This window comes from Dermacentor andersoni, chromosome 9 (genome assembly GCF_023375885.2).
Source record: "Dermacentor andersoni chromosome 9, qqDerAnde1_hic_scaffold, whole genome shotgun sequence".
Lineage (NCBI taxonomy): Eukaryota > Metazoa > Arthropoda > Arachnida > Ixodida > Ixodidae > Dermacentor > Dermacentor andersoni.
This window is the reverse complement of record NC_092822.1, coordinates 34853877-34918098: the sequence shown is the minus strand read 5'-3', so window position 1 is coordinate 34918098 and position 64222 is coordinate 34853877. Positions and strand designations below refer to the sequence as shown.

Here is a 64222-nt window from a genome sequence, read left to right as displayed (position 1 = left end):
AATTTCGTGCAACATCTTTTCGCAATCTATTCTGTCGGGCTCATTACCAAAGGATTTTAAAGTCGGCAAGATGGTTCCATTATTCAAGTTTGGCGACGTGAATTCACCTTTAAATTACAGGCCGATTTCTCTAACAAGTGTGCCATGCAAAATTCTAGAGCATATAATAAACTCTAATCTCATCAACTTCTTAGAAACAAATTCATTTTTTTTTTCATCTCGTCAGCATGGGTTCCGTAAATTGTTTTCCTGTGATACTCAACTTATTTCATTTAAACATGAAATTGGTGCCGCGCTGGATAATGGATTTCATATTGACGCCATCTTCTTAGACTTTTCTAAAGCATTTGATCTCGTCTCTCACGAATTACGTTGTCTAAAATTAAATACACTCAACATTGACCGTAATATCTCATGGACTGAACACTTCTTATCCAATAGAGCACAATTTGTCTTAGCTAACAATTTCACTCTTCGCTTTGTGCTGTCTGTTCCGGTATGTCGCAAGGTTCTGTTCTCGGACCCTTGCTTTTTCTCATTTATAATTATAATTTGCCTAACTGTGTAGCGTCCTCCATAAGGTTACTTGCAGACGATTGTGTCATTTATAGAGTAATGTCATCAAATTCTGACGCTCTAAAGCTACAATCTGATCTAGACAAGGTAACTAACCGGTGCGACACTTGTAAAATGCGACTTTGCAGCCGAAAGTGCAAAGTAATGAGGATTTCCTGCAATACTGCTTCGTCTAACCTATCCAACTGTCACTTGAAGAACTATGTACTCGAAGAAATCAGTTCCTATAAATGCTTAGGCGTCCACATAACATCTAATTTTTCCTGGCAAACACGCATAAACCACATCGCTAACGATGCTAACCGTACGCTTGGTTACCTCCGTCACAATTTCTCTACGGCAACCGCTAAGTAAGGCTACTTCTACACAAAACACTAATACGTCCTAAGCTTGAACATGCCTCTTCTGTATTGGTGGTTTGGATTGCTTAACAAATGAAATAGACTTTATACAACATCGTAGCGCACGTTTCATTGTTACTAACTATTCTTTAAACCTCCCTCTCCCCTCATCCCGTAGGAAGTTAGCACGCTTATCATTGCTGCACAAAATTTATTATTACAATCCGGAATTAAAAAGTGAACTTTTGTGCGAACCTGTATACACATAATCGCGTACTGACCATCGCCATAAATTGAGCGTTTCACACTGTCGCACGAACCTATTTTTTTAATTCATATATTCCTAAAAATATCAATGAATGGTATGATCTGCCGGCCTAAATTGTTAACATAACTGATACATCTGCTTTTAGAACTACTATTGAAGAATACTTTTGTTAATCCGCGCTTTCTAATTTTTTTATTATACCCTGTTATCTGCACATGCTCTGTATTTTGTTACACTCCCTTCTGCAACGCCTTCGGGCCTTGAAGGTACAATAAATAAATAAATAAATAAATAAATAAATAAATAAATAAATAAATAAATAAATAAATAAATAAATATAAGAATAAATAAAAAAAATAAATGCGATGCATTACCATTGGGCGTGCATTTCGGACACGGCACAATGCGTGGTACTACAGCGTAGTATCAAACGCGAACGTCGCTTTGAAATCAATCGCTTTAACAGCCGCACCGCAATAATCGAGAGAAAAGTATCGGGGTGAACGTCGTGAGGTCAGAAACCACTCTAGGAGCACAAGATTTCGCAACAAAAACTGTATTAGCACAAGAAACAATCAAAGTGAACGGCCAGTAGAGTAAGAAAACAATAGGTTGACAGTTACAAAGGATAGCAAATTTAAAAAAAGAAATTTCGCAAAGCTCACTTTATTTAGTAGAAAGGGCATCAAAAAATCGTTAAGCTCATGTGACACATTTTCCGAAGTGGCAAGGAGGATTCTCCGGTGCAGTGCACATTCTGCGATGACGAACGTTAGGGTGCTCCCCTGATCCCACCGTCCACATCTGTATCGCTTAGCGAGATACGGAACGCTACCTTACCGTCTCGGAGGCAGCCGCCGTTTTCCAGCGAGGCAAAATCTGTAGTAAATCGGAGGTGGACGTGCAGCAATGGGGGATCACTGCGCCTGCAGAAACAAAGCTTGCGACCGGGAGTCAACGAACGTTGACTGAATACTTCTTCTGGATGCACCGCGTCCACGCTCCAGAAAGGCGGCCAACACTTGGAGTCCACCAGCATCCCGTTAAACTCGATCTCCACAATGAGGGGAGATGCAGGAGTAGCGCCGTCCTTCGAAACGGCAATCGTAAAGTACGTGTCCCTCATGTGCCACACCGTAATCTCGGCAAACTGTTTTAAGCCTCCCCGCCACTCAATGATTTCCTCACAGTTTTCCAGGGTCAGCAGATAACTCGCACCCATAATTTCTTCAATCCGCGCGGGTGTCCACAGTGCACTGGTCAAATGCCGAACGTCACTGTACAAAGTCTTACAATGAGCAATGACGCGGCCGAAATCAGGGTTCGGGGAAGTTTGCCGCCAGTTTTCCAGGTACGCTAAACCTTCTAACTTTCGAAGTATCAGTGCCTGTCCCGAGAGCAACGACAGCGACCTCGACCTGCTGGCTTGCTCCAATGGATTTTGCTGAGATGTGAGTTGATGGGACACGGTCGACGAAATCGTGGCGGCGATTTGAGCCATCTCGCCCTTTAAGTTGTTCTCGCATGCTCCGAGCTCGCGAGTGATACCAGCTAACCTGCCTTCCTGGTTTCTGGCTTGCTCCGTAAGCTCATTCAGCTGACTCTGAATCACTGGCAGCAGCTGGTCGTGGTTGAGACATCCCAGCATCGCCTTCACGTCTTCAAGGGCAGCGTTCACGTCTGCAAGGGTCAATGCTGTATGCTCCGAGGACTGCGTGATCGCGGCAGAAGCACCGGCACTGCATCCGGCCGCGTAGTGCGTAGCCAGGTCGCTGTGCTGGACTCCCTCGCCGTATCGCAAACATTCCACGGTGTGAAATGTGCACTCGTTCTCGTAGTGTTCCAGCATGCAATCCATGGTGCCCGTGTACTCGCAGCCGTGAGCTTCGTTCCAGCAGTATACCTTAAGAGGAAATAAAATAAACAAACCATACATTACGATTTTTGGACGACAAAACATTTTTACTAAAGGCCCGTTGCATCCCTGTCCCCAACGTTTAGAACGTACAGTTCCGTCCACTCTTAGGGTGAAGACGGCTCACCGTGGCCGCGCTCCGCGGGGCGCCAGTGCGTCCGGCGCGGCGGCGCAACGAAGCGAAGCGGCGCATGCGCACACGGGCCTCGGGGAGGCGCTTCGCGTCGTCTGCTACAGCGCTGGAGCTCTGGCTTTGCTGCAAAGCACGCTTCGCTGGACCCACAGGTGACTGAGTGCCAGAGGCGGCGTCGCGGGAAGGCGCACTTCACTAACTGGAGCATTTTCCAGCTGGTTCGGTATACAGCTTGTGAACAGCCTGCTTAGTCAATATTCATTACCAGAAACGAGCTTCTGGCCACATAAATCATTTTGCGTGTTTTTTTATAAGTGATGAGGGTAAAAATACAGTAATTTTTTCGCGCTCTTTATTAGGCTGAGGCGCAGAGGCGACGCATGATAGTCATGTCAGAGACGTCGCCCAACCTGAGGCTGTTGTTAATTTGCTCATGTATTGCTCACTTGCTCAACAATGCTCATGTATTCAGCTTCAGTGGTCACTGTTTGCCGAGCTTTAAGGGGAACATCCGCAATTCTTCCATCCTTCTTGTAAGCTTGGGCGCCTATTCAGTTTTCAGTGGCCTTTTTGTCATCTCTGATATAACGCGTTGAGAATAGTTTTGTAGGCAGAGATCTACAATGTGTCATCTTTCTTTTTTCCGGTACCCGGGACATGACTAGTTTCCGAAAGTTCACCGGGGAAATGAAATTATCCTGCACTCTGACAGCATTTTTATCGCCGAAGTGCCATGGCAATCAGTAACCGAACAAAATGCAATTCATCATGCAAGTCAAAAGAAATGCGTTTAAGGGAAACACCTCTGGTGTCTTTAGATTTGACGAGTCATCCCAGAATCTTTAACTCGTGAGCGGCCGGTCACTCAGTTGAGTAGCCGTTGGCTACTCCGCATCACCATATTAAGCTAAGATGGGGCATACCATGACCTAAGCAAAAAAAATAAAGGGGGGAGAGGGGAGTGCTGGGCGGTAGATCGGGCTGACGCCCATGGTCAGAAAGTAGACTGGCCCGACTACAGCAATCTGGCTTGGCTTTTGCAAATGGCGAGCCCGTTTGACGACCACCGGCATGCTGTTGGCAGGTGACACCGGGCCGGCCACAGGACCGCCGGTTTCATTATCGTGGCCGCGTTCGTCCAACACACGGACCGGCCACTTCCCCAGGACGGCAACTGCATCGCTTGTCTGCATTTGGGTTTTACCCACTCTGCCCAGCCCCCCTCCTGCCCCCTAAAAGAGAGAAAAAAAGGAAAGAAATCAATTCCTCCTACTCTCCAAATTTATCCGATGCCCACCTCTATGACGTATCGCAGAGGCAATGTGTCGCTTCGTACCTTATAACGCGCAATTAACAAATTATATGCTAGTGAGAATATGCACACGGCCTATTCCGACGAAGTACTGAAATGAAATAGAAGCGAATAATGACTTAATTACCCGGCAAGACGTAACTCAAGCCAGAAAACAGACACTTAGATTATAGATTTTCCCCTCCAATTACGTATTCAATACGGACAGAAACAGCATTCGCATGCGGCGTGCATGCGAATGCTCCAAGGAGAAAAAAAAAACAAACAACCAAAAAAAAAACGTAGGCGTCACATGTTTTACTTGACCTAATCAACGTAATCAAATAATTCACCGATTATTCCTCTAAATGAGAATGCGACTTCTCGCGTCAAGTAGCCGTCAAAGGACCGGCACCGCTTCTGTGATTTTGCCCAAACTGTGACAACAAAACTGAATTTTGTTTTTTTATAGGATGTAGAAAGATGAAAAGGGGGAGTAAAGACAAATTAGTTGCTATGCCGGGGAGGGCACTTTTCTACATCGCGTATAGCGCTCCATGCCCTCCTACGAGCGACATTAACGTGTCAATAGTTGAGTCGCGAAGCAGCGGATATCACTTAGTTGCTGTCGAAATAACATTATTGCCCTCCTTAATGGTAAAATCCATGGCAAACATGATGATACGTGATTGAAAAATCGCTCTCTAAGTTGCTGCGAAATTTATAGCGGGTTTCGGTCGCTTTTTTAAGTCAATTAAGCGAATTCGTTCGAGCATCAAGACATGCGCGAAACGGCGTGCTAGGCTCATCACGTGATGACTCCAACCAAGAAGAGCCCGCCTAATAGGTTTCTCGGTATGCACTGCACCAAGTGCTGTGAGAGAAAAACAAAACAGCCCCAGCCTAATAAAGAGCGCGAAAAGAACGACTGTATTTTTACCCTCATCAGTTAGAAAAAACACGATATGTGATTTATGTGGTGAGAAGCTCGTTCATGGTAACGTGTATTGACTAAGCAGGCTGTTCGCGAGCTGTAGACCGAACCATCTGGAAAATGCTCCAGTCAATGAAGTGCGCCTTCCCGCGACGCCGCCTCTGGCACTCAGTCACCTGTGGGTCCAGCGAAGCGTGCTTTGCAGCAAAGCCAGAGCTCCAGCGCTGTGTGGATGGATGGATGGATGTTATGAGTGCCCCTTTGGAACCGTGCGGTGGGTTGCGACACCAAGCTCTTGCTATTATACTGCCTAATATCCTACCTAAGTTAAACAACAAAAAATAAAAAAGAATAGCTCTGGCAGACGACGCGAAGCGCCTCCCCGAGGTCCGTGTGCGCATGCGCCTCGCCGGTTGCACTGGCGCCCCGCGGAGCGCGGCCACGGTGAGCCGTGTTAAGCCTAAGAGTGGACGACGCTGTTCCTCTACCTGAAGTCCGGTGTGAACCAGTGTATACGCTATGCTCAAAATCAACCGGCAGTATCAGCCGCTGTCTAAACGTTAAAGATGCATCAAACACGAACACTAGGTCAAAGGGAATCACTTAATTATGCTTCTAAATCGCAAGACAGCTACTCTCACACAAGAGTCAGCCTTCATAAGCGAGAATCGAGGAGAAATACGCCCACTCTTTAAATATTCTTGCAGCTCCGAACTCATCTACGGGGACAGCAGCATTCTTGTGCAGTGGACACCACCGTCTCATTTTCGCTTGCTAGCTTGCTCCTCAAAGAAATGGGGTCGCCCACTACGGGCCAAGATAACTGTTATACACCGTAAAATAATTTACACCCTTAAAAGTGAAAAAGGGTGTAAGTGTGTCTATAACTGACACCCTAGGGGTGTTATTTATATAACGGACACTCGACGTGTGTGGGCTGTAGACACATTTCACCTTTAAGCGTGTAAATTATTTTACAATGTAGGGCGGTTGCGAGGGAGGGGCGGGGTAGATACTGATGAGGAATAATGTCCTAAAGTAAAAAAAATTGAAGAAACAATATATTTTCAGAAGCAATACCATCTTTTAGAAGAATAACTAGTGAATTTATTATGCAGTGAAGCCAACTTCGTTTTCGTATGGTTCAGTGCGAATTTCAAGGAAAAGAATAATGTTTGAATAGAAAGTGAGTAACTATCACTGAATTATCACTGAATTGTCACTGAAGTGATTAATTATCACCAGCTTCCCTTTGAATTTAGCGTAGAAACGACGACCCCAAAATGTCAGTGTGACGTCGCACATCTCAAAGTATTGCTTTTTTTGTATTTCTCTCTTATCTGTGACACTAAGAAATAAGCAGATACCGAGTTTCAACAGAATATTTCGCATGAGCCTAGAGTGAGTTTGTGTTGTTCTATTGTGTTAGTTGTGATAGACGCTAAAAAGTAAAATTTAGTCAGGGTGAATTTTTGTACTACTGTTCGGCAATAGTAAAAGGGACACTAATCGTTAGGAGTGCAGATACGCCGCCGCGTGAATTATACGAATACTAATGCATACTTACCCCCCCCCCCCCCCCCTCTCCCGAGTATAAGTGGCAGAAATTGTTTCTTTTCTCCTCACCTTCATGGTGTTCGCTGTTCTGCTAGGGAATTCATAACCCCCGCATTCCGCTTCTTCGAATTGCACTTGATCCAATGGACACTGCTGAAAGCTCCCTTCGAGACTGCCTGCGTGGCAAGATTGGCACAGAGCGTGACCGCACGGCAACAGCACCGTCTGTTTTGGGATCATGCGGCAGAGGCTGCACACACGTGAACTGGGAACATCGTCGACGAACCGCGTCAGTCGCCAGTTGACGCCGGCAACGACGTGGTCGCGAAAACGATGCACCCGTCCCGGTCCACGATCCGGCATGGCGGCGTCTTCGGGCACGAATCCTACGCTCGCACAAGAGCGTGGTGGCTTTCTTTACCGAGCTTATCGCTGCTGGGTGGTGTCAGACACTTCGCCCAGGTAAGCGTCAATGAGAGATAAAATCAGCCCTGCACGCACTGTCGCGTAGAATGGGCAGCACTTATCTCACCTTGACTTTCGTAACGCGGCGAGGAAGAATTGCTTCGTTATCGTAGGCGACAGCCGTCCCATACATCTACCGCCGATTCCGCAGCAGCGGATGCATATGCACTGGGCTTTTTCCGTTGTCACGTGCACTCGGCCGCAACGTACAATGCAGAGCAGGCGAACGCGTGGCGAAACGGCCCTCCTTGCCTTCTGGCGTCGCAACCCTGTCGTCAAGACCGACTGCTGCGCGCATGCGCGTTCCTCCGTGGCGGAAAGCGTGCAGGTTTCCGCGCTTCCTTTTGGCACGCCGGCGATAACGGGGTACATGTGCGCCGCCTACGATTGGCGCTGTGGCGGCTTGGAACAGGACGACTTCGATGACGCAACGAAAATCAAGGCCGCGGTCGAAGGCCTTTGTTCGACACGCGTTCTGTTCGGTTGCTGCAACGTCATAAAGTGGCAGTATGCAAAATTTCTGAGAACGAGGCGGAGAGAGCAGCCAATCGGCAAGTTTTGAACTCCCCGGATGTTTAGTTCCCTCGTCTGTCGTCTGCTTGCAGACAGTATACTACAAAACGAAATGTTTCTCAGGGTGTCTACCAACCGGGAAAACCGGGAATTCTCAGGGATTTTGAGTAGTCTGGAAAAAGTCAGGGAAGACTCAGGGAATTTGGGCCTCTATCAGGGAAAATTAGCGGCAATTCTATTGAAAGGGTCGAAAGTCGCGGTAATGCTGGATCGAGTAACAGACAGGAATCGTAATAAATAGTCTTTGATGCCCTGTCGTCGGCAGGAGGTGTTGCCAGTGTAGTCAACGAGCAAATTTCCAGATTCCCGATAATTTGGACGGCTTCGCGGCCCCGCCACGTACCCCATAGAGTCAACGTATAAAAACGTGTGAAATTCCCCACGCAAGAACTCTTCGCCGTCCGAACTTCCGGACGTTTTGCCGTGACCGCAGGTCCGACACGGTATTAATAAAAGCCATCACCGCTGCCATTGTGATTACCTCGCCGCCTCGAACCGGCGCTCTCGTACGCAGATCCGCTGGCAGCCGTAACCACCAATGCGGCGACGTTCGCTATGCAGCGTCTTGCCGTTGGGTGCCGTGTTTTCTATTGAAAGAATTCGCTGCTGGTCAGCAATGGTACGGACTTCGCCTTTGCAATCCTCGCGATTGGCTTCGAAGCTTCGAAAGCACGGTGCGGTGCATTGTGTAATGCCGGTTCCCGAAAGTCAGCTTCGCCTCTGTACAGAAGTGTTACTTGGTGAAGCTTCCGCAAAAGTATTGCAGTGAAGCATAACAAGCGTGGGAAGGGTCCACGGAACACAGTATGTATTCCTTAATTATACACGCAGGCACCCGGTATTTCCTGTCACAGTACGAGCATCGATATGCCTAATATGTGTACCGACAGGCCTTCAGAGCGTTTTCGAACGTGCCTGTGGCGGTTTGAGCCCCTAAGGGCAGTAAATGACACGGATTTATTTTTTTCGAACTGGCCGATTTTTCGGACGTTTTCGCGGCCCCTAGCGAGTTAGAAAAATCGGTCTTGGACTGTGCAACTGACCAAGATGCTTCAAATGGTCCTTGGGGCGAACGAGTGGCGGAAGGCGGACAAGAACACAAATGACCTACGCATTGAGGAATAAACGGGAATGGAAGCTTGCTGCCGCCGCTTTGAAGGAGCTTGAGCTCAAAAAATAATGTTTTGGCAGATGCCGAGAAGCAGGTGTCCCTCATCCAAACCAAAACAAACTCTTTAAAGCAGTGAAACACAACACTCGCGCGTCGTGCGCGGGCTGAGAGTATGTCAGGACAGTTGAGGTTGACTTACGAGCTGTTGAGAGAGAATCTCATTGTGACAGAGTTCGGGCCTCATCCCGATCCCGCTGAGGTTGCTATCAGTTGATAGAAATAGCTGATATTCGAAAATATTTGCTTCTATATGCATCTACTTTTTATTCCTATTCGATAATGTCCGACCCCGTTTGCAATTTTTTTCGAAGACACTTTATTTGCTGTGCATTTTAATAACCCATGCCTTCTATTCTCTTTTTGAATAACGTATACACTGGTACTTACTATTCAAATTGGATTAAGTCACGTTTTTATTTTTTTCATGTGCTTACTAGAGAGTGACAGCATCAGGCGATATGGTTTCAGTCCGTCTTGACATAAAACATAGTTCTGCATCACTCCGGCAAATTTGCAATGGCACTCAGGGAAAACCTGAAAAACTCAGGGAATTTGGAAATGTCAACTTGGTAGACACCCTGTTTCTCGTCTTCCAATGAATGAAATCTTTAACTAAAAATGTATTTTTCTTTTCTTTCAAGCTTTTTCAAGTAGTACGTGTGAATACTACAATTGATAACAATTAGTTTCTCTGCGTCGTCCCTTGGTGGTGTCGCACACAGCGAGGAGAAAAAGAAAAAAGAAACGACGCCAACAGTGGCGCACATTTCAAGAGACAGCAACAATATTGCAGAGGCTCGCTGGCACCGATGATGGGGTCGATTTGTTTGTACAACCAACGCGCTATTTGTTTCGAGAAACAAAAGCGAGGCCGGAACTTGCGTTCGGCCATTTCTTCAAAGGCGTTTCCCACCGCCACCCGCTCCCCTTCCTCCTCGAGCAACGCCAGCGCAACAACCGAAGTTCCCACCGCAAGCGCCATTTTCTCAAATTGAACTATGGATTGGATGCGAACGTGCTATTCTGCAGCCGCAACCGCCAGTTGGATCGAATCGAATCCACCAGACGCGCCGTGCGAAGCCGGTCTCGTAAAGGCCGATACACACGATGGACCAAATTGCTTTATTGCACCGCGGTCCGCGCATCACGTGATAGGACGTCACCAGTTCGTGCGTACCGCCATTGGCCCGCGCAAGACCGCGGCCCTCGTGGTCTAACAAATCGCCGTGGCTTTTCCCGCTTCCGCTTTGGCGGCGGACCGCATGCAAACCGCAGCGATTTTGGCTTACCCAACGAATGTTGTCCGGCAACAGAATGTCTTCAGCCAAATCCAATCTAGTTTTCGGCTCAGCAAAAGCCAGTCAAGCCAGTTGTTTCATCAGTTTCATGTCCGCCGTTCCGCCTACACGTGCGTGCAGCAGATATTTTTTAAACACCGTCTCCACTTAGAGTGAGGAGGAGGTTTTTTCATTTTGCATACTTCGTTGAGCAGTTCCCTGCTTTGTGGGACTCGAGCCGGAATGATAACAATGATAACACTCTGGCCGAGAGTGTAGCTGGTTGGTCTGCTCTGCCGTCTGCTATGGCGGTCCGCCGTGTGGATGTGCTCTGCGCCGGAGCGGACCGCGCCGGGCTGTGACGTCGCATCACGTCACCGAACGTCCCGCAGTCTTGGTCTGTCGTGTGGATCGGCCTTAACGAGCGTATGATCGCTCCAAACTTCCCGACTCCCGTCGGGTTCGGCGCCTAGCAGACAACGTGCTCGGTTGCACCTTGTCATTTGACGTCGTCATTTTGTGTTTCGTCATTTTGACTTCACCGAAAACGTGGCCGCGCCCCGCGGCTGGCGGCGTCGGCGCGGAGCAGGCCAATCGCGCGCGCCGTTAACCGAACGAACGCACCGAACATCGATCTCCGATCGCACCCCAAGCGTTCATTTACGTCTTGGCTGTCTCCCCCTACAGAGCGCCTCTTCAGCCACGCTTTCTTGCTAGAGAAAAAAGTAAAAAGGAAGAAAGAACGAAGATTGACCCCGAGGAGGCGCAGCACCAAAAAAAGAAAAACAGATGAATTGTTGCGTTCGCGACCGGGCGCTATGCGTCCGCGCCTGTGACTCCACAAAAAATTTGAACGATGCTTAAGCTTCGCCTTTAAGATTGGAGTGCGATAGCATTCAAACATCCCTGACATGCTCCTCACCCTTTCCGGCAACTGGAGCATATGTAATTCTAATGTTTACCTGGAAACGCGGGCCGTGAACGGCGAGCTTTGTGGCGGAACCACGGCCTCTTGCGTGGTTCGCGATGCGGCGGAGGCGAACGCCAGCTGGAGTTAAAGGGACACTAAAGGTTAGTATGAAGTCAAGTTAAAGTGATAAAACATTGCTCTAGAACGTCTAAGGCGTCAATATAATCGCGAACAGAGCTTTAGTGACCGAGAAATTGAGGCAAATGCATGACACGACTTGAGACGCCCCAGCGACATTCCGGTAGTAGCCCGATGCCGAAGGCACTCCCGATCACAATTTATGTCACTAGTACTCGACTGCTCGTATTAAAAAGATCATTTCATTAGATTATAAGACGGCAGAAAATTCTAGTTGACTACTTATATTGGATTCTAAGAAAAACTAGCATTTTGACGTTACGCTTGAGTGGTATAGGTGATCGAAAGGTTTCGTTTTCGCTCGACTCTGCGCGCTCGACATTGCGCCGCGCACGCTTTGGAGATTTAGTTGTTTCGTTGTGGCGTCGTGCTGCGGTGGTCCTGCTGGCTCGCAAAACTTGCATTTGGAAGAATCAGCGAGAATACCAAGTCCATGTGATGTCGTGGGATGCGCGATCAGTCCGCGGAACTTGGCCAAGGGCAGTCGCAGCGGCGAATCCAACGTTACTTATCACTGTGTGGCAGCAAGTGAACCTCTCCGTTCGAAGTGGTTAAGTGCCGTACCTCTGCCACAGCGCGCTGGCAAAGAGCCGAAAAATCACGTAGTGTGCTCGCTGCACTTTCGTACAGAGTATTACGAGATCAACGCCGACTTACTGAAGTCGTGTGGAGTGCCTTTCAAAGCAGGCCGCCGCCGTAGTAGTACGCAACGACGCCCGCAGCGCGAGCTTTCAGCAGCAGGTCACGTTCATCAGTGCTTAAATCGCTGAAGTTGAGCCCAGCATCGCTAGCCAAAGTGTCGTTGTCGGGGTCGTCCTTTGCAACGAGCGTCGAAGTTGGCGTCATGAAATAAAGAGCCAGCTTATCGTCGCGCGCTTTCCATTCCGCAAGCCACCATAGTTCCGCTTTCCCTCTGCTGTCTGCTCCATCTTGGCTCTGTTTATGGCCACGCGTTTGCGTTTTGCGCAGAAAAGCCGTAGCGCCGTATGCGGGCGCCGTTTTACTCACCGACGTTGCAACGTCACCATATGAGACAATGACGTCACTACTCCTCTATGAGAGGGCGGGCGATTTGAACTGCGCTAGAGGTACGCCGACGCTTCAGAACGCATTTTCTCTTAAAATACGTCTCTTCTTCGCGCAGAAACAAGCGTTTCGAGGTTTCTGGGATGGTATTTCAAGAGTCCACGTTCACTTAATATTAACCTTTAAGTGTCCCTTTGATGGAAGGCAACGGGCGCGCCGCTCCGTGACCCTCGAGACGCCCAACGCGCCGGCGCGCCCAAAATTGCGGACGCTGGGGCCGGTCTGTGAACGCCGCGGCCGGTTTGTGTTTGTGAAAGGGTTCGTTTGAGTTTTCGCGTAGCAGAATTATTTTTTCTGGCATAGTGAAATTACAATCCGAGAGCTATTGTGTCTGTAGTTGTATGCAAATCGCAGTTTACGATTTGCCTGCGTATTTTAGCTTGTGAAATTCAATTAGTTCAACCAATGCCTTGCATCATATAGAAGCTCTGGGTATACGTGGTTCTAAAATCGTTTTGCCGATGCGACACCGGACGGCTGATTTCTTGCGACACGGGCTCCTTAACGCTTTCTTAAACAGAACAGCGCGTATTTTGACAGGGACCATGACACGGACAAGCCCTGACTTGCAACTGCAGCTTATTGCTTGGAACGAGGAATATCTAGCAGCTCCAAACGACAAGAGAACCAAAAAAAAAAAAAAAGAAAAACACATTCGTAGGTTCACGGTCAATCATACATGCCGCACTGAACAAAGGAGATAGCTGTAATTATCATATATCCCCCCCCCCCCCCCCCGCTAAATATGACAGTTCTTTGGACGAAATCGATGAAGAAGGGCTGCTGACGCAAGCGTCTTTTAACCAGGCGATATGCCCTGCTTCGTTGATTTCACGCGTTAGCCGGTTAGTATGTTCACTTAAAACATGTGTTTGAGCGAAGTGGGGGTGCCAAGCCCTGCTGTTCTGTTTAAAATGGCTTACCAACTCGCCCAAACGTCCATTTTAACGCTATCGCGTTAGTGGTTGTACAATCTTTTTGTCGATGCGACACCGGACACCGGATTTCCTGCGACGCGGGCGGCTTTACCGCTATCGCGTTAGAAGCGTCCGCAGCGGCGCGCGCCAGCTCACGCTTCGCATAGTTGCGCCCGTCGAAGCCGCCACAGCGCCAGCCGTAGCAGGGCTACCTCTCGGCTACTCTCGGTTATTGCCGGCGAGCAAGGAGGAAACGCGGAAAGATGCACGCTTGCAGTCACGGAGGGACGCGCATGCGCGCAACAGGGGCACGCCAGGAGCTCTCGTGTCCCGAAATATTTTGTGGCCGAATGCACGCCATCGCGCTACTGGAAATTGCTAAACAACTTAGACACGACGAGAAAACGACTGATTTGTTATGTGCAGCTAGCACATTGCACGTTGTGAAGAAAGCTTCTATGTGTAGACTGATGTCAGTGAATTATGAAAGCAAATGTACAAATGTCATATTTAAGCCAGGAATACAGAGATCTTTATAATATAAGAATAAAAGTGTTTAGTAGTTTAGCCTGACGGGTGAAGCACTGAAAGCAATTGCAAGATTATAGCGTAGCGCTTCAACAACTCCGTCAGGGTTTTTACTAGACGCGGTCACGATATATTGTCGCCACGCAGCACGCAAAGACATTCCGAGGTTGCAGTAGGAAGAGCGCCCTGGCAGCTACCAGGCTTCTCACAATGCTCGAGTGACGAAGCGCACCACCAGTTGGCGTGGCAGGCGCCGCACCTCCGTTGTTCACCATAGATGAGAGCGACGATAAACCATCTACATTAGTCAGCGAAAGTTATTATTATCAGTCAGCGCCCGTTTAATCCATTACCTACTATACTAGCTAAGATAAGTAATCTATAAGCTCAAAATGGTACAACGGTATTTCACAAGATCTTGTGATAAGATACCGTATGGACTGTCAAAAGCCATGCCGATCATACGAACCGTGGGAATCAGCGGTCGGGAGGGTAATTTGATGTAAGTACAAGCATGTGTTAGTGCTTAATATACTGACGCTACTTAATGTTAACACATACTACGTTGTATTATGTAGATGCTATGCAATATATTGTAGGATACAACTTCAAAACACAGCAGATGGCAACGGAGCCACACGTACCGCGCGGGATTGTTTCTCCGCCAGCCAATCACAGAAACGAACAAATTCGTCGTCTTGCGACCATTTCAAAATGGCGTCGTACTTAATACCTCCGGAGCGTCATCGGCAGAAGCGGTGACGTGTACAACAGACACGGACAAAGTGTATGAAGTCTGAGCTTTTCACTCTTCAAAAGTCGGCGGCACAGTTCATTTCACTTCTGACTCCGTTTTACTCATGAAACTACATTGGCAACTGAAGTGAAACTTGACAATAAATATCTCCAGCGATGCATGCGTTTTATTTCAATTCAGTGAAAAATTAGGCTTTCACTGTTCCACTTTAATAGACCAGTGAAAAGGTAGAAAATTACGCGCTTATAATTTTATTTTGTGATGTTACCGCCTTATAGTTAGGTAACGGAGAAAGTTGTGGTCCCAACTAGTTGCAGCCTCGCGGAGGAACAGTGGCTGGCGGTTATGAAGGAGTAGGCGGGGCTTCACTGCAGACTTGAGTTGTATCCGACGATAGCATTTCCAGCTCCTGTAGGCGGTCGCCTTGTTTCTGTTTTGATGATGATGATATTAGTGAGAGGACGTCGGCAAAGTCGCGGTCGGCATCGGGCCACAGCACAATTGCGGTTGTCCGTCGCCTGCATGTGATGGCCGGTTCCGAAAGCGCTTGAACCGTGTTGTCTTCTCTGAGGGTCGGTAAGTGTGTCTTCTTTAATGTTATCACATTTCTGGTCACAGAAGTTTGCTAGTGGCACAGTGCTTATTCAACGCAACTGTAGCGTTGTCTGCTTCACAGCAGTTTGGAAGTGATCCAGTTGGCCTAGCTTTCTTTCTGCGATATCTCCATATTTACGCAAGCTTTTTTTTTTTTGGTGGCTTGAAGCACTGTAATAAAGGGTACTAGAGAATATCTGGTACCCTGCAGTTTTTGTCTTGCGTGTTTGTGCATATTTGTGCCTCGCGCTACCGTCGACTTTGTCGTCGCGATCATCCACTACTCTAAGCACACCGCGATCGATATGACTACAACAAACTTATTGTTCTAAGTTTTGCACGCAGTCGTAGGGAAAGCTCTAACTCCTGGCTGTTTACGCTAGACTTCGAAACGCTTGAAGCGAGGACGAGCAGCGTCCAGCACTGACGGCGAACACACTCAGCCACATAACCAACTACAGTGGGCCAGTGCGACGTGCACGAAATAGCAGCGTTACATCTTATTTCCTGTGTGCAAGGAGTTACGGGGGCTTCATTATTTTTTTCCTCGCAGTATATATGGATCAAGCAATAATTTGGGTGTTCATGTTAGCCATCACTGAAGGGAGGCGCCAGCTCCTTTAGGAACGGCTGAACGTTCTCTTTGTGAAGCTGAGTGAGCATCGAAAAAATTATATCAGCTCAAGCACCGGCACATTGCGTGAAAGAGAGAAAAACAAAACAAAAGATCGAGTGTGGCATTGACGCGTCGGCAGCCATGTTTCTGCGCACGACACTCACTCAGCGCTCTCTCTTTCTGTCGTTCATGCGCATGAATAAAATCGTCAAGTTCCGTGCAGTCCTGTTTACGTGCCGTAACGCGGCAATCATTGCACTAATTATGAACTCGACAGGCGCATTGGAACGCGTTCTTCTTACCTTTCTGCCACATCGAAACGCTGTTTTGTGTATACGAGTTGACCTCCGTCCGCTTCCCATCTGAAAATAGAACCGAGCCGAACGACAATAAATGACACCGAAAGGTCGGGAACGGCACTGTTATGCTGTTCTCGCAGGTCCACAGCGGAGCTAGACACGAAGCAGACTGTCGCGTGGCTTGCGGCAACAAAACGAATACGCACCCGATCAAGCTTGCTGGGCAGGAAGTCCTTTCTGTTAGAGGCCACTATACCACAGTATCGTTTCTCAAGTGCCTCAGGAAACATCTACAACCGAATGTACACCACACAAACACAAACCTGCGTCTCCATGAACATAGATCGCAGGGCTCTTGCATGAACAGCGTCCTCGTTCGCTGATTGTTGGCGCAGCCAAAGAGGGCCCAGTGCTGCTTGGAGGAATAAGCTTTGTAGATACCGCTCAACAGATGCTGTAAGAACACGTCTGAAGCAAAGAGCTCAGCACATGCGGCAAGACGAGGTTGAAATTCGCAACAACATGCCAACGCAAACTGCGAGTGCTGCCATATTCGCCCGTCTACCGCAGTACCCACCAGAAGGCAGCACCTGGGGGCTATTCTGTAAAGGTCCACCTTGTGGGCATACCCGTTTCGTCTGGTGCTGAATTGCTGATTGACTGTGGGCCCCTGTCTCTTTTGGGCGCAAACGCGAGCCCAGCCAATCGGAACCTCAGCAGCAGACGAAATGCACATGCAAGATTTGGGGCGGGGCATGTAAAGAGGGTTAGCTGGCCCATGCTGTCCTGCGATTCATCCACGCTAAGGACGTTGTTGAAGGGAGGAACTTGTTCTCATCGAGAACGAGGAGTACTGGGTTTATTTACAATGTCTACATGAAGAGTCGAGAACGTTACATCCTGTACTGAAGTGAAATACGCCGAGGAGCCGAGAGACGTCTGCTTAAAAACCTTCTGTGCTCCCTAGATCCCTAGCCTAGGGTAACTGCCGTCCTACCTTCGTCCAATCGGAGCATCCAAAGTCGTCGAAGGAACCGCGTTGAGGGCGAGGGTTCACACAAACTCCCGCACATTTGTTCACTGCACACACAGAAAGGGGTTGTCACGCTTGTTTCAACATGGCGCGTCTTGGTTCCTGGGAAAACCCCGCAGTTGGCTGGGGCGCTTGTCAAACTGCCGTGGCGGTTACCGTGGTCCGTGAGCGAATGCCCTAGAACACAATTTTCCAGGAGTTTCTTGCTGCCATCCGGTCCGTGAAGGCGACAGTGAACCAATAAAGAATACTCGGTCCGCGAAACCTGCCTCGCCTTGCTGGTGCTGACAGTCTGTCCGTGGGAGATGCATTTGTTGAATTCGCGAAGCGATTAGACGCAGAGAGGCGGGACAGACAAGAAGGTCTGGCGTTCAAGAAATTCAAGAAATTCTGGCGTTTTGCGTGCCGAAACCACGATATGACCGTGAGGCACTCCGTAGTGGTTGACTCCGCATTAATTTTGACCACCGGGGTTTTTTTGAACGTGCACCTAAGCGTGCACGGTACACGGGTGTTTCCGCATTTCTCCGACATCGAAATGCAGCCGCCGCGGCCGGGACTGGTGCTTTGTTAAAAAAAAGAAAAGGAAGCGGACCAACAGTGCGTCTTCACCGCAATTTTGACTGCGCTGGTCTCAAAGCTGGTGCCACTCTCGAAATTTCGTTGCAAGCGGACGAGCCTTTTGAAATTGCTGGCTTCAGTGCGTGCGTTGCAGTATATCTGCGCGAGTAATTAGTTGAATACTGATTGAATGCAATTTTGTTATTAGTGAACTATGCGCATTGGTTTTCCGTTCAAGTAATGCATGCACCTCCGAGTATTTCAGCGGAATAACTAGGTTTGTGCCGACCTCCACAGGCGATTTAAAAAATATGTATTTCTGTCGACAAAAAAATAAAACACGCAGTAGTATAACGCCATGTTCTTCCCCTACGGCACTGCCTTCTGTGGGTATCCGAAATACGAGCACACGGGCCTCGATTCTCTTTTTGAAGAGGAAAAGAACCGCGACTTCTGACGAGACGTGAGACGAAGTAGTGGACAGGGCAGGCGGTGTCTGGATGACGGGGAACACGCCTCCCAAATTTCCAAGCGCTGAAGCAGTGCGATTATGCAATGATTCGTCTGTTCTGTTCTTCCATTATAATTTCTGAAGGGTCGCGGGTTCGATCGCCGGGGGTCACCGATGGGCGCGATTGGCTCTTTCTAGGCAATGTGACGCATCAGAAGCTGATCACAAGCACCCAACCATTCGAGGACGGCGCATTGGAAAGGCGAGGCACCGCAAACCGACATTCACGCGGTTGCGGCAAACCTTGACGATGATAAATGGTCCATATGGAGTTTGGACAAATGGAGTTTTACACTCGGGGCGTTGAACAGAACTGGTCCCTTTCAAAAAATAAATTTAATGAATTAGTACAAAAATACATACCCCTGCGAGTTTTCCGGTGTAACCATCGAGCAGCGTGGTTTAATGTATCCCTAAAACGTATCCCGAACAGGAAGAAGCAGCTGTTTCGTCAAATTAAAAAAAAAAACGGAACACAACTGATAGCTGGCGTGCGTATCAGCAGGTTGCTTCACTGTTTAAAAATGCAGTCAAAGAAGCTAAACGCGTTTTCTTTTACAATACACTTCCATCTCTGCTGACTGAAAATACTAACGATATTTTGGAAAACTGTCAAGGGTTCCGAATGTAACAAAATATCGTTAACTGATGTAGATAGTGCTGTTGTTCCGCAAGAAGAATGTCGTTCTGTACTCAATGAAGTGTTTTCTAAATCATTTTTGTATAACGTGTTGCCCTGTGCTTCTCTATGTGAAGTTGTGAAGGTGAATTTTCCTCGGATGGAGCCCTTGTTAATTGATTACGATGGTATTGTGAACTTGATTCGTAAGTTAAAGATTTCGTCATCGTAAGGAATAGACGATATTAATCCTAATTTTTTCGAAAAATGCCGAAGTGTACTCATCTATAATTTTGTGCAACATCTTTTCGCCATCTATTCTGTCGTTCTAATTACCAAAGGATTTTAAAGTCGGCAAGGTGGTTCGATTACTTAAGTCTGGCGACTTGAATTCACCTTTATATGGCAGGCCGATTTCTCTAACAAGTGTGCCCTGGAAAATTCTAGAGCACATAATATACTGTAATCTCATAAACTTCCTAGAAACAAATTCATTCTTTCATCTCGTCAACATGGGTTCCGTAAATCGCTTTCCCGGGAAACTCAACTTACTTCATTTACAGATGAAATCGGTGCCGCGTTGGATAATGGATTTCACATTGACACCATCTTCATAAACTTTTCTAGAGCATTTGATCTCGTCTCTCACCAATTACTTTGTCTAAAATTAAATACACTCAACATTCACCGTAATATTATCTCGCGGATTGAACACTTCTTATCCAATAGAACACAATTTGTCTCAGCTAACAATTTTGACTCTTCGCGTTGTCCTGTCTGCTCCGGGATGCCGCAAGATTCTGTTCTCAGACCCTTGCTTTTTCTCATTTATATTAATGATTTGCCTAACTGTGTAGCGTCTTTCATAAGGTTATTTGCAGACGATTGTTTCACTTACAGAGTAATATCATCAAATTCTGGCACTCTAAAACTACAATCTGATCTAGACAAGGTAATAGACAAGGTAACTAACCGGTGCGACACTTGTAAAATGCGACTTAACAGCCAAAAGTGCAAACTAATGAGGATTTGCCGCAAGACTGCTTGGTCTAACCTATCCAACTATTACTTGAAGAACTCTGTACTCGAAGAAGTCAGTTCCTATGAATACTTAGGCGTCGACATAACGTGTAATTTTTCTTGGCAAACACACATAAACCTCATCACTAACAATGCTAACCGTACGCTTGGGTACCTCCGTCGCAATTTCTCTATGGCACCCGCTAACTTAAAGCTACTTCTATACAAAACACTAATACGTCCTAAGCTTGAATATGCCTCTTCTGTATGGGACGCTGGCTTGGATTACTTAACAAATGCAATAGAGTCTATACACCATCGTAGCGCAAGTTTCATTCTTACTATTCTCGGACATCAAGCGTAACATCTATGAAGGCTACTTTAAACCTCCCTCTCCTCTCATCCCGTAGGAAGTTAGCACGCTTATCACTGCTTCAAAAGATTTATTATTACAATCCGGAATTAAAAAGTGAACTTTTGTCCGAACCTGCATACGTATCATGTCGTACTGACCATCGCCATGAACTGAGCGGTCCACACTGTCGCACGAACCAATTTTTTAAATCATTTATTCCTGAAACTACCAATGAATGGAATAATCTGCCGCCCTGCGTTGTTAACATAACCGATAGGTCTGCTTTTAGAACTACTATTGAAGAATACTTTTGTCAATCCGCACTTTCAATTTTTTTTAAATATTCTTATACCCTGTTACCTGCACATGCTATGTATTTTGATCCACTCCCTTCTTTAACGCCTTCGGGCATTGGATTAAGGAACAATAAATAAATAAATAACTAAATAAATAAATAAATAAATAAATAAATGCGATGCATAAACATTGGTCGTGTATTTGGGACACGGGACAACGCGGTACTACAGCGTAGTGTCAAACACAAACGTCGCATTGAAATCAATCGCTTTAACAGCCGCACGGCAATAATCGAGAGAAAGGTATCGGGGTGAACGTCGTAAGGCCAGAAACCACTCGAGGAACACAACGTTTCGCAACAAAAACTGTATTAGCACAAGAAATAAAGAAAACGAACGGCCAGTACAGTCAGGAAAGAATAGGTTGACAGTTACTAGGGATAGCAAGTTTCCAAAAAACAGATGTGGCAGAGCTCACTTTATTTACTAGAAAGGAGATGAAAAATTCGTTAAGCTCCTGTGACACATATTGTGAAGCGGCGAGGAGGATTCTCCGGTGCAGTGCACATTCGGCGATGACGAACGTTAGGGTGCTCCTCTGATGCTATCGTATCTCTTTGTATCGTTGAGCAAGATATGGAACGCCATCTTTCCGTCTCGGAGGTAGTCCTCAATTTTCAGCGAGGCAATGGATATACGAAATTCGAGGTGGAAGTGCAGCAGTGAGCGGTCATCGCGATTGCAGTTACAACGCTCGGCAGCGGGCGTCAACGAACGTTGATTGCATGTTACTGGATGCACCGCGTACACTTTCCAGAAAGGCGGCCAACACTTAGAGCCCTCCAGCATCCCGTTAAACTGGATCTTCAGAACGAGGTCAGCTGCACAATCGCCGTACCTCCAGACGGCAATGGTAAAGTACGTGTCCTCCATGTGCCGCACCGTAATGTAAGCAAACTTTTTATTCCATCCCTGCCACTGAATAATTTCCTCAAAGTTTCCTAGTGTCAGCAGATATATCACGGACGCAATTTCTTTAATGGGCTCGGGTATCGGCAGCGCACTGGTCAAATACCGAACGTCACCGTACACACGCTCACAATGAGCAATGACAGCGCTGGAATCAGGCTCCGGGGAAGTTTGCCGCGAGGGTTCCAGATGGGCTAAGTGTTCACGCTTTCGACGTATGTCATCTTGTTCCGAGCGCAACGACAGCGACCTCGACGTGCTGTCTTGTTCCAAGGGATTTTGCTGAGACGTCCGCTGGTGCGACACGGTCGATGAGATCGTGACGCTGAGTTGTTCCATCTCGGCCTTTAAATTCTGCTCGTATGCTCCGAGCTCGCGAGTCAACCTGGCTTCCTGGTTTCTGGCTTGTTCTGTAAGCTCATTCAACTGACTCTGAATCACTGGCAGCAGGTGGTCGTGGTTGAGACATCCCAACCTCGCCTTCACGTCTTCAAGGGTAGCGTTCAGGTCTTCGAGTGTCACTGCTGTAGGTTGCGAGGACTCTGTTATTGCAGTAGAAACATCCGCACTGCATCCGGCCGCGTAGTGCGTTGGCAGGTCTTTGTGCTGGACTCCCTCGCCGCATCGCAAACAGTCCACGGTGTGAAATGTGCACTCGTTCTCGTAGTGCTCCAGCATGCAGTCCATGGTGCCCGTGTACTCGCAGCCGTGCGCTTCGTTCCAGCAGTGCACCTTAATGGAAATTAAAATATATAAATAACACGTTAAAATTTTTGGCCGATAAACTATTTTTACTAAAGGCGCCTTCTATACATGTCCCTAACATTTAGAACACATCTTTACATGAATTACGGTGTGAACCAGCGTTATCGCCAGATTCTTTGGGGAAGCAATTATGCTCAAAATCAACAAGCAGTATCTGTCACTGTCTAAACATTAAAGATGCATCAAACACGAATACTAGGTCAAAGTGAATCGCTTAATTATACTTCTAAATATCAAGACAGCTACTCCCACACAAGAGTCAGCCTTGGTAAGCGAATATCGCGGAAAAATACGCCCATCGTTCAACTATTCTTCCAGCTCCAAACTCATCTACGAAGGACAGCAACATTTTTGTGCATTGGAGACCGCCATCTCCTTTTCGCTTGCTCCTCAAATAGATGCTGTCACCCGCTACGGGCAAAGACAGCGCTTAGAGGGCGGTTGCGAGGGGGTGGGGGGGGGGGGGGCAGTAGTTGAGGTTGAGGAATAATGCCTAAAAGTAAAATTTTGCAGAAATGGTAGTTTTTCAGAAGCAACACTATCTTTTAGAAGAATAACTAGTAAATTTATTTCGTAGTGGACCCAACCTCGTTTTTTGACGTTTCAGTGCAAATTTCAAGCAAAAGAAGAATGTTTGCATACAAAGTGATTAACTATCACTGAATTATCACTGAAATGCATAATTATTACCAGTTTCACTTTGAATGTAGCCCAGAAACGACAACCCCAAAACGTCAGTGTGACGTTGCACATTTCAACGTATTTTGCCTTTTTGTTATTGCTCTCTTATCTGTGACATTAAGAAATAAGTAAATACCGAGTTCCAACAGAATATTTCACACCAGCCGAGAGTCAGTTTGTGACGATCAGCGAAACGAGAACAAGGTGAAAGCAGAAGCCAACGTTATAGGTGGGAACGGGAAAGAAAATACAGAGGATGATACCTTATCCATAAGTTCAAGACATTGCAACCAACAGGCATAAACGTTTCTAAGGGAGCTTTAGAATACATCCGGGATGCTAAATTTGAAGCTATAGGCAACAACACCGTTTGGTTTCTTAGCGTGTTTCATTCTTTCCATTTTCCTTCCTTTATTCTTTTTCCAGATGGCGTGTCAGACGCCGTTGACACATCTTGTTTTGTTATAGCGCAAGCTTGACAAGGACAACAGAAGGCACATCTGACACACACGCTATAACAAAATAAGATATGCCGTACCAACAAGCCCTTATTGGTAGCCGTTGACACGCCGACTAACACGCGGGCGTCCACACGTGATTGGCTGACGGCCGGGCCCCTGGCCTTGTGCACAGCACTCCTTTATTCTCAATTACACACGCTAACACAGCTTCGCTGGTTTCCACACCCGGCCGCCTTACGCCCTCTCCCCTTTATTTGAACCCCACCTATATATACTGTGGCGGGGGAAGCATAGGTCGCCTTGAAGAAGACGAGTCCACTTTTCGATACGTTGGCTCTTGCTTTCACCTTAATCTCGTTTTGATCATCATCTTGAATTTTCATCTCGCGCCTTCCCCGTGTTTTCCCTACAGTCGATTTGTGTTGCTCTATTGTGTTAGTTTTGATAGACGCTAAAGAGTAAGATCTGGTGAGGGTGAAATTGTGTATTAGTGTTCGGCAATGGTAACAGGTGCACTCTAATCGTTAGGCGTGCACGTATGCCGCAGCGGAATTATCGGATTACTAATGCATAATTGCCTTCCCCCCCCCAAAAAAAAAAGATAAAGAAAGAAGTGACAGAAATTATTTCTTTGTTCCTCACCTTCACGGTGTTCGCCTTCCTCGCTGGGAATTCATAACAGACGCACTCCCCTTCTTCGAATGCCTCTCCATCCAACGGACACTGGCCAACGCCCCCTTCGAGACTGGCTGCGTGGCAAGATTGGCACAGAGCGTGCGAGCACGGCAACAGCACCATTCGTTTGGGGATCATGCGGCAGAGGCCGCACACGCGTGAACTGGGGACCTCGTCGACGAGCCGCGTCGGTCGCCAGTTGACGCCGGAGACGACGTGGTCGCGAAAACTGTGCACCCGTCCTCGTCCGTGATCCGGCATGGCGGCGTCTTCGGGCACGAATCCTAGGCTCGCACAAGAGCGTGGTGGCTTCTTTTACCGAGCTTATCGCTACTCAGTGGTGTCAGAAACTTTGGCTAGATAAGCGTCAACGTGAGATAAAATGGGCCCTGTACGCACTATCGAGTAGAATGGCGAACTCTTATTGCACCCATGGCCTCCGCAACGCGGCGAGGAACAACTGCTTCTTTATCGTCGGCGACTGCTCTTCCACACATCTACCGCCGATTCCGCAGCAGCGGATGCATATGCACTGGGCTAGTTCCGTTGACACATACACTAACGCGAGACGAAATGTGGCGGAATTTATGGCGGAACGGCCCTCCGCGCCTTCTGGCGTCGCAGCCCCTGTTGCCGAGACCGACGCTTCCGCGCATGCGCGTTGCTCCGTGACGGCAAGCGTGCATGTCTCCGCGCTTCCTCCTTGCGCGCCGGCGATAACGGGGCACATGTGCCCCTCCTACGATTGGCACTGTGGCGGTTTGGAACGGCACCACTTCGTTGACGTAACGGAAATCAACGGTTCGTTTTCGTCTTGGCTGTCTGCCTCTACAGAGCGCCTTTTCTGCCACGATTTCTTGCTAGAGGACGTTCCGTTCGTAAAAAGAAAGGAAGAACGAAGATTAGCCACCAGGAGGCGCAGCGCAAAAAAAAAAAAAAAACTAACATATGATATTTGCGTTCGCGACCCGGGCGCCGCTATGCGTCCGCGCCCGTGACTGAAGGATGCTTAAGCTGCGCCTTTAAGAATGGAATGCGATAGCATTCAAACAACCCTGGGCCGCTATCTTGTAGCGATGCTTTATGCCTTATCGCACGTTCACACTGAGGAATCCGGCGTCTACAGCGAATGGAATTCTCCTGCCGCCAAAAATCGCGTCATTCACACTGCTTGTGCACCGCGCCGCCGGAACGAGATACAGCGCCATCTGCCCCATAAAGTGCTAACCTCCAAGCGAGCGCGGGATATCCCGGATGTTCGCGCGACTCGAAATTGCGCAGTTGTCTCCGCCCACGTCCAGTTCGTGTGTTCATTTTGCGCGTCTCCCCCACTGCTAGGAAAGGCAATGATGAACCCTGAGCAAGAAGAGGCAGTACTGCTAGCGCTGTTTGGCGAGCACCTTTCTGGCGAAGCGTGACGCGCAGAAGCATTCGCCGAAGAGACGACGCCACCGGCGTTGGTGGGTTCGTCCTGCTTTGCAAGAGCGCGCGTAACTTGGTCACACCACCTTGTCAGGTCGCGTAGACCTTGTGCTTCGCGTGGTACTTGTCAAAAAGGACGGGGCGGTTGCGCACCAATTCGATGAGCATTTCCGAGGTCGCGATGCGTACAAGACTGCGATTTGACGAGCGCGTCGAGCTTGGCCGCCATCTTTCGAATTGCTGAGACGCGCTCCGATTGGACCGCGGCGAGGGAGTCCGGCGCCAGCTGCCGCAAAAATCGGTCCGGGAGCGATCGGCGCGGAAGGGGCTATTGCGGCGGAGCTCGCCACCGCCGAACTGGGTTCCGCCGAACTGGGCGCCGCTCCAGACGCCGAATGTCTGAGTGTGAACGCGCCATTTTATTCTATGCTATTCTTATCATCCACCACACAAGGCCGCCTGATCCCGTTGATAATGGGGGCAGACCGTCGCTCTGACCTCTGGCCAAGCGCGAAAAGCCTGAAAAAGCATAGAATCGTAGAAGGCATCGCTGCAAAATGCCGGCCCTGGCTGCTCCTCACGCTTCCTGGCAACTGGATCATATGTAATCCTAATGTTTACCTGCAAACGCGTGCTGCTAACGGCGAGCTTCGTGGCTGAACCACGGCCACTTGCGGTGGTTCGCGATGGATGGACGGATGGATGGATGGATGGATGGATGGATGGATGTTACGAGCGTCCCCTTTGGAACGGGGCGGTGGGTTGCGCCACCAAGCTCTTGCTACTATGATGCCTAATATCCTACCTAGGTTATCCAATAAAAATGAAAAAAAAAGAAACACTATGAACTACCACGTCCATATTTTCTGATCCCCTATTGCGAACTGTGTGTTTGTACGTCTCCGTCTTTTGTCGTTTCCCTACTTTTCTTCCACCAATCCTCCAATCGCCTCTTACTAATGTCTATTGCGGACCTGTTTGCTTTACCACTGCTCCCGCTGAATCGAAGGGCTTCAAGGAGGCCAGTGGTGCCCAAATCGACCGCTGGGTAGACGTCTTCACATTCCAATAAAATATGCTCCGTCGTTTCCATAGCTTTACCGCAACAAGCACATGCTTCTTCTTCCTTCTTATATATCGCTTTATAGGCGCGTGTTCTAAGGCATCCCGATCTCGCTTCGAAAAGTAATGAGCTTCCCTTTGAGTCATCATAAATGGTTTATTTACTGATTTCGTTTTTTCCTCTTAAGTAGTTACTCATGGCAGGTTTCTTTTCCATTGCCGCCAGCCATGAGATTAATTCAGCCTCTCTGATTCATCATCTGCCGCCCTCAATTGTTAACATAACCGATAGGTCTGCTTTTAGAACTACTATTGAAGAATACTTTTGTTAATCCGCACTTTCAATTTTTTTAAAATAATATTATACCCTGTTATCTGCACATGCTATGTATTTTGATCCACTCCCTTCTTTAACGCCTTCGGGCATTGAATTAAGGTACAATAAATAAATAAATAAATAAATAAATAAATAAATAAATAAATGCGATGCATTAGCATTGGCCGTGTATTTCGGACACGGGACAACGCGTGGTACTACAGCGTGGTATGGAACACGAAGGTCGCCTTGAATTCAGTCGCTTTAACAGTCGCACGGCAATAATCGAGAGAAAAGTATCGGGGTGAACGCCGTAAGGTCAGAAACCACGCGAGGAACACAACGTTTCGCAAAGAAAAAAAAAAAACTGTATTAGCACAAGAAATAAACAGAATGAACGGCCAGTAGAGTAAGAAAAACAATAGGTTGACAGTTACAAAGGATAGCAAATTTCCAAAAAACATATGTCGCAGAGCTCACTTTATTTACTAGAAAGGAGATCAAAAATTCGTTAAGCTCCTGTGACACATATTGTGAAGTGGCGAGGAGGATTCTCCGGTACCGTGCACATTGTGCGATGACAAACGTTAGGGTGCTCCTCTGATGTTACCGCCTATATCTCCATCGGTGAGCGCGATTTCGAACTCCATCTTTCCGTCTCGGAGGTGGCCGCGTCTGTTCAGCGTGGCAGTGTCTATACAAAATTGGAGGTGGAAGTGCAGCCATGGGCGGTTATAGCGGTTACAGAAACAACGCTCGGCAGCGGGAGTCAACAAAAGGTAATTCAATGGTACTGGATGCAGCGCGTACACAGTCCAGAACGGCGGCGAACACTTAGAGCCCGCCAGCTTCCCGTTAAACTCTTATCTTCAGAACGAGGTCAGCTGCGCAATCGCCGTACTTCCAAACGGCAATGGTAAAGTACGTGTCCTCCATGTGCTGCATCGTAATCTCGGCAAACATTTTTGAGCCTTCCTGGCACTGAATGATTTCCCTAAAGTTTTCTAGGGTCAGCAGATAATTCACGCGCCCATTTTTTTTAATGCGCTCGGGTATCCACTGGGAACATGTCAAACGCCGAACGTTAGAGGAAAAACATTCACAATGAGCAATGACACGGCTGGAATCAGGCTCCGGGGAAGTTTGCCGCGAGTTTTCCAGGTGGGCTAAGTGTTCACACTTTCGTCTCATCTCATCTTCTTGTTCAGAGCTCAACGACAGCGACCTCGACGTGCTGGCTTCTTCCAATGGATTTTGCTGAGACGGCCGCTGGTGCAACACGGTCGATGAAGTCGTGGCTGCGATTTGATCCATCTCGCCCTCTAAATTGTGCTCGCATGCTCCGAGCTCGCGAGCGATATCAGCGAACCTTGCTTCCTGGTTTCTGGCTTGTTCTGTAAGCTCATTCAACTGACTCTGAATCACCGGCAGCAGCTGGTCGTGGTTGAGGCATCCCAGCATCGCTTTCATGTCTGCAAGGGCAGCGTTCAGGTGGGCAAGGGTCACTGCTGTAGGTTGCGAGGACTCTGTGATCGCAGTAGAAACACCGGCACAGCACCCGGCCGCGTAGTGCGTTGGCAGGTCTCTGTGCAGGACTCCCTCGCCGCATCGCAAACACTCCACGGTGTGAAATGCGCACTCGTTCTCGTAGTGCTCCAGCATGCGCTCCATGGTGCCCGTGTACTCGCAGCCGTGCGCTTCGTTCCAGCAGTACACCTTAATGGAAATTAAGATATATAAATAACACACGGTAAAATTTTTGGCCGATAAACTATTTTTACTAAAGGCGCCTTCTATACATGTCACTAACATTTAGAACACATCTTTACATGAATTACGGTGTGAACCAGCGTTATCGCCAGATTCTTTGGGGAAGCAAATATGCTCAAAATCAACAAGCAGTATCTGTCGCTGTCTAAACATTAAAGGTACATCAAACACGAATACTAGGTCAAAGTGAATCGCCTAACTATACTTCTCAATACCAAGACAGCTACTCCCACACAAGAGTCCGCCTTGGTAAGCGAGTATCGAGGAAAAATACGCCCATTGTTCAACTATTCTTCCAACTCCAAACTCATCTACGAAGGACAGCAACATTCTTGTGCATTGGAGACCGCCATCTCCTTTTCGCTTGCTCCTCAAATAGATGGTGTCACCTACTACGGGCGAAGATAGCGCTTCGAGGGCGGTTGCGAGGGAGTGGGGGGGGGGGGGGGGGGGAGTAGTTGAGGTTCTGGAATAATGCCTAAAAGTAAAATTTTGCAAGAATGGTAGTTTTTCAGAAGCAACACTATCTTTTAGAAGAATAACTAGTAAATTTATTTCGTAGTGGACCCAACCTCGTTTTTTTGACGTTTCAGTGGAGATTTCAAGCAAAAGAACAATAACGTTTGCATACAAAGTGATTAACTATCACTGAATTATCGCTGAAATGAATAATTATTACCAGTTTCACTTTGAATTTAGCGCAGAAACGACAATCCCAAAACGTCACTGTGACGTCGCACATTTCAATGTATTGCCTTTTTGTTATTTCCCTCTTATCTGTGACACTAAGAAATAAGTAAATACCGAGTTCCAACAGAATATTTCACACCAGCCTAGAGTCAGTTTGTGACGATCAGCGAAACGAGAACAAGGTGAAAGCAGAAGCCAACGTTATAGGTGGGAACGGGAAAGAAAATACAGAGGATGATACCTTATCCATAAGTTCAAGACATTGCGACCAACAGGCATAAACGTTTCAAATGAGCTTTAGAATATATCCGGTAGGCTAAATTTGAAGCTATAGGCAACAACACTGTTTGGTTTCTTAGCGTGTTTCTTTCTTTCCATTTTCCTTCCTTTATTTTTTTTCCATATGGCGGGTCAGACGCCGTTGACACGCCGGCTAACACGCGGGCGTTGACACGTTATTGGCAGACGACGGGGCGCCTGGCCTTGTGCACAGCACTCCTTCATTCTCAATTCCACACGCTAACAGAGCTTCGCTGGTTGCCACACCCGTCCGCCTTACGCCCTCTCCCCCTTGTTTGAACCCCATCTACATATACGGTGGCGGGAAAAGCATAGGTGGCCTTGAAGAAGACGAGTCCACTTGTCGAAACGGTGGCTCCTGCTTTCTGCTTGTTCTCGTTTGGATCAACGTCCTGAATTTCCATCTTTCGCCTTCCCCGTGTTTTCCCTACAGTCAATTTGTGTTGCTCTATTGTGTTAGTTTTGATGGGCGCTAAAGAGTAACATTTGGTGAGGGTGAAAATGCGTATTGCTGTTCGGCAATGGTAAAAGTGGCACTCTAATCGTTAGGCGTGCACGTATGCGGCAGCGGAATTATCGGATTACTAATGCATAATTGCCTTCCCCCCCCCCCCCCAAAAAAAAAAGAAAGATAAAGAAAGAAGTGACAGAAATTGTTTCTTTCCTCCTCACCTTCACGGCATTCGCTTTCCTGGCCGGGAATTCGTAACCGAAGCACTCCCCTTCTTCGAATGGCTCTCCATCCAACGGACACTGGCCAACGCCCCCTTCGAGACTGGCTGCGTGGCAAGATTGGCAGAGAGCGTGCGAGCACGGCAACAGCACCATTCGTTTGGGGATCATGCGGCAGAGGCCGCACACGCGTGAACTGGGGACCTCGTCGACGAGCCGCGTCGGTCGCCAGTTGACGCCGGAGACGACGTGGTCGCGAAAACGGTGCACCCGTCCTCGTCCGTGATCCGGCATGGCGGCGTCTTCGGGCACGAATCCTAGGCTCGCACAAGAGCGTGGTGGCTTCTTTTACCGAGCTTATCGCTACTCAGTGGTGTCAGAAACTTTGGCTAGATAAGCGTCAACGTGAGATAAAATGGGCCCTGCATGCACTATCGAGTAGAATGGCGAACTCTTATCGCACCTATGGCCTCCGGAACGCGGCGAGGAACAACTGCTTCGTTACCGTCGGCGACTGCTCTTCCACACATCTACCGTCGATTCCGCAGCAGCGGATGCATATGCACTGGGCTTGTTCCGTTGACACATACACTAACGCGTGGCGAAATGTGGCGTAACGGCCCTCCGCGCCTTCTGGCGTCGCAGCCCCTGTTGTCGAGACTGACGCTTCCGCGCATGCGCGTTCCTCGGTGACGGCAAGCGTGCATGTCTCCGCGCTTCCTCCTTGCGCGCCGGCGATAACGGGATACATGTGCCCCTCCTACGATTGGCGCTGTGGCGCTTTGGAACGGCACGACTTTGTTGACGTAACGGAAATCAACGGTTCGTTTTCGTCTTGGCTGTCTGCCTCCACAGAGCGCCTTGTCTGCCACGATTTCTTGCTAGAGAACGCTCCGTTCGTAAAAAGAAAGGAAGAACGAAGATTAGCCACCAGAAGGCGCAGCGCAAAAGAAAAAAAAGAAAAAGAACATATGATATTTGCGTTCGCGACCGGGGCGCCGCTATGCGTCCGTGCCCTTGACTCGACAAAAAATTTGAAGGATGCTTAAGCTGCACCTTTAAGAATGGAATGCGATAGCATTCGAAGAACCCTGGGCCGCTATGTTGTAGCGATGCCTTATGCCTTATTCTATGCTATTGTTATCATCCACCACACAAGGCCGCCTGATCCCGTTGATAATGTGGGCAGACCGTCGCTCTGACCACTGGCCAAGCGCGAAAAGCCTGAAAAAGCATAGAATCGTAGAAGGCATCGCTACAAAATACCGGCCCTGGCTGCTCCTCACGCTTCCTGGCAACTGGATCATATGTAATCCTAATGTATACCTGCAAACGCGTGCTGCTAACGGTGAGCTTCGTGGCTGAACCACGGCCACTTGCGGTGGTTCGCGATGGATGGATGGATGGATGGATGTTATGAGCGTCCTCTTTGGAATGGGGTGGTGGGTTGCGCCACCAAGCTGTTGCTACTATGCTGCCTAATATCCTACCTAGGTTATCCAATAAAAAAGAAAAAAAGAAACCCTATTAACTACCACGTCCATATTTTCTGATCCCCTATTGCGAACTGTGTTTTTGTACGTCTCCGTCTTTTGTCGTTTCCCTACTTTTCTTCCACCAATCCTCCAATCGCCTCTTACTAATGTCTGTTGCGGACCTGTTTGCTTTACCACTGCTCCTGCTGAACCGAAGGGCTTCAAGGAGGCCAGTGGTGCCCAAATCGACCGCTGGGTAGACGTCTTCACATTCCATTAAAATATGCTCCGTCGTTTCCCTAGCTTTACCGCAACAAGCACATGCTTCTTCTTCCTTCTTATATCTCGCTTTATAGGTGCGTGTTCTAAGGCATCCCGATCTCGCTTCGAGTAGTAATGAGCTTCCCTGTGAGTTATCATAATTGGTTTCTTTCTTGATTTCGTTTTTCCTCTTAAGTAGTTACTCATGGCAGGTTTCTTTACCATTGCCGCCACCCATGAGATTATTTCAGCCTCTCTGCCTTTCCCCTTGACCTTCATTGTTGCTGTGTTGCCCACCCCACAGGCCGCATACTTGCTGGTAAGCTTCCTAGTTCTTTCCCTCCACTGTGAATCAATGTTTTGCCTCTACAGATACCTGAACACTCTCCCAGTCCATTTACTTTCTTCCATAGTTCTCAGCCGTTCTTCATGCTCAATTTTACTGCGAGCTTCCCTCACTTCAAAACTAGTCCAGCCCATATCCCCCTGCACAGCTTCATTTGTAGTCTCCCCGTGAGCGCCCAATGCGAGGCGACCCACTGACCTTTGGTTTCCGTCGAGTCCTAATTGTACCCCTCATTTAAAGCAAACAACCGCATTTCCAAAAGTAAGTCCTGGAACCATTATCCCTTTCCACATACCTCGAAGGACCTCGTGCCTATTGTATCCCTATAGCGCTCTGTGCTTCATTATGGCTGCATTTCTCTTCCCCTTGACTGTTATGGTTTTTTCTTGTGTTTCCATATATCCATTGCCTTCGTTTATCCATATACCAAGGTATTTATATTCTGTTACCCGAGGTATTTCTTGGCCCTGTATCTCCACTATCTGTCCACTGTTGTCATTGAATACCATAACACCTGATTTTCTAACACTAAATTTTAAACCTAAATTGTTGCCTTCCTGTCCACAGATATTAGCCAGACGTTGCAAATCACTTTGCTTGTTAGCGAGCAACACAATGTCGTCCGCATAAAATAAACCTGGGAGTTGCGGCTCTATTACTGTACCTGCCTGTTTGTATGAGAGATTAAACCCGATATTACTTCCTTTTAGCGCCCTCTCCATCCTCACCATGTACATCATAAACAGCAGCGGGAATAAAGGGCATTCCTGCCTCAGTCCCTTGTTGATTTGAACTTTCTCCGCGCTTCTCATCGCTTCCCATTCAACGCAAACGGTATTTTCTAGGTAAATCTCTCTCAAAAGCTGTCGACAATCGTTTCCTAAGCCTTCCCCTTCCAGAATATCCCACAAAATGTTGCGGTCTACGTTGTGGTATGCTCCTGTAATGTCCAAAAAGGCCACATACAATGGTCTGCTTTCTGCTTTTGATATTTCAATACACTGAGTAAGAACAAACAAGTTATCGTCCAAACGCCTACCTATTCTGAAGCCATTCTGAAGCTCTCCCAAAATGCCATTATTCTCTGTCCATGCTTGAAGCTTTAATTTGATTGCCTGCATTGCTAGCCTGTATATTACCGATGTAATGGTCAACGGTCTATACGAGTGAATTCTGTCTTTCTCCCCCTTACCTTCATAAATTAAATTCATTCTACTTTGTCGCCAACTGTCTGGTATCCGTCTATCTTTTAAAGTTTTTTCCACTGCTTTCACCAGAGCTTCCTTACTTTTTGGTCCTAGTTCATTTATCAGCTTAACGGGAACCTCGTCTTTTCCATTCCTAAGCGCACAGCCACAGGGCTGTGCACTTAGGAATTTTCTCTTCCGCTTTCTTCCAGTTTTAATTTGTCAGCCCCAGCTCCTTTTCCACTTGGGTCTCTTTCATGCTCTTTTTTTTCCTCAAGTACGACCTCGCCATTGCGTTGGAAGGATTCGGCTGTTGCGTTTCGGATGTAATTTATTGCCACTTCTCCTTCCAGTCTGTTTTCATCTTCGTCTAGGATATGTTGTTGTATTGTTGTTGACTTCCTCCCTAATAATTTTATGTGATTCCAAAATATTCTAGGTGCGGCCTTCTTTTTCTCACGTATTTCTGACTACCAACGTTCACTTTCACCTTTAAATTTTGCTTGCACCAGTATTTGAACCATAGAATTTTCTCCCGGTACATTACCCATTTACTGGTTACTTCATCCTGTGGCAACTGCGCCTTCTTTGCCTGCCTGTGCTCTCGGGATGCTTTCTGTCGTTCGGCGATCGTTTCTCGTATCTCCTTGTTCCACCAGCTTTTCGGTTTCTTTTTTCCTTTCCAACGAACATGTTGTTTCTCTTTCCGTATTTCTGTCGTTATTACACTTAGAAGCTCACCATATTCCCACTCCTTACTTGGCCACTTGCTAAATTCTTCTTCAACTCTAGTGGCTATATTTGCTATTTGTTCAGCGTTCAAATTTGGAGTGGCCATTGTGCTTTCCTTGCTCTCTTTCCCAAGTACATATCCCATTTTCAAAATGATGCGTTTATGGTCACTCCCAATGCTGCTAAACCCTTCCTCATCTGTGCGGCGGAGCCGAGCGCCATCTGGAGTTAATGCAAGGAACCGGGTTCGCCTCTCCGAGACGCCCATCGCGCCGGCGTGCGCAAAATGGCGGACGCCACGGCAGGTTTGTGTGTGTGAAGGGGTTCGCTTGAGTTTTCGCGTAGCAGAAATATGTTTTTCTGGTATAGTAAGAATCGGAATTTGCTGTTAGAAGTTGGGTCACATTACGAGTATTTAGTTCGCAAGAGGAAGTCCCATAGTCAAAGACTGCATCGGGACCTCCTGTGCAAGAACAGTTGAACGCTAACAGAACAAAATACAGAATTCATTACAAATAACAATGTTTAGCTTATCTCATGGTAGCAAGAAGAATTGTGTGGGAAGGAAATACCGGTAGTTTATTTACAAGCACAACAACAAACAAAAACGAAAAAAAGCAAAAAAGAACTGACAAGGAAACGGTTACAGTAAATTTTCTATTTAGACTGTCAATAATAAATGCATTTTTGTTCCCTTTTGAATTGGTGTAAATTTCTTCTGTTATCTTCATTTTTAAATTCATTTTTTTTTCACTTCGTCAGCATGGGTTCCGTAAATGGTTTTCCTGTGATACTCATTTCATTTACACACGCAATAAAGTCAGGCGACCGTTCTTCACCATGCAACTACAGACCTATTTCGCTAACAAATACCATATGCAAGGCCATTGAACACGTCATTCACTCCCAAATTGCCACATACTTAGAAAGCCACAACATAGTATACCAGTATCAGCACGGTTTCCGCAAGGGCTACTCTTGAGAAACACAACTTGCAGGGTTTGTTCATGACCTACACTCATCCGTTGACACTGGTTTACAAGTAGATGCAAATTTCCTTGATTTCTTGAAAGCTTTTATCGCGTTCCCCACCACAGACTACTTCTGAAACTTGCATGCCTAAGCATTCACCCTAACGTCCTCGCATGGGTTGAAGCTTTCCTTTCCTCCAGGCCCCAGTTTACTTCCGCTAAAAACTACAATTCTTCTTTTGCCCTCGTTACTTCCGGTGTCCCCCGAGGGCAGCGTGCTAGGTCCTTGACTTTTCTTAATCTATATTAACGATCCTCCTTCTTGCGTAAGGTCCTGGGTTCGTCTGTTTGCCGATAATGTCGTAATTTACCGCACAATTTCCTCTGATATCGATCGCCAATGCTTGCAATCTGACCTTGATGCAATTACCTTATGGTGCTCCTAATGGCTAATGTCGCTTAATATCTCTAAAACGACGGTAATGACATTTAACGGCCGAAAGTCTCGAATTGACAATACTTACTTCATTAAAAACAGCACGATTGAGTCTTCCACTTCCTGCAAATATCTTGGCCTTCATTTCCAGTCTGACCTAACGTGGCATCACCATATCAATTTAACCTTGGCAGCTGCTAACCGCACTCTTGGATTACTTAATCGAACCCTCAAGCAAGCGCCACCACTCGTAATAAAACAGGCATATATCACAATGATTCGCCCGAAAATTGAACATGCTGCGGCAATTTGGGATCCCCATCAGGTATATCTATATATATATATAGCCTCTAACCTTGAAGCCCTGCAGAACCGTGCTGCTCGATTTATTTTTTCAGATCATTCAACATTCACCAGCGTTATACATCTTTAAAGAAACGTGCCGATTTGCAACCCTTGAGCCTTCGTCGCAAACACTCTCGCTTATCACTATTTCGCAATATTTTCCACCACTCCTTAGTTCGTGATGATTTTTTTCAACCACCGCCGATTATCTTTCCTTGCCGCGATCACACTAATAAAGTGAAACGCATTTTTTGTCGCTCATCAACTTTCGCTCAATCCTTCGTACCACGCACTATCATTGATTGGAACGATTTATCCTCATGCATAGCCATGGAGACTGACATACCCAAATTTAAGGAAATAATTTGCACTACTGTGACGTGGTGTTAAAAATGTTGTGTATTCTTATTAAGTGTGTTTCCCTGATATTTTTGATGCTTTGTGAGTTGTTGCTTGCTCCTGATGATCATATGTACGATGTTTTTGTACCAAAGAATGGGATCATCTGCCGGCCTCAATTGTTAACACAACCGATACTTCTGCTTTTAAAACTACTATTGAGGAATATTTTTTGTATTTTTAAATTATTATTATACCCTGTTATCTGCACATGCTGTGTATTTTGTTCCAGTCCCCTCTGTAACGCCTTCGGGCCTTGAAGGTACACTAAATAAATAAATAATTAGATAAATAAATAAATAAATACGATGTGATGCATTAACATTGGCCGCGTATTTCAGATACGGGACAACGCGCGCTACAGCGTAGTATCAAACACGAACGTCGCCTTGAAATCAATCGCTTTAACAGCCGCACGGCAATAATCGAGAGAGAAGTATCGGGGTGAACGTCGTAAGGTCAGAAAACACTCGAGGAGCACAAGATTTCGGAACAAAAACTGTATTAGCACAAGAAATAGCAAAATCAACGGCCAGTAAAGTCAGAAAACAATACGTTGACAGTTACAAAGGATAGCAAATTTAAAAAAAGAAATTTCGCAGAGCCCACTTTATTTATAACAAAGGCGATCAAAAAATCGCTAAGCTCTTGTGACGCATTTTCTGAAGTGGCGAGGAGGATTCTCCGGTGCAGTACACATTCGGCGATGACGAACGTTAGGGTGCTCCTGTGATGCTATCGTATCTCTCTGTATCGTTGAGCAAGATATGGAACGCCATCTTTCCGTCTCCGAGGTAGCCGTCATTTCCCATCGAGGCAATGTCTGCAGTAAATTTGAGGTGGAAGTGTAGCAGTGAGGGGTCATCGCGCTTGCAGTAACAAGGCTTGGCACCGGGAGTCAACGAACGTTTATTGAATGTTACTGGATGCACCGCGCTCACGCTCCAGAAAGGCGGCCAGCACTCAGAGTGCACCAGCATCCCATTAAACTCTATCTGCACAACGAGTGTAGATGCAGAAGAAGTGCCGTACTTCCAAACGGCAAATGTGAAGTACGTGTCCCTCATGTGCCACACCGTAATCTCAGCAAACTTTTTATCCCTTCCCTGCCACTGATTAATTTCCTCACAGTTTTCCAGGGTCAGCAGATAATCGAAGAACCGCATTTCTTTAATGTGCGCGGTTGTCGACAGCGTACTGGTCAAATGCTGAAAGTCCCGGTGCAATGCCTTACATTGAGCAATGACACGGCCGAAATCAGGCTTCGGAGAAGTTTGCCGCCAGTTTTCCAGGTGCGCTAAACCTTCTAAATTTCGAAGTATCAGTGCCTGTCCCGAGTGCAACGACAGCGACCTCGACGTGCTGGCTTCCTCCAATGGATTTTGCTGAGATGTGAGTTGATTGGACACGGTAGATGAAATCGTGGCGGCGATTTGAGCCATCTCGCCCTTTAAGTTGTTCTCGCATGCTCCGAGCTCGCGAGTGATCCCAGCTAACCTGGCTTCCTGGTTCCTGGCTTGTTCTGTAAGCTCATTCAGCTGACTCTGAATCACTGGCAGCAGCTGGTCGTGGTTGAGGCATCCCAACATCGGCTTCACGTCTGCAAGGGTCAGTGCTGTATGCTCCGAGGACTCAGTGATCGCGGCAGAAACACGGGCAGGGCATCCGGCCGCGTAGTGCGTTGCCAGGTCTCTGTGCTGGACTCCCTCGCCGCATCGCAAACAGTCCACGGTGTGAAATGTGCACTCGTTCTCGTAGTGTTCCAGCATGCGGTCCATGGTGCCCGTGTACTCGCAGCCGTGAGCTTCGTTCCAGCAGTATACCTTAAGAGGAAATAAAATAAACAAATCAGACATTACGATTTTTTTGACAACAAAACATTTTTCCTAAAGGCCCGTTGCATCCCTGTCCCCAACTTTCATAACGTACAGTTCCGTCCACTCTTAGGGTGAACACTGCTCACCGTGGCCGCGCTCCGCGGGGCGCCATTGCGTCCGGCGCGGCGGCGCATCGAAGCGAAGCGGCGCATGCGCACACGGACCTCGGGAGGCGCTTCGCGTCGCCACATAAATCATTTAGTGTGTTTTTTATAAGTGATGAGGGTAAAAATACATTCATTTTTTCGCGCTCTTTATTAGGCTGGGGCGTAGAGGCGACGCATGATAGTCGTGTCAGAGACGTCGCCCAACCTGAGGCTGTTGTTAATTTGCTCATGTATTGCTCATGTATTGCTCACTTGCTCAACAATGGTCATGTATTCAGCTTCAGTGGTCACTGTTTGCCGAGCTTTACGGGGAGCACCCGCAATTCTCCCATCCTTCTTGTAAGCCTGGACGATTCTATTCGCATTTTTCAGTGGCCCTTTTGTCACCTCGGATATAACGCCTTGAGAATAGTTTTGTAGGCACAGATCTACAATGCGTCATCTTTCTTTTGATGAAATTATCCTGCAATGTGGCAGCGTTTTTATCGCCGACGTGCCATGGCAACCAGTAACCGAACAAAATGCAATTCATCATGCAAGTCGACAGAAATGCGTTTAATGGAAACACCTCTGGTGTCTTTCGATTTGACGAGTCATCCCAGAATCTTTAACTCGTGAGCGGCCGGTCACTCAGTTGAGTAGCCGTTGAAAACACCGCATCATCATATTAAGCTAAGATGGGGCATAGCATGACCTAAGCAAGAAAATAAGGGGGGGGGGGGGGGGGAGCTCGGCGGTAGATCGGGCTGACGCCCATGGTCAGTTAGAAAGTAGACTGGCCCGACCACAGCAATCTGGCTTGGCTTTTACAAATGGCGAGCCCGTTTGACGACCACCGGCATGCTGTCGGCAGGCGACACCGGGCCGGCCTCATGACCGCCGGTTTAATTATCGTGGCCGCGTTCGTCCAACACACGGACCGGCCACTTCCCCAGGACGGCAACTGCATCGCTTGTCTGCATTTGGGTTTTACCCACTTTGCCCAGCCCCCTCCTACCCCCTAAAAAAGAAAAAAAAAGGAAAGAAATCAATTCCTCCTACTCTCCAAATTTATCCGATGCCCACCTCTATGACGTAACGCAGAGACAATGTGTCGCTTCGTACCGTATACCGCACAATTAACAAATTATTATATCCTAGTGAGAATACGCATATGGCCTATTCCGAGGAAGTACTGAAATGAAATAGAAGCGAATAACGGCTTAATTACCCGGCAAGACGTAACTTAAGCTAGAAAACATACACGTAGACTATAGATTTTCCCCTCCAATTACGTATTCAAAACGGACAGAAACAGCATTCGCATGCGGCGTGCAATGACTCCAAGGAGAAAAAAACAAACAACCAAAAATCGTCGGCGCCACATGTTTTACTTCACCTAATCAATGTAATCAAATAAATGACCGACGATTCCTCTAAATGAGAAAGCGACTTCTCGCGTCAGGTAGCCATCAAAGGACCGGCACTGCTTCTGTGATTTTGCCCAAACTGTGACAACAATAATGAATTGTGTTTTTTTGTAGGATGTAGAAAGATGAAAAGGGGGAGTAAAGACAAATCAGTTGCTATGTCGGGGAGGGTACTTTTCTACGTCGCGTGTAGCGCTCCATGGCCTCCTACGAGCGACATTAACGTGCCATTAAGCGAGTCGCGAAGCAGCGGATATCACTTCTTAGTTGCTGTCGAAAAAACATTATTGCCCTCCTTAATGGTAAAATCCATGGCAAACATGATGATGCGCGATTGAAAAATCGCTCTCTAACTTGCTGCGAAACTTATTGCGGGTTTCGGTCGTTTTCATAAGTGAATTAAGCGAATTCGTTCGAGCATCAAGACATGCGCGAAGCGGCGCGCTAGGCTCATCACGTGATGACTCCAACCAAGAAGAGCCCGCCTAATATGTTTCTCGGCATGCACTGCACCAAGTGCTGTGACAGTAAAATAAAACACCCCCAGCCTAATAAAGAGCGCGAAAAACGACTATATTTTTACCCTCATCACTTATAAAAAGAACGATAAGTGATTTATGTGGCGAGAAGCTCGTTTCTGGTAATGTATATTAAGCAGGCTGTTCACAAGCTGTAAACCGAACCAGCTGGAAAATGCTCCAGTTGGTGAAGTGCGCCATCGCGCGACGCCGCCTCTGGCACTCAGTCACCTGTGGGTGCAGCGCAGCGTGCTTTGCAGCAAAGCCAGAGCTCCAGCGCAGTAGCAGACGACGCGAAGCGCCTCCCCGAGGTCCGTGTGCGCATGCGCCGCCGCGACGGACGTACTGGCGTCCCGCGGAGCGCGGCCAAGGTGAGCCGTGTTCACCATAAGAGTGGACGACCCGTACCTCTACATGAAGTCTGGTGTGAACCAGTGTATGCGCTATGCTCAAAATGAACCAGCAGTGTCTGCCGCTATATGAACATTAAAGATGCATCCAACACGAACACTAGGTCAAAGTGAATTACTTAATTATGCTTCTAAATGGCAAGACAGGTACTCTCACTCAAGAGTCAGCCTTTGTGAGCGAGAATCGAGGAGAAATGCGCCCAGTCTTAAACTATACTTCCCGCTCCCAACGCATCTACGGGGACAGCAGTATTCTTGTGCAGGGGAGACGGCCATGTGCTTTTCGCTTGCTAGCTTGCTCCTCAAAGAAATGCGGTTACCCACTACGGGCCAAGATAGCTCTTATAGGGCGGTTGCGAGGGAGTGGGGAGGAAGGGGAGTAGTTGAGGTTGAGGAATAATGTCTAAATGTAAAATTTTGCTGAAATGGTCGTTTTCGAGAAGCAACACCATCTTATAGAAGAATAACTAGTTAATTTATTTTCTGGTGTACCCAACCTCGTTTTCTGATGTCTCAGTGCAAATTTCAATGGAAGACAGAATGTTTGCATAGAAAGTGATTAACTATCACTGAATTATGACTGAGTTGTCACTGAAGTGATTAATTATCACCACCTTCCCTCTGAATTTAGCGAAGAAACGGCGACCCCGAAATGTCAGTGTGATGTCGCACATTTCAAAGTATTGCCTTTTTGTATTTCTCTCTTATCTGTGACACTAAGAAATAAGTAGATACCGAGTTCCAACAGAATATTTCACATGAGCCTAGAGTGAGTTTGTGTTGTTCTATTGTGTTAGTTGTGATAGACGCTACAAAGTAAAATTTAGTCAGGGTGAATTTGTGCACTACTGTTCGGCAATAGTGAAAAGGATACTAATCGTTAGGAGTGCAGATACGCCGTAGCGGAAGTATGCGAATACTAATGCATACTTACCCCCCTCCCCCCCCCCCCCCCCCCTCCGCGTACAAGTGGCAGAAATTGTTTCTTTTCTCCTCACCTTCATGGTGTTCGCTGTTCTCCTGGGGAATTCACAACCCACGCATTCCGCTTCTTCGAATTGCACTTGATCCAATGGACACTGCTGAAAGCTCCCTTCGAGACTGCCTGCGTGGCAAGATTGGCACAAAGCGTGACCGCACGGCAACAGCACCGTCCGTTTTGGGATCATGCGGCAGAGGCCGCACGCACGTGAACTGGGAACCTCGTCGACGAACCGTGTCGGTCGCCAGTTGACGCCGGCGACGACGTGGTCGCGAAAACGGTGCACTCGTCCCTGTCCACGATCCGGCATGGCGTCGTCTTCGGGCACGAATCCTACGTTGGCGAAAGAGCGTGGTGGCTTTCTTTACCGAGCTTATCGCTGCTGGGTGGCGTCAGACAGTTTGCCCAGATAAGCGTCAACGAGAGATAAAATGAGCCCTGCACGCACTGTCGCGTAGAATGAGGAACACTTATCGCACATTGACCTTCGTAACGCGGCGAGGAACAATTGCTTCGTTATCGTCGGCTACAGCCGTTCCATACATCTAACGCCGATTCAGCGTCGGCGCATGCATATTCACTGGGCTTGTTCCGTGGTCTCATGCACTCGGCCACAACGCACAATGCAGAGCACGCGAACGCGTGGCGAAACGGCCCTCCTTGCCTTCTGGCGTCGCAACCCTGTCGTCGAGACCGACTGCTGCGCGCATGCGCGTTCCTCCGTGATGCAAAGCGTGCAGGTTTCCGCGCTTCCTTCTTGCGCGCCGGCGATAACGGGGTACATGTGGCCCTCCTACGATTGGTGCTGTGGCGGCTCGGAACGGGACGACTTCGATGTTCGATACGCGATCTTTGTTCGATACGCGTTCTGTTCGGTTGCCGCAACGTCACAAAGTGGCAGCATGCAAGATTTCTGAGAACGAGGCGGAGAGAGCAGCCAATCGGCAAGCGGTGAACTCCCCGGAAGTTTACTTCCCTCGTCTGCCGTCTGCTTGCACACAGTATAATACAAAACGATATGTTTGTCGTCTTCCAATGAATGAAATCTGTGTCTAAAGAATGTATTTCTTTTTCTCTTCAAGCTTAAGTACGTTTTCAAATAGTAGTACGTGTGAATACTACAATTTATAACTATTAGTTTCTCTGCGTCGTCCCTTGGTGGTATCGCACACGGCGAGGAGAAAAAGAAAAAGAAATGACGGGAACAGTGGCGCACTTTTCAAGAATCAGCAGCAACGTTCCAATTTGTTGCTGGCACCGATGATGGGGTCGATTTCTCTGTACAACCAACGCGCTATTTCTTTCGAGAAACGAAAGCGACGCCGGAATTTGCGTTCTGCCATTTCTTAAAACGCGTTTCGCACCGCCACCCGCTCTCCTTCATCCTCGAGCAACGCCAGCGCAATAACCTAAGTTCCCAAGGCAAGCGCCATTTTCTCGAATTAAACTATGGATTGGATCCGAACGTGCTATTCAGCAGCCGCAGCCGCCGGTTCGATCCAATCCAATCTGCCAGATGCGCCATGCGAAGCCGCGCGCGTAACGAGCGTATGATCGCTCCAAACTTCCCAGCTCCCGTCGGGTTCGGCGCCTAGCAGACAACGTGCTCGGTTGCACGTTGTCGTGCGACGTCGTCATTTTGCGTGTCGTCATTTTGACGTCTCCAAAAACGCGGCCGCGCCCCGCGGTTGGCGGCGTCGGCGCGGAGTAGGCCAATCCCGCGCGCCGTTAACCGAACGAACGCGCCGAACAACGATCTCCGATCGCACCCCAAGGGTTCATTTTCGTCTTTGTTGCCTCCTTCTACAGAGCCCCTTTTCTGCCACGCTTTCTTGCTAGAGAACGCCCCGTTCATAAATAGAAATAAAGGACGAAGATTGGACACGAGAAGGCGCAGCGCCGAAAAGAGAAAAACAGATGACTTGTTGCGTTCGCGACTGGCCCCCTATGCGTCCGCGTCCGTGACTCGACAAAAAATTTGAATGGTGCTTAAGCTTCGCCTTTAAGATTGGAGTGCGATAGCATTCAAACATCCCTGACTGCTCTTCACGCTTCCCGGCAAATGGAGCATATGTAATCCTAATGTTAACCTGGAAACGCGTGCCGTGTGTGTGTGTAGTGACTCTTGAAGGAGAGGAAGAGAGAAGTGCATGAACGGCGAGCTTTGTGGCGGAAGCACGGCCTCTTGCGCGGTTCGCGATGCGGCGTAGGCGAACGCCAGCCGGGGTTAAAGGGACACTGAAGGTTAGTATGAAGTCAAGGTAAAGTGATAAAGCAATGCTCTAGAACGTCTAAGGCGTCAATGTAATCGCGAACAGAGCTTTAGCAACCGAAAAATTAAAGTAAATGCTTCACACTATTTAGACCCTCCAGCGACATTCCGGTACTAGCCCGATGACGAAGGCACTCCTCATAAGCATTTGTAACTATTACTCAACTACCCGTATTAAAAAGATCATTTCATTAGATTGTAAGACGGAACAAAATGCTACTTGTCTACTTCTGCTCGATTGTAAGAAAAAATAACATATTGACGTTACGCTTGAGTAGTATGGGTGATCGAAAGGTTTCGTTTTCGCTCGACTCTGCGCGCTCGACATTGCGCCGCGCGCGCTTTGAGTTTCAGTTGTTTCGTTATCGCGTCGTGCTGCGGTGGTCCTGGTGGCTCGCGAAACTTGCATTTGGAACAAGCAGCGAGAATGCCACGTCCATCTTATATCCTGGGATGCGTGATCGGTCCGCGGAAATTGGCCAAGGGCGGTCGCAGCGGCGAATCCAACGTTACTTATCACTGTGTGCCAACGAGTGAACCTCTCCGTTCGAAGTGGTTAAGTGTCGTACCTCTGTCACAGCGCGCTGGCAAAGAGCCGAAAAATCACGTAGTGAGCTCGCTGCACTTTCGTCCAGAATATTGCTAGTTCGACGCCGACTTACTGAAGTCGTATGGAGTGCCTTTCAAAGCAGGCCGCCGCCGTAGTAGTACGCAACGACGCCGGCAGAGCGAGCCCTCGGCAGCAGGTGACGTTCGTCAGTGCTTAAATCGCTGAAGTCGAGGCCCGCATCGCGAGCCAATGTGTCGTTGTCAGAGTCGTCCTTTGCAACGACCGTTCAAGTTGGCGTCATAAAATAGAGAGCCAGCTTATCGTCGCGCGCTTTCACTTCCGCTAGCCACCATAGTTTCGCTTTGGCGCTGCTGTCGGCTCTGTCTTGGCTCTGTTTCTAGCGCCGCGTTTGCGTTTTGCGCAGAAAAGCCGTACCGCCGTCTGCGGGCGCCGTTTTACTCACCGACGGCGCAACGTCACTATGAGACCATGACGTCACTACTCCTCGATCAGAGGGCGGGCGATTTGAACTGCGCTAGAGGTACGCCGATGCTTCAGAACGCATTTTCTCTTAAAATACGTCTATTCTTCGCAAAAGAAACAAGCGTTTCGAGGTTTCTGGGATGATATTTCAAGAGTCCACGTTGACTTAATATTAACTTTTAAGTGACCCTTTAATGGAAGACACCGGGCGCGCCGCTCCGTGGCCCTCGAGACGCCCAACGCGCCGGCGCGCCCAAAATTGCGGACGCCGCGGCTGGTCTGTGAACGCCTTGGCCTGTTTGTGTTTGTGAAGGGGTTCGCTTGAGTTTTCGCGTAGCAGAATTTTTCCTGGCATATTGAAATTAAAATCCGAGAGCTATTGTGTCTGTAGTTGTATGCAAATCGCAGTTTACGATTTTCCTGCGTATTTTAGCTTGTGAAATTCAAATAGTTCAACCAATGCCTTGCATCATATAGAAGCTCCGGGTATACGTGGTTCTAAAATCGTTTTGCCGATGCGAAACCGGACGGCTGATTTCTTGCGACACGGGCTCCTTAGCGCTTTCTTAAACAGAACAGCGCCTATTTTGACAGTGACCATGACACGGACAAGCCCTGACTTGCAACTGAAGTTTATTGCTTGGAAGGAGGAATGTACAGCAGCTTTAAACGACAGGAGAACAGAAAAAAAAAAACATTCATAGGTTCACAGTCGATCATACACGCCGCATTGAACAACGACGATAACCTCCATTGAGCACTATAGATGAGACCGACGATAAGCCATCGACGTTAGTCAGCGACAAGTAATGATCAGTCAGCGCCTGTTTAATCCATTAGCTACTGTAGTAGCTTATATAAGTAATCTATAACCTCAAAATGGTAGAAAAATGTTTGACGAGATTTTTTATAAAATACCGCATTGACGTAAAAACCCATGCCGATCATACGAACCGTGGGTATTGGCGGTCGGGTCGATAATTTGATGCAGATACAAGCTTGTGTTAGTGCTTAAAGGGGCCCTGGACCACTTTCTATCGATGTGGAGAAAGACATTTGAAGAGAAGGTAGGCTATTTCGGAACCACTCTGCCGCAAAAAGTACTTCAATGCGTTCAGCAGAAGTGTAGTCCTCGGCAATCAAACACGCCTCAGCTGTGCTCCCCTTCCTACGTCGAAGACGCTACGTCGGAGGCGCCACTGTGGGGCGCAGTTCAAATTTCCGATTTGGTGCCTATGCCGCTCTAAACATGAACCAAACGCCGCTTTCCTCAGAGAGCCGCAGTGCGCTTAGCCATAGAGTTTCCTAGGAAGCTCTATGCGCTTAGCCACTGGACTCGTGGCGGCACCTCGCGGCGGCCGCGGTGTAGCCGAGCGCCGCCACCAACAGCAGCCGCGTATTGGGGTGTGCTTTATGACGAGTTCGAGCACACAGAAAAGGGCGAGGATCATGGGGTTCTTGAAACGAGAGCGTTTGAGAGAAAGGTGACTACGCGCTCCGCTTGCAAGCTCCACGGACCGCGTACGACAGCAGAACTTGGCTGAGATGTTCACAACATCGTATGCTACCCGCGTACTATATTACTTCACCAAGCCCGGGGGGTGGTTCAGGGCCCCTTTAAAGCGATGACATTTCAGGTCACGGAAATATACTGCGGAGATAACTTTGCGAGAAGGGCCAGCGGCGCAGTGTTTATTCAACGGAACTGCAGCGTCGTCTGCTTCACAGCAGTTGTAAAGTTGTCCAGTTAGCCTAGCTTTCTTTCTTCGATATCTGTATATCTACCGAAGTATTTTTTTTTTGTGACTTGAAGCGCTGTATGAAAAGGTACTAGAGGATATCTAGTGCGCTATAGTTATTTTTGTGCATGTTTTTGCATATTTGTGCCTCGCGCTAGCGTCATAGATTGTGCTGCATTTGTAAACGACTTTGTCGTCGCGATCGTCCGCTGGTCTTAGCACACCGCGATTGATATGAGTAGAACAAACTTGTTTTTCAAGTTGTGCACGCAGTCGTGCTGGGCTGCTTTGTGCTTTGTGCTTTGTCTGGGCACAAAGTCATTCCTGTTTAAGGCTCCTATCATACAGTGCCGGTTCTCAAGTGCCTCTAGAAACTTGTAGTGCGGCATGTACTCCACGCAAACACAAACTTGTGTCTCGGTGAAAATCGATCGCAGGGCTCCTGCATGAGCAGCTTGCTCGTTCGCTGGTTGTTGGTGCAGTCAAAGGACGGCACAGTGTGGCTCGGAGGAATAACCTCTGTACATACCGCTCAGCCGATGCGGTAAGAACGCCTCTAAGGCAAGCAGCTAAGCTGATGCGACGAGAACACGTCGAAAGATGACGATGATGATGATGTGTGGTGTTTTATGGCGCAAGTGCCGTTTGGCCAAAGAGCGCCATGACAAGTGGTAATGCTAAAGATGTATTCTGGATGGCGTGCGCAAGGAATACGTCATGGTAAATGTGACATGGCTGTAAAAGGGCCTAAAACCTGTCGCTGTAAGTGGCGTAGAATATATAGGCGCTAAAATAACGACGCTGATTAGGTAGTGATCTGGGCTATGGCAATGGGCTTTCACTAAAATATGATGCAATAAAACAGAACAGTGACACCACAGTTTCAAGAGAGCCATTGAGGGCAGGGCGGTTAGAAGGGTGCTCAGAGTTGCGTGGCCAAATGATTTTCAGGGTTTCGATTTCAGCTAAGAAGTGTAAGACTATTTGCAGATCAAAAAGCGGGTCATCGCTAAGAAAAAAACGCAGGTGAAGAGGTATGTTTTCGTGATATCTGAAGGGAAATACTTTTTCCTGTCTGTTTCTATTGCAGGGCACTGAATAAGCACATGGAGCACTGTACGACCATTGCCGCACTTACCACAAGTCGCTGGATCGCCCTGAGTCGAGAGATAAGAGTGAGTACTGTATGTGTGGCCTATCCTTAATCGGCAAAGAAGTACTAGCTTGTACGGTGCTGTTCTTGCACTTATCCAGTTACCCAGTTTTGGTTTTATTCTGTGAAGCTTATCCATTGCTTGTCCCCTTCGCCTTATCCCTCAATTTACCGCGTAGAAAGCGTTTAGGTCTGTGGCAAGGATGGGGATATTTCCATCTGCGTCGCTAAAAGTTACTGACGCAGCGCTTTCGTCAGCACCTTCATTGCCTCTTATACCTGTGTGACCAGGTACCCAGCATATGACAATCACTTGATTGGACATATATATTGAGCGCAACAGACTACAGATCACTAAAAATTGAGTTCCTACATTTTCTTGGACTAAGTAGGGCTGTGACTACATATAATTAATCTGTAAACACAATAGCCCTAGGAAGGTTTGTGAGCTTAATGTTTTGTATAGCCGAGAGTATAGCGTAGGCTTCCGTTGTAACGATGCTTGGATGGGGATTTAGTGCCCCGGATACTGAAAACGAACGTCCGAGATGCGTAGGATACACCATTACGGTACTTGGAAGCGTCTGTATAGTGTTCTGTACAGGAGTACTTCTCGTGAAGTTCACGGAAATGGAATTGTATATGTGCTTCTGGCGCCCGCTTAGCTATTTCTACGAAAGACCTCTCTCATTCGAAGGTCTGCCATTACCATGGTGGGGGCAGGTTAGTGGGTGCCACAAGGACATTTTGTGGGACTAATAGACCTGTTTCTTCTGCCACTGCTATCAAACAAAGGTTCAACAGAGCCCTAAGAGCTGGACAACACGTCGAAAGACACAACGTGCCAACAGGAACTGCAAGTGCTTTCATTTCCGCCCGTCTACTGCAGTCTCCACCAGAAGGCAGCGCGTGGGGGCCATTCTGTAAGTGTCCACCTTGTGGACATGTCCACTTCGTCTACCGCAGAACTGCTGACGGACTGTGGAGCGCTAGTCTCTTTTAGATGCATACCCCAGCCCAGCCAACCAAAACTTCAGGAGCAGATGAAATGGACATGTTGTAACGGTTGGGACCGGTCATATAAGAACGGGTAGCTGGCCCATGCCGTCGTCCGACTCATCCACGCTAAGGAGGTCGTTGAAGGGAGGAACTTGTTCTCACCGAAGAGTGGTGGGTTCATTTAAGATATCTACATGAAGAATGGCGAACATCACATCCCACCAGTCCAGCATGATGGAAGTGAAGCACACGGAGGAGCCTAGAAAAGTCCGCTTAAAAACGCTCTGTCCTCCCTAGATCCCTAGGCCAGGGAAACTGCCGTCCAACCTTCACCCAGTCGGAGCGTCTAAAGTCGTTGAAGAATCCGCGTTGAGGGCGAGAGTTCACGCACTCAATCCCGCACCTTTGTTCACTGCACACACAGAAAGGAGGGGGGAGCCTCGTAGATAGGGGTTGTCTCGCTTGGCTAAAGCTGGCGCGTCCTGGTTCCTGAGATGACCCCGCAGCTAGCTGGAGCGTTTGTCAAGCGACCGTGGCTGTAATCGGGGTCCGTGAAGTAAAGCCTTAGAACACCCTTTTCCATGAGTTTGCTGCTCCCATTGGTCCGTGTAGGCGACAGTGAACCAACAAACAATACTCGGTCCTACAAACCTGCCTTGCTTTGCTGGCGCCGGTAGTCTGTCCGAGGGAGACGCATTTGTTGGCTTCGCTAAGCTATTCGTCGCAGTGGTGCGGGAGAGGCTAGAAGGTCACTAATCTCGCCGGGCTATTGTAACTGTCCGCTAGGTGGACACTTACAGAGTAGCTCCCCCTCCCCCCTCGCATCCTTGATTGTCGATGATTGCGGCGCGGTTTCTACACGTTGATGCCTTGTGCATGTGGCGACCATCCTTGTGTTGAAGCAATACTCGGGAACGAATTAGGTTCACTTATTTTCCTGCACGGCACTGAATCATTGTCACTGCTAGACATTCCCAGATATGCATACCCGAGCCGTCTTTCCGCACTCTCAACAACCAAGAGGACGTTGGTGTTACTGTGCAAGTGGAATAAGTGGGAGCGTATACGCAACGTAACGCCTCTGTCCGCTATGCGACGTCCGGACTATTCGCACCACGTCATTGGAGCGTTGGTGAATGCCGTTCCGCGAAAATCATCGATTATTCCGTCCGCACTTTCCACGCAATTTTGTCCCTCACCACGGCAACCTAACGCGAGCGAATCGCACGTTACCCGCAACCAACAGCTGTGGGGGATTCCCCCACGCTATGTCCACTCGGTGGGACACCGATGCAGGGCCTGATAAAGACTCTGATACTAACCTGATAGAAACCCGATACAAACCGTGATAAAGAACGAAGGAATGTATGTCCACGTGGCGCACATGGGTGACAGTGATGCGATAGCCTTAGCACGTTCGACACCTAGTTCTCAGACTTTTCTTTGTGCTGTCTCCCGGAACGGCTCGCGTTAACGAATTATCAGTGGTAGGACACATACATATTACCTTGTCTTTATACTCGCCCACCAAAGTAGTAGTATAAACTTCTCTTAGGCGTTTCCTCTGCCTTCCTACCTTTACCTTCGCGCCCAGTCTTCATTGGCTAGGTCCGCCGTAGCCTACCTTCCACTTGGCCCCCGTCTGCCTTGACCGCAGCAAGGACATAAAATAAAGTTTCGTCTCTCTTTCTCTCTTGAGCTCGTAGGCTGGCTATACGAGCAATGGCTGACAGAATTTCCCCCCAAAATTTGTTTTGTAAATAAAAGGGCTATAAGAGAGCAAATGGGAAAACCATTGGGAATAAAAAGAAAAAGTGGTAGGCTACTGGCAGAACTGTAAGGCTCCTCAAGAAGTAAATGAGTGAGCCGAGACTGGTCTGAAAAACAAGGTTGCAAAATATACAAGATTTTAATCAACTGACGTAAAAAGCAGCAAAATATGCGGGGTATGTAGCGCTTTTTTATATGCTAGTATTTAACGAGTACTAATGAGCTGTGTACTAGTGAGCAGTGTCGCTGACGCCAGCGTTGCGATATGGAAACGTTTGCTCTCACATGTCCAATACAAAGAACTGGGATATACCCTTTTCTGCAGAGTTTTCAATCTGAGAACTCGGAGCTTACACTTCTGTGACCTATAATTTCCAGATTTTCGACATTTTCACTCAGCCTAACGTGTTTCTAAAACAATGTTTTGATTAAAGGAGTTGGTAAAATCAATCCTTGCCTCCTACATGCAGCAAAGTTCATGTACGGTTCGTAGGTAATGCATAGAGAGCATGTCTGTATTTGCATTAACATAAATCGGCGAATTAGAGTTGGAATTAGAGTCGGCTTGAATTAGGGTCGGCTTGCCGAGCTGCTCAAGCTTTTAGTCCCGTACTCCTCCTATTCCAAGGGAATAAAGCTGATTGATTGATTGAATTGGGCACCAAGATAAAATCTATTTCGTCTCAAGTAGAGACAAAACGCCTTTCCTATATATCGGATGCTCGCGAATAAAATTAAATAAATCATTTTATAAATAAAAAAAATTTAATGAAGAGAACGCGATCGTTTTGCTTCGTAGGAAGGAAGTTTTTGAGAGGGCCAAATCAGATGTAACGCTACTATCTGAAAATTTTGTCATGTTGATGACAAAACAATTAATAATCGCCCTTTGGAAATAAAGATTATATAGCCTAACACATAATTTACCTTTTGTCCAATAACATAAGTGTTGCGGTTGTTTTGCTGCGTTATTTGAGGAATCTGATATAAAAATCAATATTTTTACAAAGAGAAACATTCGTCCCTCGTCAAATTATATTTTCAATAGTTTCGCAAGGAATAAATTTGTTGCGTAAGGATAGTTTTTTTTTTGGTATGATCATTAGTCTTTTATGAGTACGTGACACAAATTATAGTGAGGATAAGAAAAAGCGTTCCATAAGAGGGGAGGGCAGGGAAGCTATCTGAAATATCTCCTACTCTGATATCGTGTCTGCCGAAGCAGTGGCAGAGGCCTCACATCAAACATCGACCCGGGAGAGACTTAATGCTTGCGATACATACGGGACGTTTAATTGTATTGTTAACATGATCTTTACAAATCACTTAGCACACGTTGCACAATTCCACTTCTTGAGTTGGTCTCAGAGGCAGACATTATCTGCATAAAAAATCAAACTAATTATTTGACGTAGTAGTTCTGCGGAAGCCCGCAACGCTCAGCTGGTAGAGTGGCTGCCCCGGAAAGGACGTGGTCGTGGGTTCGAGTACCGGACCAGGACGAATTTTTCTTCAACTGTGAGGCACTTCTTTCGAGGAACCCCTATGGGTTTCCTTTGTAGCAATTGCTTCGAACGGATGGATGTCCTATTTCGCCGTTATCAAACTAATTATACGTATAATTAAAGCTTAAATTTTTGTGTTATTTAGATTTTAAGCTACTTCGTTTACACCACATGTTCCGGTGAATTGGACGGCTATATTTAGTAGGAACGAATTTTCAGTATGGACATCAGTTTGGGATCCGCGTTTTGAAAGTTTGCAACAACATGCGATGGTGCTGCGTAAACATTCTAGGCTGAATGCGCAAAAAATCGTTTTTTGTTGTGTGTGTGTTCGTTGAAATTCTGGCGTTTTACGTGCCGAAATCATGATATGATTGGTGGTGGTGGTAACAACTTTATTGAGACTCTGCTCAGTTGTGATCTGGCAGGCCCGAGTCCTAGAATGGCCCCTCGCGAGGAGCGACCCTTTCGGCCCAGGCAACGAGGGCTTTTTGTACTTTTTCTTCCGGCGTTCTCAGCAGCTCTTCCCACGTCTGTTGTGAGGGAGCTGGCAGGAGCGACCTGGGAGGGGGTAAGCCCTCGCACCCGCAAAGAATGTGATTTTGGGTAGCCAATGTTTGATTTGTGCAGTTGTGACATATTGGGTTCCATTGCCCGTTGGTAATTATGGCTAGCCAATGTGGGCTGGGGAACGATTTAGTTTGGATTCGACGCAGGATCGAGGCTTGCGCTCGCGTGAGGCTTGCGTTTGGAGGCGGGTAGATTCGCCTTTTTTGCTTGTAATAGTTTATTTCGTGGTATGTCGTCGGTGCCTCATCCATGGGATCCGAGTCTGAGGGGCACACCTCCCGGTTGATTAGACCTCGGGCTACCCAGTGCGCCTCCTCATTCCCTTGATTCCCCGAATGGGCAGGGACCCATACGAGTTCAACAGTGTTTTCGTTATTAAAGTCCCGTAGGACTCGCGCTGCACAGACGCCTATGCTGCCTCTCGAAAAGTTGACTATTGCCCTTTTGGAGTCGCTTATGATAGTTCGCACGGAGGGATTCATGATGGCCAAAGCAATGGCAGTCTCTTCTGCTTCCACGGTGGATGCTGTTTTTATGGTCGCGGCGTTGAGGATACTTCCCTGTCCGGTCACGACGCTCACTACGTAAGTTTGGTGATTTTGCTTTGCTGCATCGGCATAAGCGGTGTGCTGGTTGCTTTGGTACCTTTCTTGAAGGGCCTTGGCTCTGGCAGACCGCCTCTTATCGTGTCTCCCAGAGAGTATGTTCTTAGGTAACGGTTTTATAACCAAACGGCGTTTGACCGCAACGAGTAATGTTGTTCTTCCTGCTGAATTCATAACGGGATTCAGCCCGAGTTTGCTTAGAATTACCCTGCCAGTTGCGGTGCGGGAGAGTCGTTCACGTTGGGCTGTTCTATGGGCCTCCACGAGTTCGTCTAGGGTATTGTATATACCTAGCTCAAGTAATCGTTCAGTGTTCGCATACCTCGGGAGACCAAGGGCAGCTTTATGAGCTGTGAGAATGACGCTGTTAACCTTTTCTTTGTCAGAAAGGCGTAGGTGGTAATAAGGGAAGGAATACACGACGCGACTGATTAGGAAAGCCTGCGTCAAATGGCAGATATCAGCCTCCTTCATACCGCGGTGTCGTGTGGCTACTCGTCTGATTAGGCCACATATTTGGCGGGCTGTCGTCCGTAATCGGACAATCGCCTCAGAATTATGTGTGTTATGTTGAATTAGCATGCCCAAGACTCTTATAGTCAGTACGGGCGGAAGTGGGCCGTCTTCCATACTGACTCGTATAGGGGAGGTGGCGTCCCTTTCGGTGGCGTGTTTCGTTGATTTATCACGGATGACGAGAAGCTCCGATTTTGTTGGCGAGCACGCTAGCCCATTCTGTCGCACAAAATTTTGTACGGTATCCTCGGCCGCTTGTAATGCTTCCGTGATTTCTCCATCGGAACCGCTATTTGTCCAGATGGTGATATCATCGGCATAGATGGAGTGTTTGATATGCGGGATCCTTTCCAGTAATGGAGGCAGGTTTCGCATGGTCACATTGAAAAGGAAGGGGGAGAGGACCGCACCCTGAGGGGTGCCCCTTGTACCTAATTGAAATTGTCCGCTTTTAATGTCCCCAAAATGTATTTCTGCAGTGCGATCCTTGAGAAAGCTTGTAATATAGCGATAAGTGCGCTTCCCGACATTCATTTGGGTTAGATTTGTGAGTATTGAAGCATGTGACACATTGTCGAACGCTTTACTCACGTCCAGCCCTATAATTGTACGGGTGGCTCTTATAGGGCCCGGATGTAGGATATCTTGCTGAATTTGCCACATAATGTCTTGAGTGGACAGATTTGATCTGAAGCCTATCAACGTATGGGGCAGCAGCCCATTGCTTTCAGTGTACTCGTTTAGCCTGTTAAGAATGACGTGTTCCATAACCTTCCCCAGGCAAGAGGTTAAGGAGATAGGGCGGAGATTATCTAGCTCCAGCTTCTTGCCTGGTTTGGGTATGAAAATTACGTTTGCATGTTTCCAGCTGGTGGGTATAGTTCCCTCTTTCCAGTGGATGTTGAAAAGATTGGTGATTTCAGTAACTGACCGATCGTCTAGGTTCCGTAGCATTTTATTGGTGATGCGGTCCTCGCCAGCCGCCGCTGTTGTTTTGATGTTGTTTACGACAGCACGTGCTTCAGATTCCATAATTTCGCTGTCTAGTTCCCTGTTTTCCTTTCCGGTATAAGCTACGGGTAGAGGAATATCGGTGCTTGTATTAAAGTAGCGGTTTTTTAGAGCTTCAAAAAGGGCATCATTATCCCCCGGGAAAGAGTGTATGATCCTCTGAAGGTTCTTTTGTGATGCTGTTTTAGTCTGACTGGGGTCAAGTAGGTGTTTAAGCAGGAACCAGGTGTTTTTGCACCCTAGCTGGCCATTAAGGCGGTCGCATAGCTGGTGCCAGTGTTCCTGACTGAGCTGTAGGCACGCCGTAGTGGGTGACTCAGGTTTAATTTTGACCTCCGGGAATTGTTTAACGTGCACGTAAGTGTGCATGGTACTCGGGTGTTTTCGCATTTCTCCCGCATGGAAACGCGGCCGCTGCGGCCGGGATTGGTGCTTTGTTAAAAAAATGAAGCGGAACAACAGCCCATTTTCACCGCAAGTTTGACGGGGCTTTTCTCAAACCTCGTGCTACTCTCAAAATTTCATCAGAAGTGGACGAGCCTTGTGAAATCGCTGGCTTCACTGCGTGCGTTGCAGTATATATGCTCAAGTAATGAGTTCAATACTGATTCAATTCAATTTTGTTATTAGTGATGTATGCGCATTGGTTTTCCTTTGAAGTAATGCATACACCTCCGAGTGCTTCAGCGTAATAACTAATTTTCGCCGACCTCCACAGGCGATTTAAAAAAATAGTATTTCTGTCAACAATAAAATAAAACATGCAGTAGTATACTGCCGTGTTCTTCCTCTACGGAGTTGCCTTCTGTGGGTATTCGAAATACGAGCACACGGGCCTCGAGTCTCTTTTTAAAGAGGAAACGAACCGCGGCTTCAGACTGGACGCCAGATGAAGTAGTGGACGCGGCAGGCGGTGTCTGGATGACGTGGAACACGCCGCCCAAATTTCCGAGCACTGAAGGAGCGCGGTGACTCAATCATTCGTCTGTCCTGCTCCTCACTTTTAATTTCTGAGGGGTCGCGGGTTCGATCCCAGGGGGTCACCGGTGGGCGCGATTGGCTGTTGCTAGGCTGTGTGACGCATCGGAAGCTGATCACAAGGACGCAACCATTCCAGGACGGTGCATTGGAAAGGCGAGGCGCAGCAAACCGAGATTCAGGCGATTCCGGCAAACCTTAACGATGCTAAATGGTCCATATGGACTTTGGACAAATGGACGAATGGATTTTTACGCTCGGAGCGTTGAACAGAACTGGTCGCTTTTTAAGAATAATTTTAATGAATCAGTACAAAAATGCATACCCTTGCGAGTTGTCCGGTGTAACCATCGAGCAGCGTGGTTTAATGCATCCCTAAAACGTATCTTGAACAGGAAGAAGCGGCTGTTTCGCCAAACTAAAAAAAACGTAACACAACTGATAGCTGGCGTGCGTATCAGCAGGTTGCTTCACTGTTTAAAAACTCAGTCAAAGAAGCTAAAGGCATTTTCTTTAACAATACACTTTGTGGGAGATGTGGGGTTCTCCTCCGTACTCTTGGGACAAAGGAACAGCAACACAGTAACGCAAATAATCACAAGGGCATTTATGGCACCTTTCATAGATCAATGCCTGCTAGCCGAGTTGCTATCCACAAAACATGCCGATGGGCGCGCGACAAATCTAGAAGTCCGACTCGCCGCGACCGGAAGCGAGCGAATATGTTCGCCCCATGCTGGATCCCAACGCCTGGTCGTTCGCGTGTATGGTCACGCGAATCGTGGCGCGTTCGAAGGCGGCCACGCGAGGCGGCCACGCGAGGCGGTCTCGCAGAAGCATCGGTCGCCGCGCGCGCGGAATGTCCGCACTGTTCGCCGACCCGCCGGGAAAGAGCCAGCCCGTTCTGCCCTGCGCCCCCAAGTAACCCTGCCGTGAGGCGGCGTTAGCAGCGCAACGCTAGCGCCATCTCTCGCACTGCGCCCCAACCACATCGACCGCCGCGAGCATCACGCAGGCCACGCGGCGAAGCCGGATTACAGGAGACGCGCTATGCGGGAAAAACATATCAGGGGACGCGCGAGAGTCGCGCATCCCCACAACTTACATCTCTGCTGACTGAAAATACTAAAAAAATTTGGAAAACTGTCAAGGGTTTCGAATGTAACACAATATCGTTAACTAATGTACATGGTGCTGTTGTTCCGCAAGAAGAATGTTGTTCTGCACTCAATGCAGTGTTTTCTAAATTATTTTTGAATAACGTGTTGCCCTGTGCTTCTCTACCTGAAGTTGTTAAGATGAATTTTCCTCAGATGGAGCCCTTGGTTATTGATTACGATAGTGTCGTGAACTAGATTCGTAAGTTACAGATTTCGTCATCGGCAGGAACAGACGATATTAATTCTAAGCTTTTGAACAATACCGAAGTGTTCTCATCTAACACGCCTATCCATCATAACACTTCTTATCCAATAGAACCAATCCAATATCCAATTTTGACTCTTCGCTTTGTCCTTTCAATTCCGGGGTGCCGGAAGGTTCTGTTCTCGGACCCTTGCTTTTTCTCATTTATATTAATGATTTGCTTAACTGTGTAGCGTCCTCCATAAGGTTATTTGCTGACGACTGTTTCATTTACAGAGTAATATCAAATTCTGACACTCTGGAACTACAATTTGATCTAGACAAGGTAACTAACTGGTGCGACACTTAGAAAATGCGACTTAACAGCCAAAAGTGCAAACATATGAGAATTTTCCGCAATACTGCTTCGTCTAACCTATCCAACTATCACTTGAAGAACTCTGTACTCGAAGAAGTCGGTTCCTATAAATACTTCGGTGTCCACATAACATCTAATTTTTCCTGGCTAACATACATAAACCACATCACTAACAATGCTGACCGTACGCTTGTTTATCTCCGTGGCAATTTCTCTACGGCACCCGCTAACTTAAGGCTACTTCTATACAAAACACTAATACGTCCTAAACTTGAATATGCATCTTCTGTATGGGACCCTGGTTTGGATTACTTAACAAATGCAATAGGTGGTATACATCGTCGTAGCGCACGTTTCATTCTTACTAACTATTCTCGGACATCAAGCGTAACATCGATGAAGGCTACTTTAAACCTCCCTCTCCTCTCATCCCGTAGGAAGTTAGCACGCTTATCACTGCTGCACAAAATTTAGTATTACAATCCGGAATTAAAAAGTGAACTTTTGTCCGAACCTGCATACATATCATCTCGTACTGACCATCGCCATAAATTGAGCGTTCCACACTGTCGCACGAACCAATTTTTTTTATTCATTCATTCCTAAAAATATCAATGAATGGAATGATCTGCCGGCCTCGTTTGTTAACATAACCGATACATCTGCTTTTAGAACTACTACTGAAGAATACTTTTGTTAATCCGCACTTTCTAACCTTTTATTCTTATACCCTGTTATCTGCACATGCTCTGTATTTTGTTACACTGCCTTCTGCAACGCCTTCGGGCCTTGAAGGTACAATAAATAAATAAATAAATAAATAAATAAATAAATAAATAAATAAATAAATAAATAAATAAATGCGTTGCGAGGCATTGACATTGGCCGTGTATTTCGGACACGGGACAATGCGTGGTACTACAGCGTAGTATCAAACACGAACATCGCCTTGAAATCAATCGCTTTAACAGCCGCACGGCAATAATCGAGAGTAAAGTATCGGGGCGAACGTCGTAAGGTCAGAAACCACTCTAGGAGCACAAGGTTTCGCAAGAAAAAACTGTATTAGCACAAGAAATAAACAATATGAACGGCCAGTAGAGTAAGAAAAACAATAGGTTGACAGTTAGAAAGGATAGCAAATTTAAAAAAAGAAATTTCGCAGAGCCCGCTTTATTTATAAAAAAGGAGATCAAAACATTCGTTAAGCTCATGTGACACATTTTGTGAAGTGGCGAGGAGGATTCTCCGGTGCCGTACACATTCTGCGATGACGAACGTTAGGGTGCTCCTCTGATCCCACCGAACAGATCTGTATCGCTGAGATGGATATCGAACGCTATCTTTCCGTCTCGGAGGTAGCCGCCGTTTTCCAGCGAGGCAATGTCTGTAGTAAACTGGAGGTGGAAGTGCAGCAGTGAGAGGTCATCGCGGTTGCAGTAACAACGCATGACACCGGGAGTCAACGAACGTAGAAAATGGAATGGTCTTGGATGCACCGCGGACACACTCCAGAAAGGCGGCCAACACTTGGAGTCCGCCAGCGTCCCGTTAAACTCGATGTGCATAACGAGGGCAGGTGTAGGTGTTACGTTAAGACTAAACCTCGAGAGGTTAGTAATTGTAGTAAGGGAATGCTTCGAAACGGCAATCGTAAAGTACGTGTCCCTCATGTGCCACACCCTAATCTCGGCAACCTGTTTTAAGCCTCCCCGCCACTCAATGATTTCCTCACAGTTTTCTAGGGTCAGCAGATAATTCACGCTCCCAATTCCTTTAATTGAAGCGGGTGCCGACAGCGCACTGGTCAAATGCGAAACGCTGCTGTACAAAGTCTCACAATGAGCAATGACACGGCCGAAATCAGGCTTCGGGGAAGTTTTCCGCCAGTTTTCCAGGTGCGATAAACGTTCCAACTTTCGAAGTATCAGATCCTGTCCCGAGTGCAACGACGGCGACCTCGACGTGCTCGCTTCCTCCAATGGACTTTGCTGAGATGTGAGTTGACGGGACACGGTCGATGAAATCGTGGCGGCGATTTGAGAAATCTCGCCCTTTAAGTTGTTCTCGCATGCTCCGAGCTCGCGAGTGATCCCAGCTAACCTGGCTTCCTGGTTTCTGGCTTGTTCTGTAAGCTCATTCAACTGACTCTGAATCACTGGCAGCAGCTGGTCATGGTTGAGACATCCCAACCTCGCCTTCACGTCTTCTAGGGCAGCGTTCACGTCTGCAAGGGTCGGTGCTGTATGCTCCGAGGACTCCGTGATCGCGGCAGAAACACCGGCACTGCATCCATTCACGTAGTGCGTTGCCAGTTCTCTGTGCTTGACTCCCTCGCCGCATCGCAAACAGTCCACGGCGTGAAATGTGCACTCGTTCTCGTAGTGCTCCAGCATGCGGTCCATGGTGCCCGTGTACTCGCAGCCGTGAGCTTCGTTCCAGCAGTATGCCTTAAGAGGAAATAAAATAAATTACACGATTAGAATTTTCGCCAGACAAGATGTTTTTACTAAAGGCGCGTTCCATCCCTGCCCCTAACATTTAGAACGTGCCTTCACATGAATTCCAGTGTGAACCAATGTGTACGCAAGATTCTATGGGGAAGTAAATATGCTCAACATCAACCAGCAGTACTTGTTACTGCCTAACATTAAAGGTGCGTCAAACGTGAACACTAGGTCAAGGTGAATCACTTAATTATGCTTCTAAATAGCAACGTAACTACTGTTGCAGAAAAAGCAGGCTTGTTAAGCCAGAATGGATGAAAAAATATGCCTTGTTTCAACTCATCTGCGGGAACAGCAGCATTCTTGTGCAGTGGAGACCGGCATCTTCCTTTCTTTTGCTAGCTTTCATCTCATATAAACGCGGTCAACCTTCACGGGGCTAGACAGCTATTATATGTCGGTGGAGGGGAGGGGGGGGGGGGGGAGTGTCGCTGAAATGCAGAAAGCACAATTTGCAAATGCAGAATTTTGCAGTGTTGCTCTTTTTCATAAGCGTCACTGTTTCTTAAAAGGATGACTAGTGATATTGTAATGTATGCAAATTCCTTTTCCGATGCTTTGTGCGAACTTCAAAGAGAAGGATACTGTTTGAGCAGAAAATGATTATCCCTGAATTATGACTCTAGTGTTTTATTATGACCGATGTCTCTTCGAATTTACGCAGAGAAGACAACCCCAAGATGTCGTTGTGACGTCGCATATTTGGAAGTATTGCCTTTTTGTATTTCTGTCTTATCTGTGGCACTGAGAAATGAATGAATATTGGATTCCAACAGAATATTTCACATGAGCCTACAGTGACTTTGTGTTGCTCTATTGTTTATGTTTTGATAGACGTTAAAAAGGAACATATAATCAGGGTGAATTAATATATGAGTGTTCGGCAATAGTAAAAAGGGCACTCTTATGGTTGGGCGTACAGATATGCCGTAGTGCAATTACGCCAATACTAATGCATAGTTAACCTTTCCCCCGCCCCTCCTCATTAAAAAAGTGACAGAAGTTGTTTCTTGCTCACCATCACGGCATTTGCTTTCCTGGCAGGGAATTCATAACCGACGCACTCCGATTCTTCGAATGCCTCTCGATCCAATGGACACCGGCCAACGCCCCCTTCGAGGCTGCCTGCGTGGCAAGATTGGCACAGAGCGTGCGAGCACGGCAACAGCACCGTCAGTTTCGGGATCATACGGCAGAGGCCGCACACACGTGAACTGGGAACCTCGTCGACGAACCGCGTCGGTCGCCAGTTGACGCCGGCGACGACGTGGTCGCGAAAACGGTGCACTCGTCCCTGTCCAGGATCCGGCATGGCGTGTCTTCGGGCACGAATCCTACGTACGCGAAAGAGCGTTGTGGCTTTCTTTACCGAACTTTCTTTACAGTTTCCCCAGATCAGCGTCAACGAGAGATAAAATGAGCCCTGCACGCACTGTCGCGTATAATGGGCAGCACTTATCGCACCTTGATCTTTGCAACGCGGCGAGGAACGATTGCTTCGTTATCGTCGGCGACAGCCGTTTCATACATCTACCGCCGCATCCGCAGCAACGGATGCATATAGACTGCGCTTGTTCCGCTGTCACGTGCACTCGGCTGCAATGTATAATGCAGGGTACGGAAACGCGTGGCGAAACGGCCCTCCTTGCCTTCTGGCGTCGCAACCCTGTCGTCGAGACCGACATCTGCGCGCATGCGCGTTCCTCCGTGATGGAAAGCGTGCAGGTTTTTGCGCTCTCTCCTGGCGCGCCGGCGATAACGGGGTAGATGTGCCCCTCCTGCGATTGGCGCTGTGGCGGCTTGGAACGGGACGACTTCGATTACGCAACGGAAATCAAGGGCGCGTTCGAACATCTTTGCTGGATACGCGTTCTGTTCGGTTGCTGCAACATCACAAAGTGGCAGTATGCAAAATTTCTGAGAACGGGGCGGAGAGAGCTGCCAATCGGCAAGCGGTGAACTGCCCGGAAGTTTACTGCCCTCGTCTGCCGTCTGCTTCCACACAGAATACTCCAAAACGAAATGTTTGTCGTCTTCCATGAATGAAATCTTTAACTAAAAAATGTATTTTTTTCTTTTCAAGCTTAAATACGTTTTCAAGTAGTAATACGTGTGAATACTACAATTTACAACTATTAGTTTCTCTGCGTCGTCCCTTGGTGGTGTCGCACACAGGGAGGAGAGAAAGAAAAAAGAAACGAAGGCAACGGTGGCGCACTTTTCAAGAGGGAGCAACAACATTGCAGTGTCTTGCTGGCACCAATGACGGGGTCGATTTCGCTGTACAACCAACGCGCTATTGGTTTCGAGAATCGAAAGCGACGGCGGAATTCGCGTTCGGCCATTTCTTCAAACGCGTTTCGCACCGCTACCCGCTCTCCTTCCTCCTCGAGCAACGCCAGCGCAACAACCTAGGTTCCCAACGCAAGCGGCATTTTCTCGAATTGAACTATGGATGGGATTCGAACGTGCTATTGAGCAGTCGTAGCCGCCGGTTGGATCCAATCCAATCCACCAAACGCGCCATGCGAAGCTGGTCTCGTAATAACCGTATGATCGCTCCCAACTTGGCAACTCCCCGCCTAGCAGACAACGTGCTCGGTTGCACGTTGTCATTTGACGTCGCCATTTTGACGACACCGAAAACATGGCCGCGCTCCGCGGCTGGCGGCGCGGTGTAGGCCAATCGTGCGCGCCGTTAACCGAACGAACGCGCCGAACAACGATCTCCGATCGCAGCCCCAAGGGTTCATTTTCGTCTTTGTTGCCTCCTTCTACAGAGCTCCTTTTCTGCCACGCTTTTTTGCTAGTGAACGCCCCTTTCATAAAGAGAAATAAAGGACGAAGATTGGACACGAGAAGGCGCAACGGCGAAAAAGAAAAACAGATGACTTGTTGCGTCCGCGCCCGTGACTCGACATAAAATTCGAAGGATGCTTAAGCTGCGCCTTTAAGAGTGGAATGCGATAGCATTCAAACATCCCTGACTGCTGTTCACGCTTCCCGGCAAATGGAGCATATGTAATCCTAAGGTTAACCTAGAAACGCGTGCCGTGTTTGTGTGTGTGTAGTGACTTTTGAAGGAGAGGAAGAGAGAAGTGCATGAACGGCGAGCTTTGTGGCGGAAGCACGGCCTCTTGAGCGGTTCGCGATGCGGCGGAGGCGAACGCCAGGTGGAGTTAAAGGGACACTAAAGGTTAGTATGAAGTAAAGGTAAAGTGATAAAGCAATGCTCTAGAACGTCTAAGGCGTCAGTATGATCGCGAACAGTGCTTTACTAACCGAGGAATTGAGGTAAATGCATGACACGATTTGAGACGCCCCAGCGACATTCTGGCACTAGCCCGATGACGAAGGGACTCCTCATCACAATTTATATCACTATTACTCAACTTCTCATATTAAAAAGATCATTTCATTAGATTATAAGACGGAAGAAAATGCTACTTGTCTACTTATATTGCATTCTAAGAAAAAATAGCATTTTGACGCTACGCTTGAGTTGTATGGGCGATCGAAAAGTTTCGTTTTCGCTCGACTCTGCGTGCTCGACTTTGGGCCGCGTGCGCTTTGGAGTTTTAGTTGTTTCGTTATGGCGTCGTGCTTCGGTGGTCCTGCTGGCTCGCGAAACTTGCATTTGGAACAAGCAGCCGGAATGCCACGTCCATATTATGTCGTGGGATGCGCGATCGGTCCGCGGAACTTGGCCAAGGTCAGTCGCAGCGGCGAATCCAACGTTACTTATCACTGTGTGCCAACGAGTGAACCTCTCCGTTCGAACTGGTTAAGTGCCGTACCTCTG

General features: G+C 47.7%; 3 protein-coding genes across 7 annotated transcripts; all 3 read right to left on the bottom strand.

Moving 5' to 3' along the window:
- Positions 1–1750: 1750 nt before the first annotated feature.
- LOC126526419 (uncharacterized) lies at positions 1751–7623 on the bottom strand. Its single transcript, XM_050174337.3, has 2 exons — positions 7085–7623; positions 1751–3088 (listed from the first exon to the last, which is right to left on the bottom strand). Exons 1-2 carry the CDS (start codon positions 7376–7378, stop codon positions 1958–1960), a joined length of 1425 nt encoding a protein of 474 aa, XP_050030294.2. The 5' UTR covers positions 7379–7623; the 3' UTR covers positions 1751–1957.
- Positions 7624–21268: 13645 nt separating this feature from the next.
- LOC129383186 (uncharacterized) lies at positions 21269–31292 on the bottom strand. 3 transcript variants are annotated; one of them, XM_072284487.1, is made up of 2 exons: positions 30585–31292; positions 21269–22502 (listed from the first exon to the last, which is right to left on the bottom strand). In XM_072284487.1, the coding sequence occupies exons 1-2, from the start codon at positions 30876–30878 to the stop codon at positions 21387–21389; spliced, it is 1410 nt and encodes a 469-aa protein (XP_072140588.1). In that variant the 5' UTR covers positions 30879–31292; the 3' UTR covers positions 21269–21386. The 3 variants fall into 3 exon arrangements, with proteins under 3 accessions (XP_072140588.1, XP_072140587.1, XP_072140589.1); XM_072284486.1 differs by lacking the exon at positions 30585–31292 and adding an exon at positions 24320–24909; XM_072284488.1 differs by lacking the exon at positions 21269–22502 and adding an exon at positions 27616–28868 and having other exon boundaries at positions 30585–31286.
- Positions 31293–37312: 6020 nt separating this feature from the next.
- On the bottom strand, positions 37313–62099 carry LOC129383724 (uncharacterized). Of its 3 annotated transcripts, none has more exons than XM_072284485.1 (3): positions 61885–62079; positions 42056–42372; positions 37313–38559 (listed from the first exon to the last, which is right to left on the bottom strand). In XM_072284485.1, the coding sequence occupies exons 2-3, from the start codon at positions 42347–42349 to the stop codon at positions 37453–37455; spliced, it is 1401 nt and encodes a 466-aa protein (XP_072140586.1). In that variant the 5' UTR covers positions 42350–42372; positions 61885–62079; the 3' UTR covers positions 37313–37452. The 3 variants fall into 3 exon arrangements, with proteins under 3 accessions (XP_072140586.1, XP_054924827.1, XP_054924366.2); XM_055068391.2 differs by lacking the exons at positions 37313–38559; positions 42056–42372 and adding exons at positions 58959–60363; positions 61439–61754 and having other exon boundaries at positions 61885–62099; XM_055068852.2 differs by lacking the exon at positions 61885–62079 and having other exon boundaries at positions 42056–42598.
- Between the last annotated feature and the right edge of the window lie 2123 nt (positions 62100–64222).

What these genes read in the sequence shown, in the direction of transcription:
- LOC126526419 (XM_050174337.3), bottom strand. Translation starts at nt 7,378, where the DNA reads ATGCCGGATCGTGGACCGGGACGGGTGCATCGTTTTCGCGACCACGTC. An exon ending in GAACAGCGAACACCATGAAG is followed by an intron (nt 3,089 to 7,084) that starts GTGAGGAGAAAA and finishes TTTCCTCTTAAG; the next exon opens with GTATACTGCTGGAACGAAGC.
- LOC129383186 (XM_072284487.1), bottom strand. Translation starts at nt 30,878, where the DNA reads ATGCCGGATCACGGACGAGGACGGGTGCACCGTTTTCGCGACCACGTC. An exon ending in GGAAAGCGAATGCCGTGAAG is followed by an intron (nt 22,503 to 30,584) that starts GTGAGGAGGAAA and finishes ATTTCCATTAAG; the next exon opens with GTGCACTGCTGGAACGAAGC.
- LOC129383724 (XM_055068391.2), bottom strand. Translation starts at nt 61,946, where the DNA reads ATGAAACGGCTGTCGCCGACGATAACGAAGCAATCGTTCCTCGCCGCG. An exon ending in GCCGCGTTGCAAAGATCAAG is followed by an intron (nt 61,755 to 61,884) that starts GTGCGATAAGTG and finishes TCGCGTACGTAG; the next exon opens with GATTCGTGCCCGAAGACACG. An exon ending in GGAAAGCAAATGCCGTGATG is followed by an intron (nt 60,364 to 61,438) that starts GTGAGCAAGAAA and finishes TTTCCTCTTAAG; the next exon opens with GCATACTGCTGGAACGAAGC.